Source organism: Populus nigra, chromosome 8, assembly GCF_951802175.1.
Source record: "Populus nigra chromosome 8, ddPopNigr1.1, whole genome shotgun sequence".
NCBI lineage: Eukaryota > Viridiplantae > Streptophyta > Magnoliopsida > Malpighiales > Salicaceae > Populus > Populus nigra.
The window spans coordinates 13,523,446-13,595,534 of record NC_084859.1 but is presented as its reverse complement, the minus strand read 5'-3'; the positions used below and the strand labels follow the sequence as shown (position 1 = coordinate 13,595,534).

Here is a 72,089-nt window from a genome sequence, read left to right as displayed (position 1 = left end):
GATTTTTGATGCACGATTTGATTTTGGAAAAAGAAGTTTTTTGTGATACATTGGTTTTAATTTTAATGATAACCTAAGGTTAAGTCATCATCATGGTCGGCACAAGCCCTCTTATATGTAATTAATAGACTTCAAATTACAACGTCGACAAACATGATGACAATTTGAACTAATTAATATGCCAGATGGGTTTTTGTTTCTTACAAGTACTGCATATATATATATATATATATATATATATATATATATATATATATATAGTATTAGTTGTTAGTATTAATAACTTTAGATCGAAAAACGTTTTAATTAGAACGTTTTAATTAGAACTTATTGTTAGAAATTAATTTTAACATGATTAAAATTAATGTTTTGTTGAATCCAAATTAAAAATAAGATACTTTCACATTTGGAGTTAAGGGTTTGTTGAAAAATATTCTATAATATAAATACTTTAATATAAAATATTAGCATATTTAGAATTAATTATAAATGATTGATTGATAAAAATTTTCAAAGTTACAATTTCAATTCCATACTATAAGGTTAAATTTCACGTTTTAAAAAAATTATGTCCAAACCATAGTAAGAACCCGTTTGACAACGCGTTAACGTTCGTGTTTTTTAAAAAAAGCATGGAATTGCCGTTTGGTTACAAATACTGAATGTTTCAAAACACATAGATCCCGCCATTTATATGCGGCAGGACCACGAGTTTTCAGAAGCAGTATTTTACTGCTTTTTTATGAGTTTCAACCTGTGAAACACAGAATTGCACTGTTCACGTGAATAGTGCAATTCACTTTGCACTGTTCACGGTTTTTTTTTTATTTTTTATTTTTTTGCAGTTTGTTAATTTTTTTTAACAATTTTTAAAAAAAAAACTAGTTTAGAGTGAATTAAATTCACTCGTATTGTTATGTGAACAATATTTTTTTTCATGAAAAACTAGTATAAAGTAAATTAAATTCACTCACACTGTAATATCAATTTTATACCTGTTAATATTTTATCTGATTTTATTACACGCTCATAAAATTATGAAAATTGTAGTTTTTATCGGCTGAATTTTGTATGTATTGGAATTATAAATAGTTTAATGGAATAATAAAAAATATTTTATATCAAGTATTATTTATTTCATGATGTAATAGGAGAAGTTAATTCTACTCTATTTAAATTTAAAACCATCAATATATATATATATATATATATATATATTAAAATTATTTTATAACCTCAATTTCAAAAGCATTCTTAACCAAACACATTAAACTACTTTTTCTTCAACCTCAATTTCAACCACAGTTTTAACCAAACATTTATTTTTTCAAACTAACCTCAACTAAAAGTATTTTTTATAAAATAATTTTTTTCAAACTATAACCACAACAGCTACCGCAATACCAAACACACTCTGAAAAAAACACGACGTGCGTTTCAACTAGTTACTATCTAATTAAAAAGAACGCGTTTCAACTAGTTACTATCTAATTAAAAAGAACGCAACGCACCCTATTTTCCGTAAAATGTGATCCTAAACTCTTCGATTCCAAAAAGGAACGAGGAGGTTGTTTATACCTTGGGTGCGACGACTTTGTATAGAACACCCATCTCCGGAGGAGGCATCAAGTGGGGGGGATCAGCTTCAGTACTTCAATTATTGTAAGACAGATTGTGTCTTACTCAATGTTTGACATGTTTCTTTGGTCACAAAACATTGCTACCAATAAGCTTTCTAAATAAAACAGAGTGGCTAGCAAAATCTGTGATTACCACAAATTAAGCACGTCATTGTTGACGAGTGATCATAAGTCTGGAGGACGCTCGCTGTCCTCATGGCCAGCTACAAGATCAGGATTTATATGGCATGTGGAAAGCGGAAAGCATGGTATTGAAAATGACAAGTGAATAATCTCCCACCATCAAAAGCTGGTTTTTTTAAAATGCGGTGGGCTGGAGGTGATTGAAACCCTAATAGAAAATACATCTTGTCTGCGTGCGTACCTTATTTCTGTTTCATGCAAGTAAATATCAATCTCGAATCTTCATTTCTCATCAGGAAAATACATGTTGTTGGCGCCAATCTCGAGCCTTCGCTTCACAGCAATGAAACATAATTTCAAGACTAAAAATCATGTGTTAAAGCTCAAGTTTGTCTACTTTATCAACGAGAAACCACTTCCAAGAGTTTATATGATAAATTAAATTTCTAAAATATATATTTTTAAAGTGGCTCTTTGATCGCTTTTGAACGAAACCCCAATAAAAATATAGTGGTACTGAACATTATTGATCTGTTTCTGTAAGGAAAATGTAATCTATCTCGATTCTTTTTTCATTTCCCACATGAAATCACATGTTAACATTGATCATGATCATGCTCGAGCCTTCACTTCACAATTTCAAAACTTGTGAAAGCTCAGATTCTCTACCTTGATATGGAGAAACAACTTTACAAAGGTGACATGATTCGTTATATTAAAATCCCAAGTATCTTTAAAGTGACTTTTTCATTACTTTTGAAAAATTTAAGGCGGAAGGAAGCTGGGGGTAATGTTTTTTTATTATTATTTTATATGCTTTTTTTTATCTAACTTCTCCAAAAGAGTTGGAAACATGATACATTGTTTTTGGTGCAAGCAGGCTGCGAGGTCAAAAGATTAAACTTGTTCCTCTCCCTCTCTATGTTTTTTTTTTTCCTTATTTATTTATTTATTAGCCTTGAATTTGACATGTTCTTTTTGAAAATGTACAAGTAAAAACAAGAACTACACTCTTTGAGCCCAGAGAAGTGGGCTTTTATTAAATTCATGGACCGTTACTGCCAATTACTTAGGGCTGGAAATTCATACATAACACCAGTTATGGATCAAGGCACTTCGGGCCACGTCCAGTCCAATCGATGAAGTGGCTTATAACATTACGTTAGTGCAAACCGACAAGCGCCAATCATTTGACCAACATCCTATTTTTATGCCAGATGCTATATTATTAGGAAACTCATCTTCTTGAAAGTATATTTTGTAGATATAGATGGGTGAGTAAAACCTTAATTATATGAGATTTTTATAAGAGGTGTATATTCTGACTCAAACTCAAGACCTGCTGTGCAGATATCAAGTCTTTTATCATTTATTTTTTCAAGCTATATAAAGGCAAAAAACCACCATCATCGAACTCCACTAGTCAAATGAAACTTTCTGACATCAAGTTTGACCATTTTGATTATCAAAATCGTGATAATCAACAACTTTTTTTTTGTTTTTTGATAAGTTTTTTTGTCTTCTCTCTAACCCATGAATTGAAAAATAAACAAAATTAAATTTGATATAAAAATAAAATTATTATGAATTTGAGATTGGATGTATCTTTTCTCTGTATTTTCATTTCAGTTCTTTATTTTCTTAATTTGATATGTTTGCTATAATTTCAAGCTTAATTAATTTCATTTAGTTAGGCCTTAAAAGGATTCAATTTAATAAAAAGAGTCGTGTGTTTCACTATTCACATGAATAATGAAATATCATTTAAAATTTAAAAAAAAACCCTAACTCTTACTACTCACATTGAGGAAATTTTTTCCAAAAACATCGATCAAGAAAAATATTATAACTTTCAATATTATTTTGGAAGTAATGTAAACACCTTATTAGAGATTGATTGGAAAAAAAAAGATAGGTTGTAAAAAAAAAATATTTTCATACCCATGTTTTTGTTTTTTTATTTAATGATAATAAATATTTACTTTTACACACATTTCCTTGAATATGTTTATTTCCCTGTAGAGTAAGCATTATTAATTATTTTGACATTGTACCAATGCTACCTTTGTCTTACAAGGATGGTCTTCCTCATTTTATTTAGCTATCGCGCAACTGCATATATATATATATATATATATATATATATATATACCGAATACGATGGGTTATGGCTCGTGGTTCTTGACCCAGCAATTACCTTTCATTATGGTATCATAGAGGCTAATCCTATGAAATTTAAGGATCTAAATCTGGAATCTTCTCTATTTATCAATCAACCTATAATTAGCTAAGTGCATGTTTCACAAAGAATTCTTTAAGGAAGGATATTCAACTAAGACAAGGTGCAGCTAAACTAACGTGTATATATATATTTATTTATATTAAAGAACTCTAAAACGCGTGGGGAAAGTAATGTAGCTTTCCCCACGCCTTTTAGACTTTCCCAACTTTCAATTCGTTTACTTATATATTACAATTATAATTATAATACTATAACTTATATAATACTTATAACATATACTAACATACTCTAAGCTGTCTTTTTTTTTTTCTGTTTTTATTGATTTTTTTTGTTTTTTATGTCTTTATGAGTTTTTTTTTTGCTTTTTTCTTTTTGTTTTTTTTAATAATTTTTTTAATTTAGTTTGTTAATGTTAATTTTTTTTATTTACTTGGTTTGACGGGTTAATCCAAAATTATTTTTTTTTATTTTTTTCTTTTTAATTAATTTTTTTCCTTTAGTTTAGTTTGTTAATATTAAATTTCTTTCTATTTAATTATCAGACTTTCATGATACATATCCCATGCTTGACAGGTTAACCTGGTTTGACGGTTTAACCCAATTAACCCATCAATTTATTTTTTTCTATTTAGTTATCAAACTTTCATGAAATGAATCCCAGGTTTGATGGGTTAACCTGGTTTGAAGGGTTAACCCAGTTAATTCAGATTTTTTTTCTTTTTCTTCATTAATTTTTTTTTCTTCCTGTTGGTTTTTTCTTTTTTTCTTTTTCATTAATCTATTTAATTATTACACTTTTATAACTTGACTTTGCAACCAAACTCACATCCAAGGCTATTGGGTCTGATGTCTGGTATTGCAGCCAAACTCACTTAAACTTAAATCATGCAAGTTTAATATTATTATTAATATTACTTTTGGGTCAGGCGTTACAATCAAACCCAAGACTCTTAGATATAGCTTTACAAAAAGACCTAACACTTTTAGATCTTAGTTTTTTTTTGTTTTTTTTAATTAATCTATTTAATTATCACACTTTTATGACACGACTTTATAGCCAGACCCACATCCAATGCTCTTGAGTTCGGTGTTGCAGCTAGACTCACTTAAATTTAAGTAATGTAATTTTAATATTATTATTAATATTATAAATATTATTCTTGGGTCAAGCGTTGCAGCTAGACCCAAGGCTTTTGAGTATATCTTTGCAAAAAGACCTAACACTCTTAGATCTTAGTATTTTTTGATATTTTTTTCTCAAGAAAAAAAAATTAATCCATGGCGTATGGCTTTGTTTTTTTTCTTTTTAAACCTTTTACTGTGGACTGCACGGTGCAGTCCACAGTGAAAAAACTTATGCCTTTAATTTTTTTTTTGTCTATAGTTTCTTAATATTAAATTTTTTCTGTTTAATTATCAAGCTTTTATGACATGGATCCCAGGTTTGATGGTTTAACCCTGTTAATTCATATTTTTTTCTCTTTCTTCATTAGTTTTTTTTTCCTGTAGGTTTTTTTCTTTTTGCCTTTTCCTTTTAATTAATCTTTTTTTAATTTATTTCATTAATATTAAATCTTTTTTCTATTTAGTTATCATGCTTTCATGACACAAATCTCATGTTTGACGGGTTAATCTAATTTGGCAGGTTAACCCAGTTGATTCTGATTTTTGTTTTTCTCATTAGTTTTTTTCTTCCGATTTCATCTTTTAATATTGTATGCAGTCCATAGTGACAAAACTGTTGTCTTTTTTTTTTTTTTTTTTTATGCCTTTCACTGTGGACTACACAGTGCAGTCCATGGTGAAAAGACTGATGCTTTTTTTTATTTTTAATTAATTTTTTTTTATTTTTTTTGTTGATATTAAATGTTTTTCTATTTAGTTATCAAACTTTCATGACACAGATCTTAGGTTTGACGAGTTAACCCGGTTAATTTAGATTTGTTTTTCCTTTTCTTCCTTAGTTTTTTTCTTCTTATAAGTTTTTTTTCTTCTATTATTTTTTCTTTTGAATTAATATTTTTTTATTTAATTTAGTTCATTAATATGAAATTTTTTTCTATTTAGTTTTTGGTTGATGCTTTTTTTCTATTTAGTTATCTTAGCTTTGGCTAATTAGAGATTTTTTTCTTTTTGTGGTTTTTTTTGTTTTTATGCTTTTAACTATGGATTGTATAGTGCAATCCATAGTGAAAAGGCTAATGTCTTTTTTTTATATTGGTTTTTTTTATTTTAATCAAATTTTTTTGTTTAATTTAGTTTTTTAATGTTCACTTTTTTTCTATTTAGTTATCAAACTTCCATGACATGGATTTCAGGTTTGACGGGTTAGCCTAATTAATTCCGGGTAACCCATCAATTTTTTTTTCCTATTTAGTTATCAAACTTTTACGACACGAATCCAATGCTTGACAAGTTAACCTGCTTTGAAGAGTTAACTCAATTAATTCTGATTTTTTTTCTTCATTAGTTTTTTTCTTTCTGTTAATTTTTTTCTTTGTTTTTTTCTTTTTAATTAATCTATTTAATTATCACACTTTTATGACACAACCTTACAGCCAAACCCATATCCAAGGCTATTGGGTCTGATATTGCAGTCAAACCCACTTAAACTTAGATCAAGCAAGTTTAATGTTATTATTAATATTATAAATATTACTTTTAGGTCAGACGTTGCAGCCAAATCTAAAATTTTTAAGTATAGCTTTGTAAAAATACTTAAAACTTTTAAATTTTAACTTTTTTGATATTTTTTATATAAAAAATTAACCAGCTACATTGCACGAGTCATGTAACTAGTATGCTTTATAGATAGCGTTGTACTGATAGCCACCTCCAAAAAGAAAGAGATCCTAAAGACTTTCTAAGGTATAATCTTTCAACCAAAAAGTGAATAACGAAATCGTTGGAAAAATTCTTCACTAATTTATTAAGGGAAAATTACACTTAACACCCCAAGATTTGACCTTTTTTTTTTTAACTTTACAACTATATTTTTAAATATTATATTTTCAATTATATACTTTGATTGCAATAACATTTTATATCCTCAAGAAATGACGCTAGAAAAAATCAACAAAAAAATGTGTATTTACAAGTGTTTAGTCTGCCCTGCCCATCTTAAATGCATCTCTCTACTATTTGTCATTTGCATGGAATCTACACTGCTTTGTATAGTTGTTTGATAAGATGATTTATTCTAATGTTGTTTTACTGGGTTTTAACTTTGATGTGATTCGTTGATGGGTTCCTGCATGTGGTCGGGGATTTCCAAGAAAAATGTCTGATTTTTGGAAATAAGAGGGAGGGCTGATGTGAAGTGACAGTGGTGGTGGTAAGTATGGCTGACAATGACAATAAGGAAGAAATAAGGGAAAGACTAATTTTTGGAAAGTGAGATGAGGGAAATGAGTGTTCGACGGGGGAAAAAAAAAGGTGTGGGGGAAGATATCCAATGGGCGCCTTAGTTTTTGTGTTTTAAATAAATTTACTTTTGTTTTATATTTTTGTTTTAAATTATTATTTGTTTTTGAAATTATTTTAATATGTTAATATAAAAAATAATTTTTTAAAATAAAAAAAATATTATTTTAATATATTTTTAAGCAAAATAATTACTATTATATTTACAAACATTCTAAGAAAAACTTGATGTAGTAATGGGTAGTTTCAATGGAGAGAGAAAAAGAGAGAGATGGTATTAATTTTGAAAATTATTTTTGATCTGAAATGGAAAATATAATATGTAAAAATTCAATAGCAAATTAAAAAAAAAAGGTACATGTGCCATCGTAATATTCCCTTAATTAATGCCAACAATGTTGTAGATTCAATCAAAGTAACAAATATTGTTTTGTTCTGTATTTAATCTTCTGCACAACCTTGTCAGGAATCAGTCGAAGAAGTTGGAATTTTCCAATGGATCAGGCTGGCCTTAATTTTCTGCTGGCTAATGACTGCACATAATATTGACAGAAGGCTACCTCCGAACAGAGGAATGCACTAAACATAAACTTGTAATATATTCTTATCAGCTTCGAGTTTCTAAATACGCATCATTATCACGTAAGCGTTCATCTTCTGTAGATCAAGACATAACCAAGTGGAATCATGTACTGATCTGTGTGATTAGTAATTAAAGCAATAATTAAAATCAAATCATATACGGTTTGCTAGATGGGTTGCTGTCTTGGTCGAGCAATTCCATCAGACACAAAGCTAGTGGAGCTAAAACTGGCTCCACACGGTGTGAATGAAAGGAAAATTAACAGATGACGACAATGGTTTAAGTTAATATTTTTTCGGCTGATAGCATGCATAATTTCATCAAAATCCGCAGTGGAGCCCATGGGGTGGGTTTTAGGGTTGCCCGTGACACGATCCCATCTAACTTCCACGAGAATCAAATAAGCCAAGTTGGAAGTGTGTTCCTTCCCATAATTTATATAAAGGGACAAATTCCAAGTTTTGTTTTCATAAATAGTACACATGAAACACTAAGTAACAGTAAAAGAAAAAAGCAAACTTTTTGTTTCACACTGAAATCGGTTAAGAGATCATAGAAAAACTTTGCTGTGATTGAAACTATGGCTCTCCATTAATATCTGATGCGTTTAGCAAAAAACACGATCTTTTTTTTTTTGGTGGCACTAGGTTTATCTCTGAGAATTTATGTATGATTTGATTGGAATGGATCTTCTGAGATTCATCCATGGATAGTACTTCCATCGTACAAGTCGAGTTATGCTTAACCTTGTCAGTGTCAATTTATTTACCTTGTATGCTTATTTTATTTTGTTCGACTGATCTTTTCTGTTTTTGGCAAGCTCTATATTTTGCACCCTCGTTTTCATAATGAATCCATTCGGACTGTTAAGGGGAAAAAAAAAACAAAACAGTGAAGGATTAAGTACAAGTCAATTGTAAAGAAGAAGCGTCTTGAAGGATGTGAGCTGGGAACAACTTATAATCATGAAAACCAATTTGTCCTCAGCAGTAGGATCTTGCCTAATATAGAAGGAATGTAAGAGATATGTACTGCCGCTCATGAAAATGAAGGTAGAAACGAATGGCAGTCTTTCAAAGGAAGAGAATGATGGAGTAAATGCTTTGTTCTTTTAGCTAAACATCCAACCCTGCACCACAGATGACATGGGACATATGATCTCATACACAACCAAAGGATGTGATGCAGGGAGACGCTTAACGTTATTTCATGCATGAATTATTAAAAAAGCCAGAACATCTTTATTCAGCACTGGATGCACAGGAATAGTGAAATCTTGGCTAACTATGGATGATCCATGGTAATGTAGCTAGGGCCTAGGAACATGGCAATTTGCAATCCCTAGCTAAAACACAAGCATCCAAAAGTTTGCCTAAAATTCCACCTGTCTGCTGCCAGCTAAATTCCCAAGTCACACATGGGTGCATGAACTTCTTCAATTTGTTTTTTTGGCAGAAATTCAATATATTATTTTGTCTCAACATCAAATTAACCGACAGGACCTCCTTGAGCCCTATAAAAAGCCACTCCTTTGGTGCATATTCCCATCACTTAAAGTTCTCTCTTCTATAGCTTCTATTAGCTAGTATTCACTGTAGCTTCTAAATTCAAAAGGAGCTATTAGCTTTTGATAGAAATGGCTTCCAAAAGCACAGCATCACTTGCTCTCTTTCTTGCACTCAACCTCCTCTTCTTTTCCCTAGTCACGGCCTGTGGAGGGGGTTGCCCGTCTCCAAAGCCAAAGCCAAAGCCAAAGCCAAAGCCAAAGCCAACACCAACACCAACACCAAGCCCTTCCGGTGGAAAGTGCCCTAAAGATGCACTTAAATTAGGTGTATGTGCTGACTTGCTCGGTTCATTGCTTAATGTCACCGTTGGCAACCCCCCTGTAAAGCCTTGCTGCAGTGTCATTCAAGGCCTTCTTGATCTCGAGGCTGCTGTTTGCCTTTGCACTGCCATCAAAGCTAACATCCTGGGTATCAACCTTAACATCCCACTCTCTCTAAGCTTGCTTCTCAATGTCTGTGGAAAGAAAGTCCCCAAAGACTTCCAATGTTCCTAAACATATTGGCGTACGCCTTTGCAAGCTTTGAAGTATGTTTTCTATTAAGAATTGTGTGATACAAGGAAAACAGCTGCTTGTTTTCGCTTGTACTGTGCTTTATCTGTTTTTATTCAGCTACCACGAATAAGTTTTATTAGTTTTCCTTGATTTGTATCATGTTTTTTATCCCATGTGAAAAAAACGTTTCCTTTGATATCATGTTTAACGTGTAATATTTGCTCAAACTTCTGTCATTACAAATCCTTTGAATTATAATCACCATAGAAGTTACAACTTTTCAGAACGGACAGTTTTCCTTTATAATTACTGTGATACAAGGAAACCTTCTGTCACTTGCAACGCCTAAACAAATTTCCATAAAAGTTACAACTTTTCAGAACGGACAGTTTTCCTTTATAATTACTGAAATAACCATAGAATTTTCAGAAATGGTTCGGTTGGGTGTCATGACATCCAGTTTTGGAAAAAACAAACTATGATTAGTTTTAACGTTGTGTGATTATCGGATATTGAAACATACAGTGCCGTATTCTTAAATTACAGTCGCTGTATAACACGGGCTGCCACAGATTTTATATAACGATCATGACCATCTTGCTTGCAAAATATTTGTACATATACACACACAAACATCATTGATTTGATTGAATTTCACTAAATACATATTATTAGTATTTCCAGATTAAAAAAAAACATAAATAGTCCCCATAAACACATTATTACTTCTCTCCTAGACATTACAAAGTTAATCACTAACTCTCCAAAACGAGAATTGTCAGGGATCTTTTGTTTCTATGTGAAACTCCTTAATTATCTAAGAATTTAAGAAAAAAATATAGTAATTTCAAGAATTTTTAGGTAGTGTAATTGTGTTACACTTGTAAATAACAATTGCAATGGCGGCTGCGACAAGAAATTCCTAAAACCTATAAACAGATTATAACAATACGGGAGGCAAAATTTACAATACATGATCTGTTTGGTATTGTTCTATCCATTGTTTTTCAAATCATGTTTTTACTTGGAAAAACATAAAAATATTATATATTTTTTTATTTTTAATATTTTAAAAATATAAAAAAATTATTTGAAGCAAGAAATTTTTTTTTTTTGCAAAAGTGTTTTTCAACCGCTAAAACAAATGTATCATAATGGATTTCCAGTAATGCAATGCCTGTTTTTTAGAATCATGTTTATCACATCAAAATATGAATAATTAGTTATTTCACTTGCACTTCACCATGGGTTAGATAATTTATTTTCAGCAAAAAAAAATGAATATACAAACTTTTTCAATGTGTTTTTTTACAAAAAAAAACCCTATTCATAAAATTTATGCATGTATTTAATTAAATAAATCAAGAAGCATTTATGCCAATAATGCAAAAAAAAAATATTAACGTGTCTATTCAACTCATCTCGTTATGGGTTCAATTCGAACACAAAAAAATGAATATGTAGGTGTTATAACAAATTTTTAATATCATGCAAAAATTATAGACGTGAATCAAAAAGTCAATACTTATTTATAATAAAATAAAATGAAGATTATACATGTTAATAAAAAAATAAAAGATCTCAAGTTAATTTTTAACATAGTAGAAAAAACAGAAAATGTTGTAATTGCTATAGTGAAACACTATTTTTTTTAATTTTGTACAATAATTTTTCAAAAAAAAGTGTAAAAAAAAGAGAAAAAATTACAAAAAGAATGAAGATAAGAACAAAAAGAATGGTATTAATAGGTCAAGTGTAGAGTGATAAATATTTCAAGTGTAAATAATAATAAAAAATAATTTTTTTCCAAAAAAAATGTAAAGGAAAAAAAAGGAAAAACTAAAAAAATACAAAAGAATGAAAATAAGAACAAAAAAAATGGTGATAAATAAGCCAAGTGTAAAGTGATAAATATGTCAAGTATAAATATCAATAGGAAAAAAATCTAAGCAAAATTATTTTTCTAAAAAAAAACCTAAAAAATTATAGATTTGCCACCGCTATAGTTAAAAATATTAGAAAATTTTACAATTATATTATTTTTACAAGAAAACACCATTTGCTTTTAGTATATGTACTAGCTATTTGATCTATACTTCGCCACGGGTCAGATTAATTTTTTTTATTAAAAAAAATGAATATGTATGATTTTTCAACATGGTTTTTTTACAAAATAATAATAATAATAATAAATCAAAAGACCTATAATTACATAAATTGAGAACCATTTGTGCCAATATATAAAAGCAAAACAAAAGTTAACGTGTTATTTAATTTGCCTCAATGCAGGTCAAATAATTGTTTTCTAAAACAAAAGAATGAATTGTAGGTCTTATTAACGTGTTTTTTTAACATCAGGTAAAAAATATAATTATAAATAAAAAAGTGATACTTACATATAATAAAATAAAGTGAAAATTATATGTGTTAATAAAAACGGGTACGATCTAATTTAATTTCTTAAATACTAGAAAAATAGAATAATATTGTAATTGCTATATTAAAACTTTTAGTCTTCGTAAATAATTTTTCAAAAAAATGTGTAAAGAAAAAAAATTACAAAAAAATGAAGATAAGAAAAAAAAATAGTATAGATAGGCTAAATATAGAGTGATAAATATTCCAAGTGTCACGAATAAAAAATAATATATATTTTTTCCAAAAAAATGTAAAGAAAAAAAAAGTAAAAACATGAAGATAAAAAAAATAATGGTGATAAATATACCATGTAAAGTGATAAATATATCAAATAAAAATAAAAAAATAAAAATCTACATAAATTTGTTTTTTTAAAACAAAATCCTAAAAATTATAGGTTTATCACTGTTATAATACAGTTTCAATAAAAAATTAAAAGATATATAATTATGATATTTCTATAGGGAAACATTATTTTCCTTTAATATACATGTATAATGATAATATCATTCTCCCAATCTATAATAACACTATATTACTAGTGAAACTTTTGATATTAACTAATACAGAAAGATGCATGCCACAAATTGATTGAGTGCATTTATCAATATCTTGAAACAAGTATCTTTTCCCAAGCTCGTACGTAGCTTAATTATAAGAAGATACCAATTATAAACATTAAATAGAATGGTACAAACTTAGAGCGGGTGTTTTTTAAATAATTTTTTGTATCAAAATACATGTCAATGATGTTTTTTTATTTTTAAAAAATTATTTTTAACATCAAAATATCAAAACAATTTAAAATATATAAATCATATTAAATTTTAATAAAAAAAATCAAACTTTTTAGAAACATGGATTGAACTGCATTCCAAACATTCCCTTGGTATTCTAATTTGTTATCAATTTGTGCATGACACGCATGCCTTTAATTCTCTAGGGGGGCAGCAAGACTAAACAGAGAGAGAAGAGAATAAAGGATAAAAAAAATTATCCTTTATACAGGGAAAAAAAAAACGCAAGATAAAAATATCATGAATAAAAACATTGTTCCCAATAGAGTCTTTTAAAAGCGTATTTCCGAGGTTACTTTTATGTCAAGAAGATGTTCAAGATCGTTTGGTGTGTTTCGACCCAGCATGACATCTTGCAGTCGGATTGCTATCCCTGAATTTTCATCTTATATATGCATGGAAGTCTTTAGCTGCACCTGAAGTGGAGTCTTTCATCATCTTATATTGTCTTTGGTAAAGTAACTAACTACTAAAGACAATCTTTTTTTCAAGGGAAACGTCCCTTACTCTTTTTTTCCTCTTCTGGAAAGGATTTTACCCACCAAAAATCATCTTATATAACTGCTACTGCAGGAATGATGGAGTGTGTGCTACATCTTTCCTAGCATGTCATTATTTGATATATCCTTTTTTATAAACATTTAACAGAATAATCATTTTTTTCCATTACTATCACACTAATCACACGTGGAGATTATAGCAACAATTTCAGAACTGGTTTGATATCTCTAGATGCATGTCAAATAGAATAGATCAAATCATATCATGCAATACCAGGATATAACAAAAGCAAGTTCCAGTGAAGTGCCTTAATGATGCTATCGTATTATATTTTAAGAGGTATTTGGATTGCAAGAAACAAATTGATCTTCGAGGATAAGATGCTATCTTACATTATGGTTAAAGGTTTAGAACAGTAACTTTACATACACAAGAAATTGTTTAACTAGAGGCTCTGACGGCAATTTATCATGTACTAATAAGTGAAATTGTTTTGATTTAGAAGCTTGTTAATATTTTTTTTTTACATTCCTAATTATTTTGTATTCTAATTTATTATAGATTCAATGATAAACCGGTTTATAAATTTATATCTAAATTATTATTAATAAAAAAACAATCTTTTTTCAAGAAAGGAATCATTGATGCCGCTTCCAACTCTTTGATTAAAGTTGCTTCTCTTGTTTCTCTCCACTGCTGTGAGGGGTGTGTGTGTGTGTGTGTGTCTATGGTTATTATGGTCTTGCATTTGGGATGGTGGGATTTAATTTGTGTGGATGATGCCTGATTCGGTTGATGATCTTTTCAAACAACGGTGCTTCTTTGCTCACGGGTCCATGCAAAAGAATTAAATAGTTGTCTAGGAATGATTGTCTTAAATAGTGCTATCATTTGAATGAGATAATTTATATCTTCTTATCTTTCACAGAGTTGCATTTTAGGGTCGCTATCTTGAATAGCATTTCGTTTTCGATCCCAAAAAATAAAAACTTTTCAGATTTTTTTATTGGAATAATGAAAAAGTTATATATATTTATAAGTGATGAGGTAGAGAATGAGTTAATCCTTTGAGCTTTGTTCTTTATAAAAATTGTGGTAACATTACAATTAAAAAAAACAATTGGAAAAATACAATTCACCTGCACACATTTTATTTTATTGTGGATTGTAATAATACCACATGTTTTTTTTTCAACTCAAGTTTGTTTAGCTCTTCAATTTTATCATTTCAAATTGGACGAAATTGAGATTTGATTTGATGGTTTGCTTCAATTGGCTCTAGATAGGGTTCTTATGGTTTCGAATAAAAAAAGAAGCCTAGTTGATGCTTGGTTTTAAAAAATTAAAAGATATTTTATTAATTTAAAACAATTGAATTAAGTAATATGGACTAAAATTGAACAATAGAAAAATATTAATTTCACCCCTCTTTCTTAAAAGAATTAAGGACTTAGTTTCACGTTCAGTGAAAAGCTCATCCTAATTTTGTCTTTGGTAACTCAAATATTTTTTAATTTGAACATTTTACATTGAGTTTTATGGGATTGGAATTTAATTTTTGTATTGCCTAAAAATATGTCTTTCACAATGTTGAAGAAAAGTTCTGAAATACGGCTGATGCTTGATTTTGAAAAATAAAATTGAATTTTATTAATTTAAAACAATTAACGCATAACAAACCTAATTTGAAACCTAAAACAACTAAGTGACTAGGGCCTACATGTAGTGGAAAAGTGGTTGACATGTACGTTACTTGCGCCAACGTGTGAATAAGATTGTCGTGATTAAATGGCACATGTGGTGTCTTGCAGTGTTTGAATGCCACCTTTTTGGTGATATTGGTTGTGTCTCAACAAGCCTTAGCTTGTATTGCAGTGCTTGCATTTAGTGTGGTTGCACATAGATGTCCATTTTTCTTTTTTCTTTTTTTCTTCTCACACTTTTTTCTCTGCTCACCTTGATTTTCATGCAAATTCTCTAAAAAATATCAAGGTGTCTTGTCATTTTATTGTTATGTCAAATTAGATCATATTCTTTTGATTGTTATATTTTTTATTTGTTATGTCAAATTGGATCCAAAAATACTTTAAAAAATTCCAACAATTTATATACAATCATTAAAAAATAGAAAAATTCAAAAACAAAATCCAACAACATTTATACCATCATTAAATAACAGAAAAGTTAAAAAAAATCCAACAATCTATATATAATCATTAAAAAACATAAAATTAAAAGATTCCAACAATCTATATAAATTCATTAAAGAATATAAAATTTTAAAAACAATTCCCAATAACACTTATACAATTATTAATAACAAAAATATTAAAAAAATGCAAAACAAAGAATGAAAAAGAAGAATTTTACCTTAATATTGAGTTTTCCCGAGCCTATGAAGAGAGAAAAAATGAACAAATCATTAAATAACAAGAGAAGAAGAGAAGAAGAATAGAGGAGTAGACATATCTACGCATGAATGAGAAGAGAAGAAATAAGAAAAGAAGAGAAGAGAATGGGTTGAGGAGAGAAGGAGAGAGAGAAGAGAGAGAAAGATGAAGATATGGGATAAAGAGAGTTGGCGCTGCAGAGAAAGAGAGAAAAAAGATGTGTTTGTCTGTTCTGATCGATTTTAGGGATTCTGGTCTTTTAATTTGAAGTTTTTCTATCGATGATTTTACCGACAATCAATTAAATATTAATATTTTTAACTTTTCCATTAGTGTATCCTTCTATGAAGTCTAATTGAAATTTTCAGCTTAATAAAAAAATTTTAGAAACTTGTCATGTATTATCGATGTCTTTACCTTTGGAAAATTAAAAATTAATATTTAATTTTGTTATTGGTGTTTCTTTCGGTAAAGTACAGCTAATTCATTATCAATTATCTATATAAATTCAAATTTCAATGCATATACCAAAAATCTTAACCTAACAATAAAATTGACAGAATATAAAACGAATATGTTAAATAAGCTATTATTTATTTCATAACAAAACACCTAAGTCACAAATTCAAATTAAATTTCATCAATTTATAAACAAATACAATTTTATAAAATCTCAAACAAACTATAACATGTACAAATCATACATTTATACAATAAATTTCCATGAAAAAATGCTATAAAATAAGCAAACACTCAAACCAAATACACATACTATAAAAAATATGCAATAAAAATCAAAATTTTAAAATTCAATTCAAATAAAAAATGGGTTGTTTTGGTTACTTAAAGTGAGGAATCCTTAATAAAATTTAAATCAAAATAAGAATGTTAACAAACTGAGTGTTGGGGTGGCTAGATTTGTAGTGGGAGATTGATTTGTGATAAAATTCGGGGAAGAGGGGCTATGGTGTTTGTTGAAGAGAAAAATGATGGGGAAAAAAAAAGAAATGAGGGAGGGAGGGAGAGAGGAGGCAGGGACGGAGCCAGGGGGTGCCGGGCCCTGCAAAATATTTTAAAATTTTCTATTATTTAATATTTTTAATTTAAATAAATAAGCTTTTTAATAATATATATTATTATATTAATTTTGGCCTCCCCTGTAAAGTTCACCTAGTTTCGCCCCTGAGAGGAGGGTCGCTCGTCAGGTCATAAATTAAATATTAGAGATGGATTTACCAACAAATTTAATCGATGAGTTTAAATTTATCGGTAATTCTGTCTGTAATCCCCTCGGTATATATTGTTTTTTCATCATGTCATCATACTTTTTGTTTGTTTGTTTTTTCCATTCATTCTTTTTCTATTGCAATTCTCTCGATATATACTGGGAAAATATTTTTTGTCGGTGTTTACCGATTGACTTCACTGCGAGGTCATATTTAGTCAAAAAACTCACCGCAATCTATCGACGGAAATATTCCATCGATGTGTCCATTTATATTTGTTAATTTTCTAGTAGTCCCACCCCTTCTGTCACAATGCTCACTAATTTTTTTTTCCTTTGATTTTCTTTTCTTTATCAAATTTTCAAAATTTTTGATTTTTTTGAAAATCCATCATTAAAAAAATGATAAGCGAAATGGTTGAAAAATCATGAAATAGCAAAAAAATAACTAAATTACGTCAAAATGTTTTTTCATTTGGAAACTTTCATAATTTTTTATTTTCTTGAAACTATGTTGAAAAAAACAGAAAAAAATGATAGATGACGAGGATAAAAAGAAGTTGAGATTTTTAAAATTTCACAAGTTTTTGATAGATTTGTGAATGCAATATTTAGTCAAAACTCGGTCAAAAAACTCTATCATGAAAAAACAAATAAAAATCACGATCGAAATTTTGTGACTGCGTAATTTACGATCTCATACGCGGTCACGACCGAAAGTATTTTGATCGCAAATTTCGGTGCAAAATCAATGGGTTTTTTTTCTTCTTTCCATTAATTAACGTATTTCGATAGTGAATCAAATGATCAATGCGTAATAAATTAGCAATAAAAAAAGTACATGATTAATAGAACAAAATCAGAATTAATTTAAATCGTCGACAATAATTGAATGTGAATCCTCCACGTGGATGGTCAGATGGTCACAGCACGCATGTCTTTATCTTCCAAAAGTGGTGTCTATTCCTTGGATGCTGCCACTTGTCAAAGTGACTGCTAAAGACAGTATCCTCTTTAATCAGATCTTTCATCAATAGCACCAACACATTAATGTCAACCGCAACTCCGGCCCATGTTTTTTCAAATTACTTTTTATTTTTCTATCAATATATTAAAATAATTTAAAAATATTAAAAAAAATCAAATTTTAATTAAGAAAACAAGTTGGACGAGAACAGCGAATCTTGGTGCCATGCCAAAAAGAAAAACTGTCAATATTTCATTTCATCATATTCGACTTCTCAGCTACTCGAAAAGGCAAAGATTCAATATTTGTTTTCTTGATTGAAACTCACCAACATGCTTATTGTTCAAGAATTAATGATGATGGTCATCCTGAACTTGTTGAATACTTGTTTAATTCTATATATATGTTCTTGAGACATGATGATGCGAAAGCGACATGTCATTTGAACTGCTATATATCTAATATATCTGTTTGTTATAACATCAACCCATTTAAGAAATCAATAATACAAATTTCATTCCTGTGAAGAATCCTCAGTGCTTTCCAGCTTTTCAGTCGGTGAATAAAAAATGTATATATTATATGAAGTACGCATGTAATGCCACGTCTCTACTTACATAGCTTGCAGTAATGAGCCACCATTGATAAGATTCCAAGAAATAAATGTGATTTCCTTTTTTTTTAATAGATTAGTATGAAAATGATGGAACTTGATCAAGAATAAATACAAGATGCACGGATTAATTTTGATCTAAGGTCGTCTTACATATATACATTGTAAAATAAACATATTAACTAAAAATATCAGTTATTAAATGAGATTTTAATAATAAAATCTAAAATCATAATTATTTAATCATCAAAATTCTATTATCATATGAATAACAATCTTAATCCAACAATTTAAACTCTTAAATTAAGATAGTTTTTCAACATATATTTAAATATGCTTGAGATTCACGACTTCAAAGAAATCTTCTAGCACTATTATGCTTCTCTTCCCACATGGAAGATGAATCCAATTATATAAACTTATCTTTTCTCGTTGTTATATACTAATTTTATTTCAAATTTTCATCATAAAATACTTCTATAAACTCCTTTCTTACTTTTTTTTTATAATGGTAAACATTTGTGTGGCTGGGCCTTTTCTTTAGATAGGAATTATGCCTCAAAGTTTTGAAACTTAGTCAAAATGTTACATATATCTAATTGACCAATAATTATGGTATTTTTCTATATACAAAAGCCATAATGTTAATCTGGCCGTTGTGTAAAAACTTTGACCGATGATTAATATTAATAATATGGGCATTTTATATGTATGCATTTTCTTAATAAATGAATGGAATTCATTGATCTAAGAGTAAATTAAAGAAGCCAATTCTGCTTACAAAGCATAAAAAGTTGATTTTTGGAGTGATTAATCCGGATGATTAACTCAAACCTGCATAAAAGTGTTCGTTCCAAATGTTACCCCAGTTTTACTCTCACGGGTCACAAAATATCATGATGAAATTTCAGACTAGACACCATACACGAGGCACTACTTGAAGGAGCAGCGCTCATGTTGTCAACTGAAACTAAAGGCGCGAGATCAATACATTCTCAGAACTCTTGCGTAAACTTCATACACATAAAAAAAAATGGTGGTAGAATGATCGATCCGATTATTTTACACTATTATTCACAGGGAGCGTGGCCGAAAAAGAATAGCTTGGGGGCCATATGTGTAGTCTTTTGCAAAAGCTGCAATAATTCCATATACTGCTACAATTTTTTCAATAGCTAATAAAAGAAGTCATTGAATTATACTGGGAAAAGAAGTCTACATTTACGAGATGACCAATTTTTTTGTTCTACCCATGCATATACGTGCATGCATAAACATAGACTGCATGTTTATGTTTGGTAGAGAGAGCTTCCATGGTCAATAAATTACACGTAATTAAAAATATTCAAACACGGAGAAAACCCTAGATCGAGTTCACAAGACAAACATGCAGAAACCTAAACACAGAACAATTCAGGACCATTTCACCTCACAATCCTGAAATGACCTTATTTTATAATGACCAACTACAATAATTTCACAGAGGAGGGCATACAAAACCAGGAGGGGGGGTCTGTCCACAAGTTATCAGCACTTGAAGAGCTAGAGGAATGAAAATGGTGAGGTTAAGGAGCTTAAGCCTTATACTAGTGCAAAGACAAATAGCTGCTTCAAGCTCTAGCAATCCTTTAAGCACAGGACAGCAAACATTCTCAACTGGGTTCCCTAATCCAACATGCACCAAGCCTCCTAGCGCATCAACGCAAGCCCCTAGTTTTAATGCATTGATTGGACAAGTTGGTTGGGTTGTTGGAGGAGGATTAACCCCTGGAATGCTGCCACCCCCGCCACCTCCACCTCCACCACCACCTCCTCCTCCACTACCACCACCACCACCTCCACCTCCGCCAAATGGAGGACCACCAGAACCAGGTGGATATGGAGGGTAGCTTGAAGAAGGTGGTGGTGTTATCACAGGAGGGTTTGTTATAGGTGGTGCTATTACTGGAGGTGTTATCACTGGCGGGGGATTTATTATAATTGGTGGTAGTACTACTGGTGGCAATGGTGGTTTCTTGGAAGGTGAGTGGCCTCCATGATGCGGTGGATGCTTCGTGGTTGGTGGTTTTGGGTGAGGAACTATAGGGCGGGTTGGGCGGGTTGGAGGGTGAGGGTATGATGGTGGATGTGGTTGAGTGCAAGGAGTGCAAGCATAAATGGGTGGCAAGGATATTGCCATGAAGATCATGAAGATGAAAAGCATGGCTGCAAATTTAGAACCCATGACTTAGGGTTCCTTAATTGGAAGGTTACACTGCCAATTGTACTTGGGTTTTTTGTGAAGGGGTGTGATCCCAAGTTTATATAGATGAATCTATGACCAACCCGTGACTGGTCATTTATGATATGAAAGCGAAAACTAGGCATATAACATCAATTTGTGTACAAAAATATATAATATTATGGAGATTTTTTTTTTTGAAAATATCAATGTCCCAAAAAAAAGAGGTTTCACAGACTAACATAAAAAAATATAACTTCATAGTTATGATAATGAGAATAACACAATCCATTAAATTGCCGGTAAGAACTCAACATATTTAAACTGTGTTGTTTCTAACAACAGCGTAATCAATAAACTTATGCTATTTTTTAAAATGTTTTTTGGGTTGTGCTAATTTATTTTAAAAAAAATCTTACAGCGAGAAATCCAAGAGACTTTATTTTGTGAAACGAAATAGGAGAATTTGGAACGTTGTTGGTCCTTTGCAAACTTCAATGCCCCATCCGTGACTGTGGTTCAGTTCAATCCGTGAACTTGTTTAGTTAATTTCAGAGCCCTAGTCAGTGGTCTGACAGATTTCCATATGGCTCTTCCTTTGTTCGTTTCCTTCAATTTCATATTTTCTGTCCATTTTCCCTGTTTTTTTAGCCACTTGCTTTTCTTCTTCGCACGTCGCAGTGTATATCTCTTGCTCTTATGGGTTATCATCTCTTTCTTTTATTATACTCTGTCATTTGATATTTGAAGGGAAATATAGGGATGAATTATATTGGGTTCACAGCCAGGCATAGCTAGGATCTTGCTTTTGGTCCATCGACCATCTATTATTTCTGTCATTACGTGACGGTATAGTCTGAAAGTTTGCTGGGTAGAGCTTTGGGTTAGCTGTGCTGGTCGTACATTATTTTGCAGTTCATTTCACGATGTAAACATGTGAACTATTCCCTGTATATTTTTGTTTTTTTTCCATTTAAAAAGAATATATTTATGATCAAACTAACAATATTAATAACAAAGGCTCTAATGTCAAGTTTTAAAACTATCTAGATTGGAGTGGTACTGATTATGAAACTATTGAAGCGGTAAAAGAGAGTGAAATCCCTTCAAATTTGCAAGTTTGCGCATTGATAAGATTATTCGGTGCCCTTGATCCTTCTTCTTTTATTATAAATTATTTTGTAATGAAGCCTGATAAATACCACAGGAATATTATCAGCCATCTTCTTTGCATTTCAAGATTACATCCTATATCATTTAATCTCTATCATTAATTATCAATCTTTCTCGAGATAAAGAACAGAAATGTTGATTTTGCTTCAACTTTTTACCTCCATAATTGAGTTGAGGTAAGTTGAAGTTGTTGGATATTAGTTGAAATCCCAAAAATCTTTTGATAAAAATTGATTTATATTTAAAAAATTTATTGAGCTAGTTAATTAGAACTTTTATTGGATTATGATGATAGTATTTTTGCGCACTTTCATTTAGAAACGCCCAGTCATCTTGTCGACGAAGCATCAACACATTCTGGAGCTCTCCATCCATGTAGAGTTAAGACTGAGAGGTCTCATACTTAGATATACGGTTCAATTTGTGCCCTTTCAAAATATTTTCACTAAGCAATTACTCCACAAGAGCAAGCGATATTTCTGAAGCATTTTTCAAACCCAACAATTACAGATAACACCACAACAAAAATTAGTTTTTGTGCGAATTTTTTAAGAGCCATATATATATACAGATATTTTAAGAGAAATGCTACTATAATTAAGGCCATTTCAAACAATTTCCAATATAAACTAATTAAGGGACCGGTATGCTATCTCTTTAACTATCTGGTTCAAATTGATGAGTTCCGGTTAAATTAAGAGAAGTTAAATTTTAATGAATTTTCTAATTCGATATGAATGACTTCTTTTAACTAAATCAGAGAGAATTGATGAGAGGTGAACTTAGACTCTTAATCCAAAAATTAACTCAAGGACTAAAACTAAAAGCGACAAAAAAAAATGATAAAGAGCATAATTTTGGAAGATGAAAGAACCAAGTTCAAACCTACAGAGAGAATACCTCTGCCCCCACCCCCATCCGAGAGAGGAGGGGTTCTTAGCTAGAGGGGCATTCTCATAGTATGATTAAGATTTTTTCCAGTTGGATCTTAAAAAGGTATGAAGGTATCATAGATCGGTACAACAACACTAAATCAAGATTTTAAATGTGGTGTATCAACTCGTTCAATCCTGATTTTTTTTTCTAATTTGTATTTGTTGGTTTTTTAATTTTTTATTGTTTGCTTTCTGTTTTTTTTTTATTATTCTGTTTTTTATTTTTATTTTTTTTCTTGTATTTTACTTTTGACTACAGTTAGTCTCCTCAATACATTGATCTCTTCCAAAAAAAAAAAACAAATAAAGAAAAATAATCTTTCTTACAACTTCTCTTAAGACACGAACTGTGATTAACAACATGAGAAAAAACAAATTAGTAACCAAGTTAAACCTTTAAAAACAAATTAGTTGTAGGAACTTAAGAAATTGCTATTAAATTTAGGTTTTTTTTTTGTTAATATAAAGTATGAATCTTAATTGGGCATAAAATAATTCTTATATATCCAGCCATGTCTAAATTTTGCATATCAAGATAATTAGATAAAGTTAGCATCTTTTATATTGAGCATTGTTTGGATTATATAGAATGCTAGAAACAACTTAATATTTGAGGAATAAAAGCTAATATAAGAAGATATTCTATAACATTTATTTTACTTTGCTTTAGGTTGGATCAGGAATCTCAACTCTTTTTTTTGATATATCAATGTTGATTTATACAAGAATCACGAATGTATTTTGATTTAATCTATTTAATTTCTGATTTAATGTGGATTTGTTTTGCTTGGCTTAATAATAGGGTTATAAGTTTTCTTGTATTTTTTTTTTAAATTAGATTAATGTCTAAATTATAATCTATATAGCTAAAATTATGCTCACACCTGCTCAAGTTTTCTTTTTTTTATTATATATCTATTCTTGATTTCACCCAAAAAAAAAAAAAAAAAAACCAAAGTTAGCATCTTTTATCCCACTTAACTATTTCTAGAAAAAGATTTGCACTTGCAAAACTCTGTCTCTGAACATCTCCATGTATATTTTCACACACACAAAAAACCCACCTCCATGCATACCGAATACATACACATATATCGCATCAGTTAGAAGAGGATCATTGACGAAATCATTGCCTTGCTTATTTGGGCAAAAAAGAATAATGTCCAGATCAATGCAAGTTGAACTTTAAAATCATAAATGGAAAGATTTTCAAGTTATAATTTCACGCTCTCTCTCTCTCTGATGGGCATGCTTTTTTCCTGAATAAGATTTATATAAACGCGGTTCACTTGTGAATCTTGATGTTACTTGTGTTTCTCCACTTACATTGTCTGCATATCTTCTCTGAAGAAGACGTTTCATGAGCAAGAAAACGTTTCACGAGCAAGTTGACGTTTCACAGGAACGGATCTCAATGTCATTTGCACTGTTTCGAAAAATTAATACATCCCCTCCGGCTCCTACACCCACCCCTATATATCATGGGTGGGCTGTTATACACTGCACAGTTACTGTATATAATCCAAATTTGATTTTTGGAAAATTTAGTAGTTTATTAGAGGCTTAATCATATGTTATACGTTACCCAATTAATCATCTATTCAAAAACATTTTCTTGAAAATCATATAAAAATTACACTTTTTGGCATAAATTTTAATAGTGGAGATTAATGTGTAATTAATGTCTGATATTTGGTGAGCACAATAAGAAATTATTTTTGTTGGAATACACAATTGAGAATGGGATGATTGTTGGAACTTGGAATATATCCTTTAATTCCAGAATAAAGTTGAGTAAATGTGAACCAATTGACAGGAAACACGTGCTTTGATCACTTGGAGCAACTTCCTTCGCTGTGATAGTCTTTAATCCTTTTTTGTTTACCGAGAAGTAAATTTTTTAAGAAGTTATTTTCATGAATTTTTTTTTAATGTTTTATAGTCTCGTGAAATATAAGTTGAAAAATAATTTTTAATATTTAATTATGTTATAAAAATAAGTTAAAAAATAACTTATTAATATTTTGATATTTTTTTAAATTTATTGAAAGAATAAAGATTAAATTTGAAAGATAAAAAGATTGAAAGATGATGAGATTAAAAAAAAATCTAATTTCATAAATTATTTTAAATGAAAAAAATAGTATTCAAAATAATAGTGACCAAATCTGACAATTAAAAAAATTAAAACGGAATGAAATTGAAAAAAAATTAATTTTATAAATTATTTAAAATAAAATAAATATCAATTAAAAGAATAAGGACTAAATCTGAAAAATAAAAAATTTTAATTAATAAAATAATAAGAGAAAAACAAATAACAATTAAAATAATGAAGATCAAAATTAATATAAAAATTAAATTAAATCAAATTCTAAAAGATAAAATTAAAAAAAAACATTCAAAACAAAATATATATAAATTAAAAAATTAAGAATCAAATTCATTATATTTAATAAATAACAAGTTATTTTTTATGTTTTTTCATAACTCTCTCTAAAGTTCTTTATGCTCAAAATAGAAGGATTTTCAAAATCAAACTAAATTTTTTTAATTAGAAAATTTTTTTATAAAATAATTTTTTAGATAATAAATAAACACAATAAAATTTAAAAAATTATTCATAGGAAATAACTTTTAAAAAAAAAAAAAACAGTGCCGTACTATCTGAAAAGAAACAGTCACAGAGGAAGCTCAATATTACAAGGTAGGCTTTGAAAAACTCATGAGCAAGATGTCCTTCACTGTCCTCATTGCCTCCCTTTTTTTTTTTTCCCTTTCTTACTGTGCTGCAGGAGCTCCAAAAATAGTGGTGGAGGCAGGGCTAGTGGGGTCTCTGGCCTTGGCCCCAGCACACAAAAAAAAAAAGTAAATAATATTCCCCTCATAAATCCAGCAAAATTTAAATTTTAGAGCTAAATACTAATGAAATTTTATTGCTCCTTATAAAGATTTTCCTAGTTTGGCCCCTTTAAAAATAATTCCTCGCTCCGCCCCTGTTTGCCAATAGAGAAATGCAAACGCACGAGTTTGTGCTAATATTTGATCAATGATAAACGATTGAGTGTCCGGATAAAGACGTTTTGCCGAGGTGAGTTATGTGCAAACCTATGTCATTTCCTCCTTGGTTTTCAACATACTTTTCAGCACGAGAATTCAAGTTGTTTACCAAACGGTGGGTACGTAGCTCCAGTGTTGGCATGCCGTTCTTGCTCCATATATGTAGTGTTGGATGGATTTGTTAAAGACAATGTTAGCTTGATGATTTGGTTAAGGAGGCTGTGGAAGAAATTGACTATCAAATCTTTTAAAGCACCAGTGTACGTGTAGTTTGATCAGGTTTATCACATAACGTAACATCAAAGACTATTGTAGTTGTTATTTAAACATAAATTATTTTGAAAATTACCTCTACCGCGAGATTAAAATTGGCCATGGCCAGGACCCTGCCTTGAAAGTTGGAGTTGTCGTCGCGGCCACGGAATTCAGAAGAAGGTTGTTGTTTGGTACGTACGTATATAGAAGCATGAGCCAAAAGAATAGCAAATAAGAGAGCTTGTTGATGATGTTACACCTCTTCTAAGATATACTTTCTTTAACTTAAATTAATCATGGTAACAAAAGAATCATACTCGGGTTCTAGATCATATGCAAGAAGATATGTGATAATCTCGCCATGCTTTAGGGCTTGACATGCCATTGCGAGGTCATCATATATAAAGCTTCTTCACATGCATTGAGAAATAGTCTATTATAGATTGTGTAGTTTTTCGAGCAATAGATAGCTACGAACAGGGCTTTGATGTTCTTTGCTTTCTAAATGTGATTTTTATATCAAAAATATATTAAAATAATATTTTTATTATTATTTAAAAATTATTATTGATATTAGCACATTAAAATAATTTCAAAATATAAAAAAATTTAAATTTTAAAAAAATACGGTTTGAACCATTCCAAATAAGCTCTAAAAATACTATATAAAATTCAAAATCATGCTATTATATGCATAGAAAAACGAAAATTTTGAAAATTTTGACTTGACTTCCGGTAGCTACGTAATCTTTGACATGATGATCATAACTTGATTCAATAAACCTTAATGGTCGGAAAAGATAAAATTACTATTTTATCGTTCACGGAGTACCCGTTTTGTTATTCTAGACGATTTCAGGTATGGCTTTTCCTGAAAGATACATTAAACTGGGTAGATATAAATATTATTGGCCTCACAGCCTGATCTTCTATAAAGCAAACCATTAGGCGGAAACTGGTAATATAGAAGTTAAGATTTATATAATGATAACAAGATTAATCCAAGAAACTCCCGGCAAAGAGCAACCATGGAAACAAATGTTCACTGATCCTCAAAGTCCCAACTGGCTTTGCACCTTCAAGATGGTCTGAGCAGACTTCCTAAGCCTTTGTGCCTCCTCATCCGTCAAATGCACATTGGTCACCCCTAAAACCCCTCCCCTACCTAACTGTGCAGGTAAGCTCAAGAACACATCGCCATCATCAATGCCATAAAACCCCTTTGCAAGAACTGAAACGGGGTGGATTTTCCTCTGGTCTCTGAGTATGGACCGAGCCAAGTTAGCAGCTGAGTACCCGATCGCCCAAGAGGTGTAACCCTTGAGACTAATCACTTCATACGCACTGTCTACAACTGCTTTGTGAATCCCCTCTAGTGTCTCCTTCTCATATGGAATTTGATGCTTCTCTAAGAAGCTCAATACGGGCACTCCCCCAACACTTATGCTGGACCATAATGCCACAGAACTATCCCCGTGCTCGCCAATAATGGAGGCCTACCAAAGAAAAGGTAAAAGATTCAGAAACAATTTTTCCCACAAAAATTGCAGAAGATTTCACTTCTCAATATTGACCACATGATCGCTCATAAGAATTCTTTTTTAATCAAAATGCACAATCATAACTAAAATTCTATATTTTTTTTTATTTTTTTGCAGAATTCAATGAATTATCTGCCAACTTTCGTGCACCAAAGCTTTAATCCTAAATATGAAAGTCGCACAAAACAAATTTTAACATGCTAAAAGAAACTGCAGTGGGGTAAAGTATGTAACGTAATTGGGCTTGTAATAATAATAAGTGATTCTAAGTTTGCTATAGCTAAATAAAAATTTATTTTAAATAAATTAAATTTTTATAAAAGTTTAAAAAATTAAAATCATGTTTAAATTTTTATAAGAGTTTTCAAAAAATATTTTTCTTAAAATAGCTATAGAATCACTACTTAGACTGTCGGATCTTTAGATTTTCAAAATCTCATTCCAGACCCTTATTTTTATATTTTTTATGATTTTTCTTATTATTATTTTATTTCATGCTATTTTTAAATTTTATTCTTGATCTTGAATTTTTATTTTTATTTTTTAATTGAGATGTGATTTATAGCGCTATCTAAACTTTCTAAAAATAAATTTTATTATTTTTATTCTAAAGAAAACAAAATGTATGAGCTTTCGGTTCATATTAACAATTCTTTTCGCACATTAAAATTCTCATATTTTTTTTTGTCTTCAGCTTCTGCTTGCATTATAATTTTGCATGGAAAAAAAAATTATAAGCAAGATCAGTGAACTCACCTGCACGTCCTGGGCATTGACATCAAGGTGATCAGCAATCAAGAACCGAAACCTGGAACTATCCAAATTCGTACCAGATCCAACAACTCGATTCGAAGGAAACCCCGACAACTTCCACGCCACATAAGTCAACACATCAACAGGATTCGACACAATCATCAAGATCGTGCCAGGAGAATACTTAGCAAGCGGAGGTATAATTCCCCGAAACAAAGCAACATTCCTCTGCAACAAATTCAACCTAGACTCCCCCGCAATCTGTCGAGCCCCAGCAGTAACAATACAAAGATCAGATCCAACAGTGACGAGGTAATCAGTGGACGCAATAATTTTGGTGCGGGGTAAAAAAGCTGCAGCGTGTTGGAGATCAAGCATTTCTCCACGGAGCTTTTCAGGTTGGGCATCAACAAGGGCAATCTCGTCAGCTAAGTCTTGGGTTAAGATTGTTTGTGCTATTGCCATGCCTACATTGCCAGCACCAATAACAGAAATTTTAGTCTGGCGTTTGGTGGGTGATGGTGGGGATGTGTTTTGGATTGGTTTGAAGAACATATCAGATAGGTCCAGACCCCCTGGGCCTAAAGAAGAAGCTGAAGCACTCTTTTGCATGGTGAAAAGTGAGAGATGAGCAGAGCTGTTTTGTGTTGTTAGATGTTTTGTTCACGGGGACAGGGTCTCCCAAGTTTTTGTGGTATTTGAAGGGGAAGTGGGGTGAGGGAAAAGGACGGGTGTTTCCTTTGAACTTTCAACGGTCAAATATTGTATCAGGCTTCATGTATAAAATTGGTTGATTTGGATTTCAACATTTAAATATTGTTACTTGTTTGAAATTATAGTATTAGTTATTTTTTAAAATATTTTTATTTAAAAATTTATTAAAATAATATTTTTTATTTTTAAAATTATTTAAATTTCACAAACATGATGCATTGCATTATTCATATTTAAGGAGAGGTTTTTTTTAAAGAAAAAAAGTAATTTTATTAATACTAAAATGATATTAAGAATTATTATTTTTTATTATTACAAAGACTCTAATAAACACCGTGAGTAAGTGCATTGTTCATCTTCTCATGTTTTATTATGAACTTGTTATGTAAAATTTTTATTTTTTTCATTTTAATCCTCAAACTTTTATTTTACATATTTGTATTTTTTTTGACACAATTAAAAACAATTAAATCAAATTTGTTGATTAAAAACAAAATTAAAAGATAAAAGATCAAAGTGAAAAAAACACCATAAATGATGATGCTTTCAAAGTTATCATAAAAAAATTTACTTTAATCATCAGACTTTATAAATTATACCTATTTGATCCCTCAATAGTTTTTCAATTTAATTTTGGTATAAAAATTTATTTTTCTTATTTTTTTAGTTTTTAGTTTGAGAGGAGAGATAGAGGGTGCTAAATTTCAGTGAGATAAAGAGAAAATCACACCAATTTCAACCATTAAAATAGTTGATATTGGTGTCAAAATATTTTATTTGGCAAAGAAAGTTCAACTTAGTTGTTTTTTTCCCCTTAAAATTGCCTTAAAACCATTTTGAAGCTCGGGAAGAGAGTTTTTTATTTTGGGTTGATTTCGAGTTTTTATGTTGTTTTTTTAGATCATTTATGGATTTTCAACATGTTTAGGTTTTTTTCTAGTTATTTTGAATCAAAAAAATATTTATTTATTTTTTTAGCCACCTCAGCGGAATGTCAAGCAACAGTGTCTATTGATTTTTTTTAAAAAAAAAATATTGAGGATTTGCATCGGGTACTCACTTCACTTATATATATATATAGGCTAAAGTATCACAACTTATTTTATCCATCCTTTTCGTTTAGTGTTGGAATAGTAAGTTATTAACAGATGATGTTTTTTTTAAAAAAACGTTCTTCATAAAATTCTTAGGATATGTCTTTTCTCGATGAGAACTTGACACAATATGATAAAGTACTATTTTAGTTACATTCAAATAAATAAATGGATTTCACAAACATGATGCATTTCTTTATTCATATTTTAGCAGGGATTTTTCTAGAGATACAGTAAATTTATTAATATTAAAGATACAAAACAAATTACTATCTTTAAATTAATTAAATATAAAAATTAAAACTTGTTACAAGAAAACAGAACTGACGAAAAACATATTGTTTTCTAAATCATGCACACAGATGAGTCTCTTGTTATCATAGATCAATGGAGCACAGCCGCACCAACAGATCTTGTCAATGAAAGATCTTAACCATCCCACACAGTCAATAATTATCAGTCCTTTTTAAATACAATATACAATTTCTAAAACTTTATTCGGACATAATCTTTCAAATTTTTAAAACACAAAACTCTTAAACGAAGAAGGGAGTATTTATCTCGTCTACAAATCATGTCCGAAAAGATCAAGCTCTGATTGTAGGAAAACAAATAAAGTTGTATGTATTTAAGAAGAATTAAATAAACACCACTTTATTAAAATTGAAGCAAATGCTTAGTACATTTCTTGTATATTTGAATCATATCATATGTTTAAGAATTTTTCATGTTTTTTTTTTTTGAAAAACAATTAAAGGGCGATGAGGATATAAAGCAATCTCTGTGAAATGCCATTATTGGGAGAATTTTATGTTGATAGTTTATAAAATAAAAACAACTGGTTAACATGAATATATATAAATCACCTTTTCATTATTTATTAATTAACTAAACAGTATCCCTACTTTAGTACATTGGAATGGAAGGATGGTAAAAGTAACAGAGCCAAATCAATGGGCAGGCGGTTTCTTATGGATCCATTGCGTGCTTTCATGGCTATAGTTTCTAGAATCATGATGGAAGAACAAGCCGAGTCTGTGTGCAGCAGCAGTAACGCCGATTACTGCCTTCAAAATTCTAGGTGGAAACTCTCACTTTTCCCCCTTTTGACAGGAAACTTCTCTCGGATTTCCCATTAACCATGATGGAAGCCTCGAGTTTGGAAAGAGTCAAATTACACGTCTAGCTTCGATTCTTCTCCCAACGCCAGATTCATGGGCTGGTACGAACTTGCTGCATCATCCTATAATAATTCGCGAAAAGGAAACAAGAAAGTCAGGAGCTCGTTTGTTCTAGAGAAGCAACAAATCTTACCAGTTTGTTGAAATTGCTTCCCATTCTAGACAAATTGTTGAGCTATATTCCGTTGATTTTATGCGATGGGATGTCCAGTGTAGACCTTGACGTTTTCTTTTCTCCATGTCCTTGCTTACACTACTAATATTCCCAACAAATTATGTATTTTTGTATTTTTAAAGTATTTTTAAAAAAATTTAATTAAGACTAGGCTAGGGGGTGTTATTAGATCTTGACTTCACAGATTTTGACACACGTGTATACTTCACCAAGGAAAAGCAAACTTAAGTTACAAAAAAAGATGCCACGCAAAGTCAAGAATTGCTAGAAGTAATATACACGTGTATTTGTGGAACATTGACCGCTCCTTGCATGAGTGGAGAAATGTACTTTACCTTTATTGACGATCTCTCACGATATAGTTAAAAATTAAATACATACGAAGAAAAAATTGTTACTTTAAGATATTTAAAATAAAAGTTGAAAATCAACAAAATGACCATCCATTTTATTGAAATCGAACAGAAAGACATGTCATGCAACTGCTCACGTGACGTGTTATCCATCGATATATTTTTTAATCACACTAATTTTTAAATTTAAAAACACCTAAAAATCTAAAAAAAAACCTTGATAACCTTATTTACTTACTACCCCTAGAAATCTTTAATCACTCTAGAATTCAAAAATCAAATTGAAAAAAAATTACAATATGTGGTCTAATTTTTATGGCATAGTTAAAGATAAAAATAAAACATGAATCATTTTACAATGACTTTCTCTTTTATTTCTCGTAATTCATTGACTGAAACATAATAAAAATAAAGTATAAAGATCAAAACATAAAAATATAAAAATAAAGGGATTAAATATATAAAATAAAACTTTAGCTAAGGAATGGTAAGAAAAATGCGTTGTTCCCTTACAGGCATTCCATGGTAGCTTCGAGTATAAACTATAAAGGGATAGTAAGGTCTACAATAAAAGATCTACATCAATTAGTTTACTTTACTAACCAATTCACTCAAGCAGGTCGAATTAAAAATTAATTTTTAATGCCAAAACAAAGAATATAAAAACACTGTTTACATTTTTTTAACATTAAGAAAAATATTAATTATGAACTTAACATTTGATGATGCGTATATTTGTTAAAATAAGTAATTAATTATGTGCAACAATAAATATTTAAAAGAAATGATAATGATAACAAAGAGTAATTAGAAAGTTGAGAAATGAATGCAGCGTAAGAGATCTGGTCCGGTGTTATGGAGAGCCATTTTTTTTCGTAAAAATAAGTAATTAATTATGTGCAACAATAAATATTTATTTTTTCAAGAAAATTAATAATTTTAATTCCATTGAAATAAGCTAGCATAATCTCTCCTTTGCTTATTAAGATTTTTTATCACAAAAAATTAAATTGTTTCTATGCCATTTATTTAATAAAAATAAAAAATAAAAAAAATATTAAAAAAATTAGATGATTTCAAATAAGGTTTAAAATAAGTTTCTCTCTAATTAAAATAATTTTATCTTATTAACAATTTTCTTTTTGTCCTACTAGAATATTTATTTTTTAGATAACACCTCATCACTATCCTAAAAGCAAGTTTAGATTAAAAAAAAACATATTTTAATAATTTTGATGTATAAAAGATATATATCCATACCCATATATTTATCACAGAAACAAAAATTAAACCCTATTCATCATACATCATACATGGAATAAGAGTTTTAAATATCTATACCCAACTTATTAGATTTTGGATATTCACTATTCAAATATTATTTATTATTCAATATAAAATAAAAATATAATGCATGTAAATGATGTGTGTGTGTGTATTAAATGATAAAATTATTAACATCATATATGTGTGTATGTTTATAATATTAATATTAAGGTTATATATATATTTCTTCACTTGAAAAACAGTGAAAATTTTGAAAAAGGGTGAACAACTTTTCAAACGTGTTTTTCCAAATACATATTTTATAAAATCAGTATAAATTTGAAAAATAAAAAAATAGTTTTAATATTATATTTGAATAAAAATTTACAGTTTGATTTTTTTTTCTAGTTTTTTTTTAAATTAAAGTATTATTTTGCATCTTTATGAACAACCCTAACTATTCAAATGAAATCCACCAATTCGAATTAGTACGAATAATAAATATTCATCGAATTAGTCCCGATTCAAATGCATTAATGAGTCATTTATCGTTGGTTTTGTGAAGCATGAACGGCCAGGACCTGTTTTTTTATTATTATTATTATTAATCTTGTGAAGCAAGCACACACAAGATGATAAACTCCTCCAACTTCCAACTGAAAATACAGGAGGCGCCGCTAATGGAACCACAGCTAGCAGAGCTGGAGCGACTTCAAACCCGAATCCTTAATCGAATATCCAAACTCGAGCTCTCTCTTTCTACCCAAAACAACAACAACAACAACAATAACCTCTCCGCCTGCGACGGCGGCGATACCACCGAAGCTCGCCTCTCTACCATTCTCCGATCAAACGGCGTGAAGGACTTCGCCTTCAAAAAAGTCTCCTCCGATTACTACGATTGGCCTCTTGAGTCCCGGCGCGACGTCCTCGGTGCCGCCTCTATCGATCACCTCTGTAAAAGCATCGTCTTGGTACATTATTATTTTTCATTTATTGAGCTGTAGTTAGGTTTTTGAGGCTTTGAATTAAATTGGATATATATGTGCTAGTTAAAGGAAGGTTGAATAAAAGGGGTAAAAGTATCGCTACATTAATGGAATTTATGAGGACGGAGAGTCGACAAAAAAGAAAGCATTTTGTTCATTTGCTTGGTTATGATTATTGATGTAGGATAGAATGAAGAAGACCTTGCCTAAATGCATTTATAATTACACAGCGTATATTGCTTGATTAACTTTGTCACATGTGTTGGCTGTAATCTACAGATTGCATAATTATCGTGTTAAGTGAATGTATGGATCTTGGCGTTAGAAATGATAACATTTATTAGTTGTTCTATATTCTTTAATCATTACAGACAAGGAACTGAATGAGTGAGCACCTATTTTGCATTCTCAAGGATTGTGCTTGTGGCTTGGACACAAGAAAAACAAGCCTTGCCAAAGGAGAGAATGTGTGTTGAGATTTTCACAGATGATTCAATGGGGATATTTTTATTAGATATGGTTGTATGTGTGGCTATATGGTATATTAGGTTCCAAGAGGGTAGCGGTTAAGGGCCCAAGTTTGAGTTTTTGGCATAAAAATTAACAATTTGTTTGACATACAATACTCATTGATAATTAAAGTTTGTCCTCGTATACCCATTTCTACGGAGTATAATTAAATTTATTTTTGGATTTGAAAACCAAGCAACAGCAGGTCGATGGGGGGAAATACGAATCCCCATCCTAGAAATGATAAAATACCCTAGAAAAATGTACCTTCGTGTCTTCTCTTTATTATTATTATTATTATTATTATTATTATTATTATTATTATTTTAAAAAACACTCCTTTTCAAATTCAGTATACAAGAGAATTCTTATTCTAAAGTGAAAAGAGTTCAATTTAATATTTGATTAGTTTGAGAACTCAAAGAAAGCAGATTTTTTTTTTTCATTCTAATTTTTAATTTAGGACATAAATTTCTAATATAAAATGATAAATGAAATTAAACCTTTTCTTATGTTGACTCAAATTGCCTAACCGTTGGTTTTTTATTCCACACTATTTTGTTTTTTTGAATTATCTTAGTTTGATAAGACCACACATTGCATAGTCTTTCGTGATAAATTTTTTGTACTATTTTTTGCTTGAGACAGGTTGGAATATGTTGTAAAATAGGTGCTCTGTTTGAAAGCATGTATTAACCATCACAGCAGTAATCTGATTCCTTGTGATATGATTTGGATACAGCAGGATTTCATGGCAATCAATATTCATTTATTTTTATTGCTTTGTCTTGGCCATTTGTACTATCAAATTCTTTTCTGTCAACCTCGTCTTATAAGGGCATTATTCGTCACTCACCTCCTCCTGTATCACTTTGAATGATAACTGACAAGATACTATTAAAACTTAATATTGAACTTTCTTCTTTTCTTGCAGTATTAGTATTAGTTCATGTAAATTCTCCTTACATTTTCTGAATGTTGGACTGAAGTTCATTATTTTCTCAGGTTAATACCCAGGCCCCATCCAATATCACTGACTGCAGTGACTGCAATAATTCGAAGTATTACATAGTTGTTGTTCAGGTATCTTGCTTTCCCATAATCCACATTACAGCTTACCATTTCATATGATTCACGAACTATCTTACAAGACAACACCTCTTGTACTGCAGTACACTGCTCGATTCAATGCTGAAACTGTTAAAAACTATCTGTATGCTCTCAATGATGGCAAGATAGCTAAAAAGAGATTCAACTGTAAGTTGTTATTCACTTGTTGATCATAAAGGTTGATATAACATCTTAATTCATAAATCAAATGGTAAAAATGGTTTATTGATCAGTCAAGCATACAAATTACAGACTAACGTGTCATTCTGAACACAGTTGTGTATTATTTCATGTCTCTCTAAAAACTGAGCATAAGACCAAATAAAGTCAGCAGTCCATAAAAGTTACGATACAATGCAATTCAATGATTATTTGATTTGTGCACGCACAAGAGGCTGGTAACAATTACAATTTAATTAAACAACTTTCTGATCATGCAATAGAGGTGGGTGGATATCATTTTTGGCTCTGGTGACCAGATAGGTCATTCAATTTAATCTAAAGAAAGTAAAATAGATTATAGTTATAGCTTCGGAAACTACCCACTCTACACAGTCTTCTACGCTGATTCAATATATCATACTTTCCACTCAATTTGCAAAAATAATGCATCCTTTGTTATGTTTCACTGTTTCTATTACCCTTTCCTTCTGTTGCATAAATAGGCCTATTATATTCTTGTGGTTTTGTTTACCTTGCATGATATGATAAAAAAACATAAAGATTAGTTACCAATGGTTAATAAAGAGAAAAAAAGGCCTTCCATTTATCTGTGGAATGGAATCCCGAGATGATACACGTGCTAGCCTGATGCTTCTCTGCACTTAGGTATCATGATGGCAGAATATCTCATTGTCTTTAATCCTGTTGGTTCACATGCCTTTCTTTCAGCTGCATCGTCATAAGTTGCTGATGTCTAATCTACTTGCTTAAAATCTTCACATGCCTCCCAATTTTCTTTTCATATCATGATTGTGGAAAAATCAGTTGATAATTTGAATTCTTTCTCTCACTCTCCCTCATAAAATGGCTCATGGACAACAATCATACATTAATTGATGAGAATACTGTTTCCTTGTATACATGCATAGATAGGAATGACTGTGACATCTTGGATGTGTTGACACTTTGTCTGCTTGTGCATTCATATAGGAAAGTTATAGCTGAAGTGATCATGTGCATACACTCATGGTTATAAAGCAAATACTACAAGGGTTATGAATGAAAAGCTGAGAAAATAATGAGGATTGATGTTCATGCAAACTGAGTCATTGACTTTGAATTGTAAAGGGGTTATAAAACAAACAAAAGAAACAACATGTAACACTCAATGAATTGTGCCAAGTAATTTGTGTTGGTAAAGGAGTTTTAGTGCAGGATGTTGCGTCATCTTTTAATGATCATTTGTTTGTTTGTTTGCTTGCTTGCTTGTTTATTTTCTACTAGCAAAATCTGTATGTCTGGACATTGTAAAATCATCTGGGAATTTATAATCTTGACTATTATGCATGATTTTGCACCAAAAGAGATTTCAAGTTTGGCTCCAAATTGCAACATCTAATAAAAAGCTTAGTCTCTTTGAGCTTAATGTGATTATTTAGTGAGGAGGCAATGAAGTATTGTTACATCTTTTAACTTTGCAGTGAGGCTTGCCCCTGAGGAGACATCAATGAAGCTGACAGGATACGGGCACAATGCGGTGACATGTATTGGCATGAAAACCAACATTCCGGTGAATATTCTCACTATTAGTTCTCAATCTAGGAAGTAGGAATGAACTTATTAGTTGCTATATTTAGCCCTTCAGTTAAGTATTCTATTTCAAGTCATTCTAATTTTATATTTCTTTGCTTACAACCAATCTCTTATTGGAATTTCTACTTCAAACTTCATCTTTGCTTACAAACATATTGGTAAACTTGGAAAGGAAGATCAATCGCTAAGCTGTAAAGTGTAATGTAATTGCCAGAATAAAAAAGTTAGGATTGATCCTTATCATGTCTTATTTGATTTCATCCGATTTTTTTAACTCAATTGCCTTTTAACTTCATCATAGTTTAAAACATACCTGAGATCTATTTGCGGTGCATGTGTTCTTGACTCATGTTTTCCAGACAGTACATACATCAGTGTTCTGTCTTGCATGATGCAGCAGAACAAATTGCCTGGGTGGATACTTATCCTTGTCTTTTTTATGGGTGGTGTGGCTGTTTTGTACATAGAGTGATAAATTGGCCCAAGAAAAAAAACAGAGAATAGTAGAGAAAAAAATAGCATTCTTGATTCACTATTTTAAAAATAATGGCAACGTGGAACTACTTTTCATGAATCAAGTCCTCAACTGCTCAATTGCTGTGCCAGCTGTTGGGTATTCAAGTGGTCCATGGTTCCAAATAACATGCCTACTAAATTCAGATATGCTATAGTGGTTCAGTCAAATGATGGTCAAGATCAATGATTTTCTGCCTGTCTGACACTAGAATAAAAATTGGGTTGACACTGAAAGTTGAGTTGTCCACATAGATAGGCCTGAGCTAGCTGGAAATTTCTGCAGCGAATGGCTGTTGACATGTATGCGTGTCTCTGTAATTTTTGCACATGTATTCATGTAGGGAACACCATAGAATGTTATGGTGGAGGTTGAAGCTCACCAAAATTGTTTGAAATTGGCAGAAAGGAGATTCTGAAAGCCAGACACGGACAAGCATGTGGATATATAAATATATTTAGATAGAGGATTATGATTATCTTGTATTATCAATAATTGGATTTGAGGACCGATGTTTTGATCGCAGGTGATTTTGGACGAAGCAATTCTAAGACTCAATCCCGATTTCTTCTGGTTGGGTGGAGGAGAGATTGATTTGAAGCTGGGGATAAGGACTTCTGAATTTATTGATTTTGCTAAACCATTCATTGTCAGCTGCAGTGGCACATGATTAAAACAAAATGAAATTATTCTTGGACGAAGATGAAGCAAGAACAGACACGATAGTAATGTTTGAAGTAGAAACTTTACTCTGCACAGTTTCATTGACTATTGGAATTGGAATGAAATTCAATTGGGAGATATTAAATCAATATTTAATATGCAGCATTTGGTTACAGGTTTTCGTTGGATGTTTTGATCTCAGGTTGATCCCATATATTGTTTAGAACTTGTTTATATGTCATCCATATGAAAAATTTGTTAAATGGAGCGCATTGTTTTCAGATAGAGGAGCATCTTTTTGGAGAAATACTGAAAATCTCACCCATAAGGTATTTTGTCATCTTCCAAATTTGTAGAACACCAATCCTAACAAGAGCAAGACTGCAGGTCCTTAATATATAGTACTCATGGAGCCTGAAGTAGCGGTTTCAGAGGCATGACTCGTAACGGTATCTCACGGAGGTTAGCTCAAGTTTCTCTTCCTCTGTAGTCATTTTCCTCTGACTGCATGGCTTCCTCTGTACCATTTCCTTGCATAGAACGTCCTTGCCCCTTCAGTCCCTGCCCAAACATCAACCAAATATACATCCATTTAATCGAATATCCTTAACATTTATTATAGATGCATATTCATATCAAATGTATTAATCAGTTTCGACATGTTATTAAGCAAATTCGTACTCTATGTTATTCATGATCTCATGGCTTTTTCCGATGCGTGCATGAGAAAACCAATTAATCTGCTTTGCCCTCCCGATGAAGGACATGGCGAGGAATTATGGGCCATGAGTCATGGCATGTATATATATAATAATATTCTTTTGCTTCGTTTTATTTTGTTTGGACCATTTGCAAAATGGTTGGTGAATTTATTCGGTGTTTGAAGCATGACTTGGTACTTAGAATGCTTAGTATGGTTTATGCAAAATGATATTTAAATTTGATTCTTAACTTAAAAAAGTTGTTTGTAATAAATAATTTATGATAAAAATAACTTTAAGTGAGAAGCGTGTTTGATAAGAATGACCTAAAGCATTCTTTCTGGAAAAAAAAAATATAGTGTAAGTTAGAATTTATAAGTAAAAGGTAAAAGATTTTAAATTAAAATTTTAACTCGGTTTTGTAATAAAATTTTAATTTAAATAAAAATTTATCTTTAATTAAATATATTTTTAAATTTTTTTATAAGTTAAATTATTTTCTCCGAGCAAGGTTTCAGCATCTCTTAACTTTGTTCTGTGGGGTTTTATGCGTTGTAATTAGGAGTGTTTAAAAAAATAAAAAAATTGATTAAACTGAGAAAATTAGAAAAAAAATAATTGAAAAAATCAAACTGTAAAAAAAAATCAATTAAACCGATTAAAATTTTAAAAAAACCAACCGGTTTGGTTTGGTTTTGGTTTTTTAAGTCTGGAACCGAAAAACCCAAACCGAACCGAACTTAAACTGAAAAAACTAGAAAAACCAAGCCAAACCGGTTTGAACTGGTTTTTATTCTAAAAAACCGAATCAAAACCTATCGGTTTGAACTGATTTTGGTTCAATTTCGGTATTTTAAAAAAAAAAATTTAAAATTTAATTTTATTATTCTTTTCATAAAAATTAAATCAAACTGAAAATAAACACCTCTAATTATAATTAGTTGTAACGGAAGATGCTTAACGCTGCCAATACTAGCAGCGGTTCAGCAAAAAATTAAAGAAAAAATAAAAAGAAAGAAAGAGAATGCTGCTACTGTATTCGGTTCAAAGGGAAAAGACACATGATTCTCTATTGTTAAAGTTACACCACGGAATGACAAGGCACCAATAGAAAATTGCCAGGAAAAAAAAATCATTCATGAGCCAAGGTGATATTAACAAATAATATAAAGTTATTTTTTAAATTTTATTAGTTCTTCGTGATTAAACGATTAAGAATTTAAATTTTATTATACTTATTTTTTTAAAATTAAAAATTAAATATAAAATAATAGTAGATCTACACAAGTTTTATATTTAAAAAACTTTTATTTAAAAATATATGTTAGAAAATAATATAAAATTATTCTTGAAACTTCATCCAAAAATTTAAAATTTTAGATTAAAATGATTTTTTGCTAAAAAATTAACGCAGATAAAAACATCACATGAAAGACAGCAAACATAAATAAAGACAGAACTCTATTGGAAAATGGTTTTAACCCCAATAATCCTTATTCAAATTTTTATTACTCAATAATTTATCTAACCAATATTAAATACTAAATCTCTTCTAGGTTTCTTATTTATTGGTAAAACATGACTTAAACAAGACTAGAGAAGTAATAAAAAAGTTATAAACTAAACAGAAAAGGGAATCCAAATAGAAAAATATGATAAATCCCGAACAATAACTTTTTGGCCTAATTTTAAGCCTTACCGATCTTAGATGACTATAAAAACCATATCTTATAAAAAAAAAATGGTATCCAGAATCTCCTATCAAAATTTTAGCTTAATCAAACAGTCATTAAAATTTATGTCCATTACCATAAAATTGTGTATTTGACTGAAATCTCATATGTCAATCTCCTCATGTTGGAAACATCTCGTCCTCGAGTTTAAATTATTCTTGCCTCAATCTCCTAGATGTCATATCAAGACTCTTAAACTCCTTTGTTTCTTCACTTAAGGTGTATAACAATTATATATATAAACTTTAATTAGTCATTTATTAACATGTGTTGTATCCATATAATCCTTGAACAAGCCTAATGATCTGATAATAGAAAGTTTGTAATTAAAAGAATCAACATAGCCTAAATCAACAACAACAACAAAATTGTTAAGCACCTTCCATGTTCTCTTTTGATTTAACATTTAACTTATCAATTTGGACATCATTAATGACATTATCACTTCCCATTAGTGTCAATTTTTATGGTACCATTATCATCAAAATAAACATCACAAATTAATGGAGAATATCAATTCACATCTATCTTATTATAAATAGGATTACCAAAAACCACTCCCTATTTTACCTCATTAAACCAATCAATAAACTTCTCTACCTGTAAAGTTCATGTAAACTCAGAGAGTATTATCTAAAACCCTAAATCTCCAAAATACTCATCCAAACCAAAAGCTAACTCTGTTGCTCTCACCTCTAAAACAATGTTTCAAAGTTATTCGTGGATTCGTGACCACTCTCCTCACAATCCACTAGGGTTGTTATCTCTATTAATTGTCAAGTCAATTATGTAATTTGTTTTTACATATCTTTTATCACTAGTTCTTGAACATCTCTTTACAAGAAAAACATGCTTTCATCCATGGTTATTCCATCACAAAATATTAACCACTAGGAATTATTGGATTATACTACCAACCGACAAAAACAACAACACGAAAAAGATAGCAAGCACAAAAAAAACATAATTTTGTCGAAAAGTGACTTAACCACGAAAACCATAATTCAATTTTTTATAACTCAATATTTTCCATAATCAATACTTAATATTAAAGCTCTTCTAGATTGCTTCTATACTAGAAAAATATCTTAAACAAAATTGAAAAAAATCATGAAAGAGTTCTTAATTAAATAGTAAAAAGAATTCTAAAATAATTAGAAAAATATGGCAAAACCTAGATAGTGCTTTTTAGAGATAATTTGGAAGCCTTACCAACCTAAAATGACTACAAACATTGAACCTTATAGGAGAAAGGGACTCTAAAATCTCCTAGAAAAACTATAATTGGTTCAACAGTTGAATCAAAATTTAGCTAGAATTCATTTCTTCTAATTATGATTAAATTGCCAATTTGGTTAGAATGTAGTTTTTAGTTTCCAAACACTATCAACTATCATGTTAATGGATATAACAAGACTATTTTATAAAATTTCACCTTATAATTTAAATTTTAAGATATTAACTCCTTGGAAGTCCTTGGCCGGTTTTAATTATATTTTTAGATATTAACTCCTTGGAAGTCCTTGGCCGGTTTTGACTAAATCCTCTAGTTTAGCGCAGGACTGGTTAATTTTCGCGCGTCAAGGTCGTTGTAACATAGTGATTAGCGACCCGGGCCTCTGACGCTAGCGACCAGGGTTTGATCCCGGCAACCGTGTATTTTATTTTTCAATCAATCCCTTCACAGATTAATTCATTTAGCAGTGGTTCCGGGTTGCAAAGTCTACTAATTTTGAAGAGGGCAAAAACTCCTACACGACAGAAGCCCGGTACTGCATTGTTACATCCGCAATAATGTGCAATGGCAACATCCCTGATGCTATGGCCACTACAATGATACCTGAGAGTTTTCAAACTACCAAATGGCCATCCCTCCAGAATGACCCCGCACCGGACTATCACTAAGGCCTCAATATATTCACCATCTTCTGGAGTCAACGACTTGACATCATTTTCACATTTCAGTTGGATTAATACTCTTTATTTTCAAGATAAAAGCTGAAATAGAAATCATGAGATTCAAAGGCATCCAGTGAAGAAGTATTAAAGATGATTTAAGATTGAAAGGATTTGTCAAGCTTATATACATGACTGGAAATATATGTATATTTAGGCAGAATAAAGAACTATTGACACATGGCGATGTAGACAATAGTTATGAAATCAAATTTGGTGAAACCAGGAAAGAAACGAGGCAACCACAGATGGCTACAGTGGAATCTGAGTTCCGAAAGTGTTCTCTCCACTGTAGGTAACATAGAGAAACCCATCTTCATCCTTTTTCTCTTCATATATGGCAGACATGATAGCACCTGCAGACAACAAAAAAAATGACAATTCCATGCACCTTTACCAATCAAAATGCCAATTACAACATCTAAATGAGAAAGACAACATATGTGCATGAGTTTACCTGTTGGTGGGAGGACATTATCCACAAATATAAAGATTGCCTTTTCTGCGCTCAACTTGATCCTTTTGCGGATGACATAGACAAACTGCCCCACAGTCAGGTCAGCCGGAACAAGGTACCTGCAATTTTCAGGTTCAGAATATAGGGGGGGAAACCCAATATCATCAAGCATAGCAGCTTATCATAATCCAGGTAATAAATAACATATATATTTTCTAGGGCTAAACTGTTTAGAAGATGGCCATAATTAAAAGACAGAAAGATAAGCCATTCCACAGTAGTATAACAAAGATAAAAAGCAAAATAAAAACTAGAGAGGTGGTTGGGTGCTGAATGGTAGGCTCGGATCGGTGATGTTTAGGCAATCAGGTAAGTCTTTACAGCGAAAATGGGCGGCAAGGGTCAGAAGCAGGAGAAAAAAATTAAGGCGACACCACTTGTGTATTCTGACAATCATGAAATGCAAAGAAGAAACTTCTAGAAACCGCTAGCCAGAGAAATTTAATGTTCATGAAAGCAAAGTATCATGAAGACAGAAACCATAGGTTATATGGTGTTCCACTTTCACACAAGTAAAATTTTACATTCATCAGTGTTACAATCGTCCTTGGGTTCTCTGAGGTTATGACGATCAAGTCATATTTCAGCTTTGTGCGTGCCACCTGCAGGAATGTATGTGTGTTGAAACTAGAAACTGTTTGTGTTGGATTCCCCTAAATGTGAGAGGTGGCAAAGGTGAGAAGTGAATAGAATCAGAAAGTTATCCACTCTACTTACTTTTTCTTGTCTATGTTTGGTATATCACTTCTTTCTGCCTTCTCCACAATCACCTTAAAAACAAACAAGCACAATTAGAAACATGTTAGCTTCAAAATGCAAAATACGTATAAGATTCTTTAAACACACACTCAACTCATGCAATCATAGACAGCAACTACAAAGTAACATCAGAGATTAAACCGTGATATGTTTTCTGAAGCAAGAGATGCATTTTAATTGCTGTATCCTGTAGCCAAAAATAATCTCATTCCAAGAGACTGGTAAAATTATGTACACAGCGGGAAAAGGTAAGATCATTAGTATAAGGCATTTTTCAATACAACCCACAGAAAAGAAAAGCATCAAGAGCATGCAGCAGATCCATTACTTTACTTGGTCCCAAAGCACCATGCATTCATAGTCTACTGGGTTTGCTCATTTTTAAAACCTTCCAACCAATCATTGTAAATAATGCCCCATCAGACTTCGCCATGGATGATAATTGCAAACAGAATTAACCTGTCGCACAACCTAAATCCATATAAAAGCAGAAGCTGTTTGCTGCTAGATCATTTGGATAAAGACTACAGTTCAAGGCCCTCATTATATTTATAGGTGTTTGACTGTCAAAACCCTGAAAGATATTTTAAAATACATTTAGCAAATACATAGGTGTTAGACTTTCCAGGCAGAAAGAAATGCACCACTGTATACTCAACTTTTGACCATATATACAACTTTGATATAAGACGCCAAGTTACAAAATGGCAGGTATAGTAATTGCATTAAGCAACATCAGGCACTCTTCTAAGCACATTAACAGTCCCAAGCAAGGCATTCACTGTTCTAATGCAAAAGAGTTCACACATGGGAATTAACAATAAACAATTGAGAGAGGACATTATCAGTGGACTCTCACCGGAATCCTATCTGGGTACTTCTCCCTGATCCTAGCAGCCTCTGCCCTCCTCTTCTCTGAAGAAAACAAAACACAAAGAAGAAAAAAATCAACATTTTTCATCAATTTGACATGATCAAAACATAAAAATACAACAAGATTCAGAGTATATACCAAGATCATGCTCTTGCTTGAAATAACTCTTTGCCATTCCTGCTGAAAACAGCACACAAAATAAGTAAACAAAGTTGCTTTCTCCATTCTTTTTTCCTCTAAAAAACCGATTACCCTAGAAACAACATAGCAACTAATATATATATAATTCTTCAAAATTGAAGGTCCATGAGAGCATAAGCTTCAATCCATTATCCAAACTTACAACCTTTTAAGAAAAACTAGATGATCACGATGGTCCATGACATACTATTAAACAAGAAGAATTATCCCAAAAGAAACCCCCAACCTAAATTCAAAAATCAACAACTCATAATTAAACAACAAAGGATATTAAAAAAAACCCCAAGTCTTGACCTAAACAACAACCATCCAATACTTGAATAAAAAAGAAAGAAAAGGGGTGAACCATCATCTTCGTCAACATCGATAACCCACCAGTTCACAAGAAAGAAAAGAGAAATCAAAACCAAGAGCATAATTCAAGAAAGAGAATAGAAAATTACTATACAAGATATGAAAATCAAGTATAAAGAAAGCTAACCGTGTGCCAAGAGAAGGAGAGAGCTTTTTGTGTTGATGAAGAACTCGTGGGTGTTGTGTTTATTTGGTTTGGTCGCAGATAAAGTCGAAGCTGTTTTGGTTTTTGTTTTCTTTAAATAATAGACTTCTTCATTTCTACTCTTCAGTTATATAATCCTTTATTATTATATTTGTTTTGGACATTTCAGCGTGTTCCCTCTCTCGCCGATCAACTTTACTTTTTTAACCTCTTCATCATTGCATCACTTTTTCACCTGGTTTGTCAATATTGCCCTTGCTTTTCCCAAAAGACATCGTCATTGTTTTATGCCAAAAGGTTCCCATCCTTTAACATTCTTTAATTTTATGTATTAAATGTATTTTTAAAAAGTATTAAAATTCTTTTATTTTAAATTAATTTTTTTAATGTTTTCACTGTTTTGATAGGTTAATATTAAAAAATAAAAAAATATTATTTTAATATATTTTTAAATAAAAAATACTTAAAAAAACTATCAACCACTCCACTAAAAAAAACTTATTCTAGATTAATTCATCATTAAGGCTTCATTTAATATGCGCACATAAATATTCTCTAATCTAATGTGGTAAATAACTTTGATTATTAGCCACTGGACAACTTGTTGGTGTTAAATTATAAGCTCTATTTAGGGGCGTGAATTTTTTTTATATAAAACTAATGTTTTAAATATATTATATTATTTTGATGTGTTGATATCAAGAATAAATTTTTAAAAATAAAATATATATATATTATTTTGATATATTTTCTAGCAAAATAAATTTTAAAACACAACTTTTACTATATTTTCAAACCAAAATTAATATTTTGATGAGATAACCAAGTTTTTTTAAAAAAAAATATTATTAGATTAGACTCCTTTTAAGATAGGAATGCCATGATTTATTATATTAGGAACATCCAGATCATTGATTTGAATTTTAATAATTAGAATTTCACTTCATTTAATTAGTGGGTAGCTTTATTTATATAAATAAAATCCAAATTTTTTATTTCAAAATTAATGATTTGGATTCAACTATCCCGATATATCATATCACTCCTAATTTAAGAGTTAAATATGATATTATCACACATATAAATCTTTTTTAAAAAAATGACACAAGTGATTTTCCTTTTTTCATGAAAAAAGAAAAAAAATATTTATTTACGTTAGTGTCCGGATCAACTTATACGCACCACAACTAATCCCACAGCTCATTGAACATCCTGCAGACCCAGTGAATATATAAGGCACCGCGAGGATGACAAGCATGTATAATAAGATTCGAACCCAATACAAAAATAAAAAAACAAGCCCCTATCACCACTAGATCAAGAACTCAAATGACCCTATTGATTTATAAGGAAATTCTTAAACTATACAAATAGAAGTGAATTATTGATTAATAAATAAATCAATAGGGGCAACAAATAACGTAAACTTATTGCTGAAGAACGTGCCAGCCCCTCTAAAAATAACACATTATTGTGGACGTAGCACGTGGCAGAATTTCTTTGGATTAGGACGAACGCGAGGAATGCTAATTTCACATACAAGCACCAGACGCTAGGATACTGAGAATATGCCATCCGAGTCACTTTTTACTCTCTTCGAATTTGGATCCTACCCGCCCTTTTTTTATTGACCGTTTTGTCCCTGTTTGTTATAAAGTGAAGCGTTGACCGTTGATTACTATTAATTTGGTAGTAGTACGGAGTTGAAAAACTTGCTCTTCGAGAGTGTATTTGTATTATTTGAAGTGATGTAATCCAACAAAATTAAATAATATAAATATTATAAATGATACTTAATTAAAAAACTAAAAAATAGATATTATAGATTAATATAAGGAATTGAGATTTTTGAAATTTAATCAATCCAATCTAACCTCTATTATTCAACTTTAATAGATTTAACTCGATTCAATCTAACTAACCCGACCCAACTTATATTATATTATATACTTATTTTATTTTTATATTTGATGGTTTATGAATTAAATATTTATTTTTATTTTATTTAGTAATGTAAAAAAAAAGCATGTGTCTTTGCTTGAAAGGAGAACTTGAAAGGAGAAAAGGGTAAATAAAATTAAATAGTGGTGTAAAGTATAAAAATTAGATCTAACACTAATGGTGTTATGGTATATATAATTCATGTTATGAGTTCATCTTTAAATACAGATCTATACAAATTAACAATATAAACCCAACAAATGAATATATGAAACATTCATAAAAAAAATTTTAACCAAATATAATCAACTTACTCGAGTTTTAAAAAAATTAAATGAATGAAATTTATAAAATATAAAATATAAATAAATAAATAAATATAATCATAGGTTAAAACTTGGCCCCATCATGTGTACGAACACCCCCCCCCCCCCCAGTTAGTAACATTCAAGGTAAGCCTTGATTAATTTGGGCCTGTTTGGCATCATCGCCCCTAGTTAGCCGCTTTGGATATATATATATTTTTTTTGGGTCCAAATTGCTTGGGATTGCGGTGCTGCTGTGATAAAAACTCAAAGGTGTAGAAGAAGTAGCCCTTCAATCTTTCCTTTCCCTGCGTCCGCTGCTTTCTTTTCCTGTTCACACCAATTTAACGGGTTGAAAAGTGTTCTCTATTAATATTTTTTTGAATTTTATCTAATATATATAAAATATTAAATATAACTATTTGATGAGTTACAATAAAAAAATAGTAAAAAAAAATTATATCATATATTCATATATAGCTTTATAACTACACATATAATATAAATATTTAAAATATAATATTATATACATATAACTTGTTAAATATTTTTTAAGTAAAATCTATTAATATTTTTGTCATTGATGGGAGAATTTGGGTTTTGCTTATTAGATTTGGAGGTGAGGTCTTTTATAAGCAACTATAGATTGACAGGATAGTCAATAAAAAGACTGAAAATATAGGATCAACGTGATGGATGATATTGAAATATTACGGGTAATAGTGTTTTCATTGGCATATAAAAATGAACAAAAAATTAACTTTACAAAAAAATCTAAAGAAAAAATAGCAATAAAAAAAATAAGGATTAAATTTGAAATAAAAACAAATAAAATGACAACTTATATTTTTTTTATTGAATAATAAAATTGAAAAAATAATAATTTCATAAAAGATCCAAAACAAAAAATAGCAATTAAAAAAATAAAAATAAAATTTAAAAAATAAAATAAGAGGATAATTTTCAATTTTTTATTAAATGGTGAAATTAAAAAAAGTTTTAAATATTACAAAATGACCCATAAAAATTTGATAATAAAAAAATAAGAATCAAATTTAAAATAATAATAAAATAAGAGTATAGATCATAATTTTTTATCAAGCAACTCGAATTTCGAGTAGATGAAAGAAAAATAAAGAAAAAAGAAAGAAAACACCATCAACAATAAACTATAATGATTTGGTTTGCATATATTGTTTCATATGAAAGATCATAACGCACAACATTTACAACTATCGAGAAAACTTTTTTTTGCCACTAGAAAAAGTCGTACACACCACCAGAGTGTTACAACCTCACTTACTTTCTAGCACATTCAATGCATGCGCCAACCAATCTTACCCTAATCATTAACTATAATCAACTATATTTGTTTTAACATTCAAATTGGTTTTTAAAATCTTAATTGTTATAAACATGTTTTGACAAATTAAGCATTAACAAGATACCAAAACTTTTTCCTAACTTTACAAGATTTCTATACCTAGACAACCAAAATAAAACGGTAATTTAATTTCTCAAAAAAAAAATCCAGCCCAGAGGCATTAAATTAAAAAAAAAGAATAAAAATATTTTCCCTGCAATCCAGTGCCTAATGGAACAAAATTAAATGTGCTCAATATTTGTCAAAGTATCTGCCAACAAAACTTCAATTGTTACAACTCAATAAAATTAAATTTTATTTTACATAACGTTTGCTAGATCTAAACACGGGCATACCAGCTAGCATAAAGGAAACGTGAGCCACATAAGGTGGACTGATCAAACTTTGACTTGTTTTTATTTATTTTCCCCTTTTGTTTTTTTTTTTCATGAAGATATTTGTGTGCAGGGTCAGTCATAAGATCAAAGAGCTCACCATCTGTTCGTCAATGGATATTGATAACCTCGTAGGAATTCTGTACTTCATGCTATGTGGGCATCACTTTGGAACCTCATGCGAGGAATTAAGTTGTGTCCCCCCCCCCCCCCCCATAAAATCAAAGCCTTCATCCATCCCTGGCATGTCCAAATCATGTTTTTTTTTTAAAAAAAAAAAGTTTAAAAAAAAAAACATTTCCTACAAGATTGGGCAAAGCATGTCCTCCCATCTCTTCCCCTCCACACAAAAACAACAAAATTCCCGTTGCTTCAGTGTGTTTTGTAGACAAGGGGGAAGCTTCTTCTTGGGCCATGCTTCCCGCAAAGCCCTTTGGGTTCCTTGTATTGTTTCGTCTCCCACATTGAGAACGATAAGAGGAAAAGACACGGGAGATATGCAGTAAAGACAAGTGCGGTCACACCCAGGACTGTACCTTCGAAGTTGACGTCCGAATTTTCACCGGAAAACGCTAGAAAACATCTGTTTGCATGCGTGCAGTCCATGTAGGTGGATATTTATGCAAATCTTACATTTTTAGGTTTTTGTTGGGGCACCAAAATGATGCTGGATTGGCCGAGAACTAGGGTCTTTGCATTTGATGGAGGCCGTGTGCTCCTTTCGAGTATTTATTGTCCCAAAGAAACTTACCTCAAAGGTCTTTGCTTTCGTGAATTATTGAGTTTAAGGGAGGTTGGACTGTGTTATAATTGTTATTTTTAAAAGTTTTTTTTTTAAAAAAAATATTAGAAAAATATTTTTTTTATTTTTAAATTCAAAAATTAAAAAAAAACTAATTTTTTTCGAAATATTATTTGGAATACAATTCCAAACTACCCCTAAATCTTGCACTCAGTTTTTTTCTCTGTTGTTTACTGGAAATCCTGCACTAAAAAGCTTTGAAAAAAAAACACTTATATTACATGAAGTTTAAGACCGCGTGTTTCACAATATGGTAGTTTATACAATTGTAGTTTGAAAAAATAAGTTTAAAAAAAAGCTATAAATTATAGTTTTTTTCTTAAACAAGGTTTTAAAAATGAGTTTTCAATAGAAACCCACGCAAAACTATTTTGGATATTGATTAACAAAACACTTTCAAATTTTAATCGAGACAATACACAGACCACACCAGAACACACCACACCACGTAACATGAACAAACACAGGCTAAACCCAGTACGTACCAAGAAATTGGCGTTCTCTTTCTGTGCGCATGATCAAGGTAACCAGATTGAAAATGACTCCGAATAATTCAGATGCAGATGACAACAAACGAAACCTGTAAGGAGTCCTAATTGTTGCATTCAACCTATCAGTGTAACCCTCAGGCCCCAGTGAGAAACAGAGGGGAGAAATAGCAACGTTCGAAGGAAATGTAATCTTGCCGTCTGTCATATTTAGATGTTGACGAGATCCTTCAGCACGGTACATATGATCCTGTTGAAAGTTGAAACTCGTTGTATGTGTGGCTCGGTCTTCTTTCACAATCATCCATCTCAGCTCGACAAAAAAGAAAAAAATTAAGTTTAAAACGTTCTATGGCTGTGGCTTGGACAATGACATATGCTGCTTTTGCTGTAGAGTTATAATTTTTCTTTTGAACTTAAATGCAGCACTGTGAGTTATAAATAGTGCAGCGCAGATGCATTGCATATGATGATATATAAAAAGCCTGTTTCAAGAAGAATGTCTGGTCTCAGCATTTTTTTTTTTTTTTTTTGAGAGTTCGACTCTTCAGCAAACTGGTTACCAAATTTTAATTTATCTAGCAATCCACTCGGGAAGATTGGATTATTAATGATTTTCTTATGGGTTTATATACTATTTTGTATTATGATCTAATCAAGTATATTTGACCTTATTTAATTTAATTTCGCTGATTTCCGAAAGAAGAAGAAGAAGAAGAATGCCATTATTGGCACGTAAGGATGGATTGAAAGTTCCAGCAATAATCACTGTGGTGTGGATCCTCCTGATTCTAACATTTTCCATCATAAAAGAAGGTGGAAGGACGAATTTCCTTCCCAATGAAAATGCCTCTTGACCTACTTACACACCCCCACCAACCACTTGAGCATGACTTTAGTCTGATCTTATCATAATCATTGAAAAGATTAATTCACATTTTGATCATGCTATCTAATTTTGCCTTGTCATTGATTGTTTCGTGGACCTGCCCAGTTTTTTTTCTGCCAACTCTCTGGATTACATCTTAAAAGGTAGGATTATATGGAGATGCAAGCTTGAATTTACGTTGTTGATATTACTTCTTTATAGAAATTCTGTCCGACAGTGTTTTAACAAAATCGCACCAGTTTCTCTTTTGAATTTCACCATCGCTAAGACTGAAAGGGGTTGGTGAATATTCTCATACAGCTTGTCGTCTTGCAAGAATCAATTAAAGTTGATAGCGAAAATCGAGCCTTGCTGTCTGGTCATTGATTGCTTTTAGTTGCGACTAGGGCATTGTACCCCTCTTCATTGCGCATGGAATTAATTTTTTTAAATATAAAAAAATATATTATGAATATAGACAATATTTTAATTATATTATTGAACACGATGAAATGAATTAATTTGAGTTAATTAGATGAATAATGGTTTCTCAATATCTTTTAATTTTTGTTTTTTTATAAAATTTAATAATAAATTTTCATTTTAAAACTATTTTTTTAACTATATGAAAAAAATAGACTAGAAAAAAATCAATTCAATTAAAAAAATAAATAAAAAAACCCCAACAAACCTATAAACTAGGGTAATTGGAGCAACCTGAGTTACCTTGACAAACTCACAAACTAGGCTAACCTCACAAAAAAACAAAATAAAACAAATTGATAAAAAAAAAACCATGTGTTCAAGAAAAAAATACCAATGAGAGGAGACACTGTAGCAGTCCATATTATTTTGTGAGAAAAGTTACAGTGTTTTCCCCATATGCTTTAGTTTATGTTAATAATAAGAGGCTTAATTTATTAGTTAGCCAATTTTTTATATTTGTATATATAGGGTAGTGTATAATAGTTAATGTAGAGATTGCAACATAAAAATAATAAATCTTTCCTAAATATGTACAAGCCTATAATATGTAATATATTATAATATGCCTTCTCCTGTTAAGGTTAAGGGTTCAACCTGAAACTTGAACCTAAAAGCAGTAAAAAAAATTATGAGGAGAGGTTCTGTAAGAACGTCTGCAAGCTGATTATTAGAAAAAATAAATTGATTTTGAATGGCCTTTATAGTAACTATGTCACGTACAAAATGATAATCAATCTTAATATGCTTAGTTCAAGTATGAAAGATAGGTCTCGCGGACAAATAAGCAACACCCAAATTATCACACCAAATCGTAGGCATATAAAGAGTAATTTGCTAAATATTGAAGCTATACAACCTCGGAAGTGTTATCGATTAAGGCTTCATACTCAATTTCAGTGGATTATAGGGTTGGCATGGTCTATAGTAAGATCAGTGAGCTCATTTTAGTTGAACAATTTAAATCCCCTTTGATTTAATCTAATAATTCATATCTGGGGTGTTTTCAACTGGATCAACAGTTGAGATCTATCTGGGCTATGACTCGATGTGAGGGAGCCTAGATCAAGATAATTTGATAGATGACTTTGCCCATATAAAAGGGAATCATATTTTTAATAAAAAAATATTATTGTTGTTGTTGTTGCTGTTATTTGATAAAGCTAGAAAAATCGGTGTTAAAAAGATTAATTTTGATTGTTGAAAGTCAATTTTGGCCCCCTGAAAAATATTTTAACAGTGAAATGATGGTTTTGACCCCGATAAATCAATTTTGACCAATTTCAACTTGGTAAATTATATTTTGACCATAAAATCATTCTATTTTGATTGAAAAATAATATATTTGATCTTGGTAACTTGATTTTGACTGATTATGACATGACAAACTTTGTTTTGACCGTAAAATAATGGTTTTGGTCAATTTTGATGGCAAACTCAATTTTAATTTTAAAATGACATTTTTTACCTTGGTAACCTGCTTTTGATCAATTTTGACGCGGCAAGCTCAGTTTTGATTGTAAAATGATGATTTTGGTGAATTTTGATGGAAAACTTGGTTTCGATCGTAATATGATGTTTTTGACCCTAATAACCCGCTTTTGATCATTTTTCACATGGTAAACTCGGTTTTGACCATAAATGATAAATTTAGCCAATTTTGATGAGAAACTCTATTTTGACATGATAGCTTAGTTTTTCCAAAAAAAAAATTGTTTTTGGTCTTGAAATATTGTTTTTGATCTCTTTATTATGGCGGGGGAAAAATAGATTATGACAATTTAAAAGAGCAATAATTGTTTATTTGATTAGTTAATCAAGCTCAAATTTTTACATGAGAATTTGTATGTCTAGTTTAATGAGGGGCCCACTTTCCAATCAATCCATTACACAAAATTTTCTTAAATTAGGCTCAAAAGATCATGTTTGACCAATTTTCCTTTATTTTTTTGGATTTCTTATGCTATTTTAGATTTTTGTTTCCTCTACGTTTTAGGATTTTGATTCCATTAGCTGGTAGAGATTGGTTTTATAACCTAAAAATATTGTAAACCTCTTAGAAAGACAGACTTATCATAATAATATTTCAGAAACAAAATGAGATGTTAGGATTCTTTGTGTCTTGGCCTTATATCAACCTAATTTCAGTCTTTTAGTGCTTGTTGTTGCCTTATTATGCTTCTATTTGAATTAGAGTGCTTGAATTTTATAAGATGATCAATGCAACATTTTCTCTGTAATATTAATTAAAGTGTTTTTTTCCTTGTAACATATGGATAAATACAAAAGCATATAACTAATTTAAAAACAAAACATTACAAAATTAGTATTCTCTTTTTGCCTAAAATTGATAAATAAAAATCATGAAATATAACTATAAAGACCACACATCAATTTATGCCAAGCATGTTGAATTCAAAGATTAAAAGTTAAATTCAAGAATTAGTTTATAATACTAAAATACTGAGGATCAAGGGAAAAGAGATTAAAAAATAGAGGGATAAATTGTAAAGGCAAAAATTTGAAAATATATATTTTCAAATTTTAACTATAGTATTTATTTGACCTATAAATCGAACATTGTAAAACCATATGGCATGTCAATTAGATATTGCAACATTCAGTATATATCAATTGGATATTAAAATACCTGGTTTGAGATTATTTTTTTTATAAACCTCATGTTATATTCTGCAGTTGATTTTTTGTTCAAAAACAATGGATTTTAAAGGATTCATAAACTTTTTTTGAACAAATAAATAAAAATAATAGTTATTGATTTCTCAACACTATAAATAAAAGTTATTTAATTTTTTTTAAAATAACTTTTTTCTTTCACTTTGTTCCTAAGAAAATCTAAATCAAGTTGTTTGAATTTTTTTTTTAAAGTAGAGTCTCTTGTGTTGGTATCAAATTAACTTTTAGAAACTACTTTGCAGTGGAAGGGAATAAAAAATTCATGTTCATTAAGCATCCACATTGTTGCATGTTCATGATTGAAGCTATGACTTCTAATGATGCAACATTTAAAAAAAGAGCTAATTGATGAGTACATAAATTTTATATTGTCAAACAACACTTGTATGATTAATATTGAGTTGTTCTAAATTGAAGGTTAATTTAAGTAAAGTCATTAAGAAAGGAAAAAAATAAAAAGATAGAAGATCAAAATAAAAAAAATAGAGAAAATGAGTGGTGCTTTTAAAATTTATTAAAAAACAGTTAATTTTGGTTCCGTCCTTTCCTAATGATACATTTTGATTGGCACCAATTTTGACCATGAAAAAAATTAAACTTGGTATCAACGAATTTCATTCAATAAGAATAATATAATGGTGATTGTTTTGAGTTTCAATGTTGTCTGGAAAAAAAAATAGATCAAGAGAGAAATTCTTATCCAATTCAATTTGGTGTTTTTGGGTCATTTTTTGTGTTTTTTGAGTTGATAGATAGATTTTTTTAGATTGTGTGGGTGTTTCTTATGTGTTTTTAAGTGAAAATAGATTAAGAATGTATTTTTTTTAGGGGGGATTTCATGGCATAGTTTTCTGGCCACCATGGTGGCAATCAAATTCTAGGCTTGCAAATGAATCATTGCCCACCCTTTCCAAATTAAAAAAAAATAAACAAACCCAAATGCACGGACCTAGACATGGTCTTTTTCCCTTAATTTTTTTTCCATTATATATTTTGCAAAAAAATAAAAACAAAAACTTATTGAACCCAATGAAATTCATAACTTGAGTCATATGTTTGACATGTTAAGACGCAAAGCCTATGTCAATCTAATATGTTTTCTTTTCGTTTTTATTTTTTTCATAAAAGGTGTCATGTTTAATGTTATTAAAACATTTGGTTTATTTTGAATTGGTTTTCGTGATATGTTTCATGTTTGTTTCCGTATGATTAATGTTTTTTTACAATATTATTATGATCTCATTGCTTATATTGCGATGGAGCATGTGCATATCATCCTCGCTATATTTGATTGTATGTGAACATTGATTTTTTGATTTATAATTATATATTTTTTTTTAATATCAAAAAAATGTATTAGTAGTACTTGCGCGATCAATCTTTTGTGTTGGAAAAACAATTACCCGACTGAGTTTAGTGGACACGTTAATATTTTTTAAATTTATTAATACATATAATTTTGAATTCTTTTAATTAATTGCATGCATAAATTTTTTTTATTTATACTTACAACTTTTTTGTAAAAAAAACCACGATGAATAAACTGACATATTAGTTTTAAAAAAGATTATACAACTCGTAATAGCTAATTTTAGTGAAATTCATGTATTAAATATCGTACATCATCTAAAATAACAATTTTTTTAAAATTTATTTTTAAAATTAATAAAACTAAATAATTTAAAACTAAAAAAAATACCAATTTAAAACTAAAAAAAAAATACCAATACACGATTAGATTGGAATTACAATCAGAATGTTATTCCTAATTACTTCTAGAGGAAAGAAAAGAAAAGGTATGAAAAAATTGAGAAATAAAAAAAGGTCCTGTCAATCCCCGAAGTCAGACGGCCGCGGAAGAAAACAACAGAAAAGGCAAAATAGTGTACTGGATTGCAGATGGCTGAGGACTGGGACTGTCACAGCCGGTCTACTGCAAAAGAAAAAGAAAAAAGTAATAGTGAAAAAGGAATGCCCAGATTTGTATACCATCAAATCACGCAAGCATAGTCCAAAAACCTAAGGAAATTTACAAGAATCCTTTAAATATAAAAATGCAAACAAAACCCACAAGTTTGATTAAAAGAATAGCTCCCAAACCTGATTCAAGAAAAACTCGAAGAACCCACTTCAGTACTTGAAGATGGTGGTCATATTATGGAGAATTCAAGGAACCCACTTGAGGTTTTGAGAGTTTGTGCTCGGGTTTCTTGATATACTGTTATTGTGGAGAAGTTGATGGCATAGATAATGATTCATGATTAATTTCTCCTTGTCGTTGTTGTGTTTTTTTGATGTTAGGGTTGATCGCTGAAGGGTTTAACAACAAGGATTCCTTGATACAGTGCTTGTGTTCATTGCCTTTCTTCAGATCTTTCTTGGCATGAATTTGTATAGGGAGAGGGAGTGAAAATTTCAAGTCAGGGAATAAAATAAAAAATTTCACGTTGCGTGCTTTGGTGGTGGTCAGTTTTACAGGTTAGGGAGTGGCGACAGTCATGGTGATTAGGTGGTGGAGAGGAGAGGAGGAGGAGGAGGAAAAAACAAATAGAAACAGAAATGGGCAGTGCTCGCTTTTATGAAGAAAAATGGGCATGTATTCACGGGGTAGCTGAATATTTAAAAATTAAAAACAACTATTTTTTTCGGTAAAAAAAAAACCAAATATAGATGGATTTAAAAATACACTGGATTACATTCATACAAGTAATTATTTTTTTGAGTAAAAAGGGCTATCTAATATAAAATTAAAATAGAGGGAAAAATAAAAGCTTTTAACCTTCATTAAAAAAAACTGGCAATTCCTTTTTAATTCTTATTTATTATAAAAGTTAGGTTGTCCTTAATTAATGTTTAGAAAATAGATTTTTCCTTTCATGGTTTGAACTAACCATTATTTCTATTAAATTTTTTAATTAAACAGAACATTTTACTTCTTTTTTTGGTAACAAAAGAAAATGTTTGGTAGTCACCAAAAAATTAGGTCATCCTCAGTCAATAGATAGTCTTATAAGTAAGAAGATTTGGTTTTGATTATTACTTATTCGCTTTAGTATGAAAGTAATTAATTAATCCATAATTTTAGAAGCTATATATTTATTTACCATTTGTTAGTTTTTAATTTTTTTTTTAACAGATAGCACAGCTCCTTAATTGATTTTGGGAAATATAATAATAGCACATTTTGAAAGTTTTTGCGGCCACTTACTTAGGGACTATTTGAAAACGCAGTTTAACCTATGTTTTTAAAAATATTATTTTTATATGTTTTTAAATCGTTTTGATGGGTTAATTTCAAAAATAATTTTAAAAAAACAAATTTTTTAATATTAGATTGACAATAAATTTATTTTTTAATGTTTTATCATATAATAAAAGTTTTTCAGCTTTTTTTATATTTTTTTATTTTATTTATTTCCATTATTTAATATGGGGTTTTTAACTCCTTTGATTAAATAATTAGGTTTTGTTTTTTTTTTAAAAAAAAAATAAATGTTTGGACTTGTAATTGAAAATAAGGAAAAAATATCCATTTTTTTCCCAACAAAGAAAAAAAAACAAGGAAAGCAAGAAAAATTATTTATCATCTTTTCCTGATCAGAACGAGTAGTTTCAAAACAGTGAAAATGAAGAAAAAATTTATAAAATTTAAAAAGGTAAATACCTCAAGTTTACTCCTATGTTTGCCTGTAATAATCATTTCAATTATTGTATTTTTAACTTAATCATTAATCCTTATATTTTTAAACTCGTTCAAATAACCTTTATGTTTCTAACTAGTTCAATAAATAAAATTAAATCAAGTCTCAGTATTAACTATACATGTTAATTATGTAGCATTATCGAATATTTTTCATTCTTGAGATGATTTAATTTCTATATTTACACGAGATCTGTATCATCAAATAAACTATATTATAAAACATATTAAAAACATAGATAAATAATGTTAGTTGTGACAACTTGTACATGTTAAAAGTTAAATAAACCAGAGTAACAGAAGAGGATCACTTCCTCCAAGTTTATTAAGACAGGGAAAGATTTAATTTTTTCAATGAAAGTAGGTGAAAATCAATTGAAAACGAACTAAACAAAAAATGGTAAAATAAAAATAATTTAGAATAAAGTTTTTATTTCCTCGAGTTTTTATACTAATAATTTTTAATATATCTTTAGTTTTATACTAGTAATTTTTAATATATCTTTGAAGATAACTGATTTAGTGATATAAATCTTATATAAATATAACCAAATCATCTCAAGATTGAAAAATATTTAATAATGTCAAATTTTCATGCATAATTCATATTGAGAATTGAGGAAAATCAGGTATAGGATTGATTAAAAAGAATTAAAGAAAAAAGGATCAATGCAATAAATTAAAAAAAAAACAAAAGAGTTAGTTGAAGAAGAAAAAAATCAAATAAATAATTGATACAGATATAAGGATAAATTTAAGTATTTTACCATTAAAAATTATCTTATATCGGTGCGTGGAGGAAAATTAGCACATATAAGATTTCACTCAGGTTCTTTTAATCTCTATGTTTCAAAGAGATTTTTATCTCCTACATTTTTTTTAAATCAGATACCTCAAAAAGAATAGAAATATATTATTATAAAAAAAGAAATGATATTGATTTTAGATGCATTGGGGATAACATTCTGTCTTCGAATTATCAACATGCCAAGTTGACTTCATCAAAATTTGATCTAACTAAAATAAATTATAAAAAGACGATGTATTAATTTTTAAAAACATTCTAAGTCATGTTTTTAAAATGTAAAGGATGGGTACATCATGTAAGATTTTTTAACAGTATCATTAAATCTAATCTAACAAGTCAATTTTAAAATATCTCAACTCGATTTTTTATCTAACTCAAGATTTAAATAAAATAATATGATAATTTTCACGACCTAACATAGTTGATTTGGCTAATTTAGAAACAACCCAAACAATATATAAAAATATAGGTTGATTTAAAAAGAAGTTAGAATAACACCTTTTTTTTTTAATATCAAGACATTGATATATTATATCGACTCAGGTTAGCTCTCAAATTCATTCTCTCAATCATGAACAAGACCACAAAGCATTAATCTAGTTGGTCAATTGTCTCTTTCTTTTCCTTTTTTTTATTCTCCTACTGGTTGGGTTTTTTTTGGTTTTGAGTGAAATGAAATCCAAGACCTAATTAAAGAGTTATTATAAGATAAGGGATTGAACATTGCAGGTTGTTGCTATAATATGATCTAGTTGATTTGACATATCTAAAGACAGCTTAGACAATCGATAAAACTATCAGTTAATTTTAAAATAAAATTTTAGGATGATATTTTTTTAATATTAAAATGATAACATATTAAATCGAACCTAGTTAGTCATTAAATTCATAACTTGAGTCGTGAACATGATTGTAACGCGCTAACTTGGCCGAACAAATGTTTTTTTCTCTTTTTTTTTTTTTTTTCTTAGCTCGGTCTTTATTGGACTTTAGCGGGATGAATTCAGGATGAAATTAAAGAATTATTAGAGAATTAAAAATTAAATTGAATCTTTTAGAGTTACTGCATTGAGAAGGCGCACATTACTTTCTTTGATCTTTGGAGATGGCCGCTCTTTGTGTTGGTGGAAACATCTTGATAGCAACTGACTTCCAATGCAGTGTGTGGAAGTGACCGAGCTCCGGTGCGACTTCAACGATCAATTCTTCTTCTCTTTGTTTTTCTCCCTTTCTCCTCTTTCCTCCCCTCATATTCCACACAAATGTTTTTTGTTTATTTTATGGATGAAAAGAGTTGCATTTTTTTCTACTGGAAATGTAATCCTCTCGGTTTGAATCTTTTAGAAATGAAAATTTTGATTTGTTTTTAGTTTTTTTTGTTTAAGTTTAAATTATTTTTTTCCAAGAGGAGATAAATTTACATTTGTTAATTCATATACAAAATAGCCAAGCTCTAAAGAATTTGACACGAAATCTAAGGGGTGGGTGGATATTATATTTGAAAGTAATTTTTTTATAAATATATTAATATAATATTTTTAATTTTTTAAAATTTATTTTTAATATCAACGAATTAAAATAATTTTAAAATATTTATTTTAAATAAAATATAAAAATAAATTTTAAATTAACAGTATTTTGATCGTACTGTAAAACTTTCCCGTCACTGACATGTGAGAATCGCTGCTTATCAGTCAGTCTAGGGTAAAATGGGTGCAGTGCCCTCTGTTTTACTCTTTGTAAAGAGGATTACAGTACAACTGTGGAGGGTGACAGAAACCCAGTACAAATATTAAAGTGCAAAAATAAAATAAAATGAAAAAACAATAGAAAGAGAATGAGATATAGACTAGAGAGAGAGAGAGATAGGAGGAGGAGGAGGGGAGAGGGACACTTTATTGCCTTTTTTATGATGCACGCATCCATTGCAAGCACAGAATGATGGTATATTATTACTGTTAGGACAGAAGGGCTAGAAGAAGTGGAGAAACAAAGAGCAATTAACCACAACCACAACTACACAACAACAAAATACAGAGAGGTAGATTGATTGATATGGAGTTGAAGAAAAGGGAAAAATTAGATAAAAAAACATGGAGCTCACCAAGAGAATGAGAAAGGATTGGTGGGTGGTCAAGAGCTAGTGACAAAAGATATTTTGTTGTAATGGGTGGGTTGAAGAAGAGAGATTCATGGCATGCAATGAGATATGATATTGTGTTAAAAAATCTCAGTTAAAGAACAAGAAAGTTCCTTTCTTCTTCTTCTTCTTCTTCTTCTTCTTTTTCCTTTTTTTTTCTTTTTTTAAATCTGAGTGTTAGCACACTTGAGAGCCAACGCCATTGAGAATCCTTCACTTCACCACTGCAAATCTTGGGCCTTTTCTCGACTTCTCTCCAAACTCCTCAGGCTTCCTGGTATTTTATAAGAGGCATGCCCTTTCGTTTGCAGGTCAAGGGGGGTGTAGATTTTGATGGTTTTGCTTCAGTTTGTTCTCAACAAGAAACTTGGACTCAAAGGCAACGACAACAACTTCTTGAAGTAAATAGCTTTGCAAGCAAAGAACCTAACTCAGTTCTTCATATGAGAAGAAGTCCAAGTCCACCTACATCAGTTTCGACACTCTCCTCCTCCTCAAACGGCGGCGCCGGTGGAAACACCAGCGACAAGACCGCCACCATCACGGCAACAGATAAAGTAGTGAACCCAGTGAACAATGAAAGGAAAGATGAATGGGCAACAGAGCTGCAGCCATTCCCAAGTGGACTAGAGTTTGTTTCAACAGGAGAAAGATGTGGACTTGGACTAGAAGACTGGGAGAATATGCTGTCAGAGCCAAGTCAAGAACAATCCTTGTTGAGGTGGATAGCTGGGGATGTGGATGACACACAGTTTGGGCTAAAGCAGTTGTTGCAAAGTGGAAGCAGTCAGCTGGAATTTGATGGCAGTGTTGGCGGCGGTTCTGGTGTTGGTGGATTGGGGATTGTTGATCAAGGACCTGGGTTTGAGTCCTTAAGTGGAATTCCAGGTGGTGTGTCAAGCATTGGTGCTAATTTGGCTCCTTTTCCTGGTCCTGGGGTTTCAAATATTGGGTCTGGTTTAGTTGCTCCTAGCTCTTCTTCTGGTTTGATTAACTACACAAATGTTGGATTTGGCAGCAACAACAACTCTAGTGTGCAAAGCCCAGTTTTTAGTTCTCCAACTAACAGTGTTTCACTTCCATTTTCTTTACCTCCTGGTATGGTTTATCATCAAAATCAGCTGCAACAAATTGAGGTCCCAGAGGAGAAGCCACATATACTAAATCCACAGATATTGATGAACCAGCAACAGTCTCATAATCCACGCATTCGAAATCCCAACCTTTTCTTGCAATTACCATTTTATCAGCAAGAAAACCGCCCTCTCCATTCCCAACTCAAGCGCCACAACTCTGGTGGCACAGACCCAATCTCTCATGTAATCCCAAAACTACCATTCTCTGATCCTGGGCAAGAACTTTTGCTACGAAAACAACAACAACAGCAACTGGGGTTTCCTCAGAGAGTTCAGTTTCTTCACCAACAACTTCAACAGAAGCCGTTGGTGGTGAAGAAGGAAGATTTAGGAACTCAACATTACCAGCACCAGCACCAGCACAAGCATGCTTTGTTGGACCAGCTCTACAAGGCAGCTGAGTTGGTAGGGACTGGGAACTTCTCACACGCGCAAGGGATATTGGCGCGGCTCAATCAACAGCTCTTCCCAACTGGGAAGCCTCTCCATAGGGCAGCTTTCTACTTCAAGGAGGCTCTTCAATTGCTCATTCTCATGAATAATAACTCAGTCACTGCCCCACCGCCTAGGAGCTCCACCCCATTCGATGTCATCTTCAAAATGAGTGCTTACAAAGTCTTATCTGAGGTTTCTCCACTTATCCAATTTGTCAACTTCACCTGCAATCAGGCCCTCCTTGAAGCAGTTGACGATGCAGATAGGATTCACATTGTGGACTTTGATATTGGATGTGGTGCTCAATGGGCCTCTTTCATGCAGGAACTTCCCCGGAATAGAGGTGCCCGATCATTGAAAACCACTGCCTTTGCCTCTCCTTCGACTCACCATCCCGTTGAACTTAGTCTTATGCGCGATAACTTAACTCAATTTGCTAATGAGATTGGTCTAAGTTTTGAACTTGATGTGATTAACTTTGATTCTTTGGAGCAACATTGTTATTCTCTCCCCTTTTTCCGAACTAGTGAACATGAGGCTGTTGTGGTGAATTTCCCTATTTGGTGCTCGTCAAATCAACCATCTGCACTACCGTCGCTGCTGCGCTTTATAAAGCAACTTTCTCCAAAGATTGTGGTGTCTTTGGACCGAGGGTGTGACAGAAGTGACCTTCCATTCCCACAACATATCCTCCATGCCCTCCAATCCTATACACACCTATTGGAATCATTGGATGCTGTTAATGCAACTACGGATGATGTGAACAAGATTGAGAGGTTTTTGCTCCAGCCTAGGATTGAAAGTACTGTGCTGGGGCGTCTTCGTGCTACAGACAAAATGCCAAATTGGAAGACAATCTTTGCATCTGCCGGGTTTTCTCCCGTAACTTTCAGTAACTTCACCGAAACTCAGGCAGAATGTGTGGTGAAGAGGACTCCAGTGAGGGGATTTCACGTGGAAAGGCAGCAGGCTTTGCTTGTGCTTTTTTGGCAGCGTAGAGAGCTTATGTCAGCTTCAGCATGGAGATGCTGAGCAGTAACAATATGACGAGCAGGGAGGTTGGTTTTTTATCAACTCACAGTTTATCAGAGGTCCCAACTCAATTACTAAGGTGGTATTTTGTCAATAAATTTGGTACTATTGCTGGTGGCTCTGTTTATAACTTCTAATATGAATTGTCTAGCTTGTGAGTCTCCTCTGCTTGTGTCTATCTAATCCCAGTAGAACAAAACATCTAATTAGACAATCTAGTAGGGTACTATTTGTTTCGGAAATGGATATTGCTGGGTAATTTGATTTTATGATTGTAACAATGTGCTTTTGTGTCTCATTAAGATGCTGATATTTTGTTCTGTACTTCACAACAAATGAGAACTTCAAATGGAAAGTTAAGTTGCCAGATTTCTAACCTTCTTTAGTGCTTGATATGGCAATAGGTTTCCTCGTGCGTACCAACTTTGATTTAGTACTCTTGTGTTTCCCCCCTTGTCGTTATTGTTACTGACAAGGCATTTAAAGAAGTAATAGAGATGATGTATTGGAATTCTAACCTTCTTTAGTTCTTGATATGGCAATAGGCTTCAATGGAGCGTGATAAGGGAGATGAGGTGATAAGCCAAGCTAGAAACCAAGGAAATTCTCATCCAATGTAGTGATTATTGGAATTTCTAGATATCCTCATTTGTGTCTTTCATTGCTTCACCATTAACCAGTAACTAATTTAGGCATTTAGGTGTGAGAAGTTCTATTATACTTTTATGTTTCTTCCGATTATTCTTATCAGTTAAGGTGCACACATGTGGTGTTCTAAAGGTGTATGACACGAGTTTATTTTCCCCTTCCTTAAGATTATTCTTATCAGTTAAGGTGTCTCGCCGGAGGGTGACCAAAATGTTGTATACTCAAATTGTTTTATAGTGTCTAATTAGGTTATAGTAGCTTCCCTCTCGTGAGCTTTGCTTGTCTTACTGTTTTGAAGCTGTCTCTAAAATTTGCCCGCCTTAACGCTTGCAGATTTCTTATGTATCTAGGTTGAGCACGGCTCCTTCTTGTTGTAATGCCTGAATTTAGGCGACTCTGTTCTGTAAATGTAATGATGGTGTCGAAGGCTTGAAGGAGCAATGAGCCTTGCACAACACTATTTACACCCCTCACCTGTCTTTTCAGTGAAACAATATATCCTCTAGTGTATAGTTCGTGATGCAACTTAATGAAATACTTTTTATAGCTGACTTGTTATCTTTTGAACTCATGAGCATGCATGCGCTCACTGATGGAGATCTTATATGTAGTTGCAAATTATAATAGAAGTGTGATGGAAAACAACTTTAGAAACTTGGAACTTGTTTCTGCACCTTGATGCAGAACTTGTGGCCTCACTGGATTCCTTGCATTGCGAAGAAGAATATGGCTAAAAACCTTGTTGCTTGTTTCTGAATTGTCTACTCTGGTGCTGGCATTTTGTTTATTTGCTCGGTACAACGTCGATTCCATGATCCGTGTTTATTGGCAGTTTTAGATGCTAGAATTTCTTGTGATTAATATCTTGATTCTGCTGATTGAATGTTGTCTGTGGTAGTTGCATGATTTAAAACCTACAATCTTATCTTAATCTCAAGTTAATGGATACTTTCCTAGATGTATTACTCTATAGAATTGTTGAATCCCTTGATTGCCTGCATCGCTGGCTGATTAAATCCAAAAAGGCGGTGCGCATATTATAGCTGTGGATGAATTTGGACATGCCTACTTGGAGTAAATCCTTATATTATAGTTTTCCATCTCTGTCTTTGTTGGTAGCATTAGCTAGGGTTCCCTTATTGCCTTCATGCTTCAGAGAAGTAACCTTAGAAAGGTATGCTATGGTATTAGCTGACTTTTTGTGTTTTCAAAATAATAAATAACCAGAGACAACTGTATGTCACAACCTTGAGCGGCAAAAAATACAAAGACACCTAACATTAGCATAACATGCTAAAAGTTTCTTAGCAATCATGAGCAGTTAAAATAACGTGGTTTTGTTGAGTTTTGTCATGTTTGTGTCTGAAAATTCTCCTCCTCTTGCATGTAATGCACCCAACACGTAATCAAATGCTACAATATTATATATGAGTCGGGGGTCCTTCAATTCCAAGTGTTGCAAAGTCAGTGTCTCAACATCCAATGATTTTTCAGATTGGTTTTCAAACATATAATAATCAAAACCCACATGGGTCATGTTTCCATTGAAACTCTACTTTCTTGCTTTCCTCATTTTTGCTTTAGTTTTCCAGTTTGGAGGGCTTTCTTTGCTTTTTTCTTTTATCACATTTGGCATCGACTATTAAGAAGTTAAAATCAGAGAAAGGATATATATGGTGCTGTTTGGAATTGTGTTTCAAATAGTTTTATCTAAAAAAATTGAATCTTTCTTGTTTTTAGATCTGATGTCAAGAATGATCTTTCTAAACATTTGCTTTGTAGCTGTTAGACAATAGGCTGGGTGTTTGGTGGATGCCCTCTTGTCACACACACTCTGTCTCTTTACTTGAAAGGAGTTTACTTTCTTTTTATTACAATACAAGTACGAATGCAGATTGAAGGTCTAAAACTGGACTAGCAAGGGATTTTTAGTTTTGTAATTGAAAAATTAGCTTGAAGATACCTGATAAAAAAAAAAGTGAAAAGACTTGTTTTTTCTCCAAAGCAACTCTGTGATAATACAACAATGTGACCCGCTTCTGAGTTCTGAATCTCATTAGCAATTGAGCAGTAGGGAAGTGACGAAAACCATAATAAACTTGCATTATTCATGAGAGAACATGTCTAGTATGGTACAGCGACTAATATTAACAACAGCTTTTATGTTTTCTCTATTTATATGTCAACTTTAAAATGTAAAATAAAATTTTTGCTTACAGAAGACGTCGGGTTCTTGGAACCAACAACACACCTGTAAAAATCCCTGAAAACAACCTCCATAATGCTTTGAGGATTGTTTAATCAAACAATGGTTTAAATTACTCTCATCTCTCTGTGTGTGTGTTGGTCTTGTAATTCCACTAATGTTTTCTTCGTCACTTTAATCAGTGTCAGGGAGGATTAGATTTATTTATTAGTGGGAGCTCAAGATCTATTGAAGAGAAGATTGGAAACTTTATTAATTAATAAAGTAATCAAAGGGCTGGTCTTGTTTTTCGCATGGAAGGGCTGAGGTGATGCGTTTCCCTAAGCATCGGTCGCCTTGTTTGTCTCTTGAAAAGGAAAATTACCCCTAACATTTTCTGGAAGAGAGTTTGGGCAGACATTTCATTTGTTGATGTCAGCTAGTTTTGATTGCAAAAAGTGGCCATTTGCTGTAGCTCTTGAGAATTTCTGCACTGCTCAAGTAGAAGTTTCTTGCAGATATACTTAGTTTGTCGAGATTAAATGAAGTTTTATTGGTCATTTGCTCAGTCAATACTTAGTTTGTCGAGATTAAATGAAGTTTTATTGGTCATTTGCTCAGTCAATACTTAGTTTGTTGAGATTAAATGAAGTTTTATTGATTTAAAATAATTAAATTTTTAGGGATTGAATTTGAAGATTGAACAAATATTATTATTATTATTATTGCTAATACTAGGACCGAATCAGATAATCACTCAACCTTTTTTTTTTTAATTTGATCAATTTATATTGAATTTATTTGAGATTGGGCTTGGTGTTTTATTTTGGTTATCTATATATAAGAGTCTCACAATTTTGGCATGCAACTAATTCTTAATTTTACAAAATAAAATTTAATTGTATTGATCTAAAATAATTAAGGCTTGAGAGACCAAATTAGAAAATAAAATAAGAGCGGAGATGAAATATAATGACAAGAAGAAGAATGTTTATGCATGCAACATCACAATGACACGTGTCATCAAGTGAGGAGAGTCATCGTGATGTTAAGGTGTGTGCGACCTTCTTCGTCCACCAAATGAGCTATGATGGAGTCTCTCTTGCATTGTCTTAGTGAGAACTAACTTTTGGGCTGCATATGGCATTGTTGGGATCGTGGTGTGCCGCCAACTACTTCTTTTTCTCCACCTTTCTATTTTCTTTCTCCTTCACTTAGTTTTTGTGCCTTGCATTGTTAATTTTCTTCAACAGTTGGTCCTCATTTCTTTAATTATTATTTTTTGTGTATTTTTTAAAATATGATTATTTTTTATTTCATCTTTCATAATTGCTATTTGCTTTTTATAGAGTAATGGTCTCATGATCTAGGTCGTGATTTCAGAAGTTTAGCCTATATTAACTTGAATCCTTTTTAATATTTTTTTAAATTTTTTTAGTTTTATCCTTTAACAATTGATTAGTTGGGAATTGAGTTTAGCTATTTTTTTTGTTTTCTTTCTAAGTTTTTATCTCTATCACATTATTTGGATTATAAGTTTTTCAAGTTAGCCTAGGTTGAATTAAGGTTTTTTTTTTTTTATATATATATACAGGTGTTTTAGGTTGATTTTTTTTTTCAATTTTGTCATTTAACATGGATTGATTGAGAACTAGACTTCAAAATCTTTTTTTCACTTGTTTTCTATGTTGTTATCCGGTTCTTATGACCCTAGTCGATGATCTGACTGGTTTACTTGGGTTGACCCCTTTTATGGTCCTTTGTTTTAAAATATATTTTCCCCTTTATTTCATCATTTGATAGTGTGTTGATTGAGAATTGGGCTGGTTAGGGATTATGGTTTGTAGTTTTATTTTATTTTATTTTCTTTCTTTGAAGTAATCTTGGTCTCCTAACTTGTGTTGTGAGTTTAAAAGATTAACTCGGGTTGACATGGATGATTTCTTTTTTTTTTTGGATATTTTCTGTCTCTCTCTCTTTGATTTCTCTTTGATTTTATTTCCTGATTTCATCATTAGAAGTTAGGTTTTTCTTGATTTTTTTTATTTTTTTATTTGATATTTAATTGATTTTGAATTGGAATTTCTATTTTTTTTTCAGTTTTCTTTTTACAGGGTTATCATAGTATCATACAAATATACCAGTATTTGGTTGGTCATCAATTTTGCAAGCACTTATTTTTGTTATCATGTTATTAAAAAAAAAATAATCTCATAAAACAAAACAAGGTTTTACAGGTTAACCTAGTAGACTCGAGTTGTTTTTTTATGTTATTATTTTTTGATTTTGTCATTCAATATCGAATTAGTTGAAAATTGAACTTCAAATTTATTTTTTGGTTTACTTGATATATGGTTATCCCATTAGCATGAATCAAGTTGCGAGTCTTGTAGGTCTATCCTGGCTAACTTGAGGAGTCATATATATATATATATATATATATATATATATATATATATATATATATATATATATATATTCATTCATTTTTATCTTTACGACATTGTGTTGATCGAGAATTAAGTTTTATAATTTAATTTGATTGATTTTTTAAGAAATTATTATGATTTTATTATTCGAGTTGTAGATTTTATATGTTAGCTAGGGTTGGCTACCGTCATGATATTTAAATAAAAAATATATAATTTAAAATGTAACCAGCTTAGTGGCTAAAATATATATCATTGTTAATAATAATAATAATAATAATAATAATAATAATAATAATAATTATTATTATTATTTTGTTTACTTAAAAAAAAATGTTAATGACGCTTTTATATATTTTTTTGTTACATTTAAAAAGGACAAAAATCTAGTTATAACTACATGTTTTCGGATTTTCTCCATCAAGCAAAAGTCACCCATTGGTGCAAAGCTTAACCATTGATTGAAAAGGTGATTTGCAACATTGGTGCTGAAAGCTGTCTATTCTCTTTTGATGTAGTAAACATCAAGTGATGCAGGAGATATCGTCAAAGACACCCAGAATTGCAGCTCGGAAAGTAATTTCTTGAAACAAAGGGAAGCTTTCCATGCATTCATTCCTGTAACTTGTATGAAAAGAGAATTTAAGAGCTCAGTGTTGCATTCCAACTCTACTACAGCTCAGGGTTTCTTATGGAAAGAACGAAAGAGATAGATACTATATACATCTAAGATGCCACTACTCTCTATGACGCCCTTTTGCTTAAGATCTTAAATAAATTTAGGAATATGTTCAGCTAAATTCAAAGAACATATGCATATCCTAATGTAGAAAATACTCAGCACATTTTGGGGAAGCTAATAGCGAGAGAGAAGGAAAACAAAAACAGACGCCCCCACTCTGTCACGGGCTCTTGAAAATTATACCACATGAGCTTTCAGCTTTCACCACAAACCATTATCAGCTCATATACAATAAACAATCCAGATTCCACATGTTATGCACTTGGGAGAGATTGAGAGACAAAATTCTAGACACAGTTTAAAACCTCCTCCAACTTTATTCTCCGAGTGTAAAGTGTAATCACCCACCACTTAATTTTCATTTTCAAGTGCCGAAGTGCTTTTGTAATCGAGAAGCCTCCTACGAGTGAGGATTTGGTTTGGACAGCATAGATGGACTCATGGGCTGGCAATCGGCTCTCCTCCGATCATCATGTTGAGCAACGAAATGTTGAGTGGGTCACCATCCATCAATGTTCTGCTTGGCAACCATGTCCGCAAATGAAAATAATCAACATGCCTTCATCGACTCTGAGTAGCCATGCTGCCGATCATGGCTCTCATTTTTATTTCAAACCTGAGAAGATAACCTTTGGCTGGTTGATTAAAGGGCTGAGACTTTAGTGAATCCCTGCCCCATTGCCCATGAATTTACACGACAACTTACAAACCATTAAACCAGATAATCATGACAATTAAGTCAAAACAGAACATTAAGCGACAAATGGCTAAGGTGCAAGGAGGAGAAAGAGACATGGCTTGATTGGTATGCGTATGCAAGATAAGTTGAGGTTGTTGTCACACATGACACAACCTTTTGCTTCGGTCTTTTGTAGATGCTTTGCCACCATATCTTCTCCCATCCCAATCTTTCCAAGTTCCCACCATCGTTTTTCTCTCTTTAGGTTGTCTTCTTCTGCGTTTAAAAAACGCGGTCCTTTGTTTCTCTCTCACGTATCCCATTTTT

At 31.0% G+C, this 72,089-nt stretch overlaps 6 protein-coding genes and 1 long non-coding RNA gene across 8 annotated transcripts; 3 read left to right on the top strand and 4 right to left on the bottom strand.

The window, feature by feature from the left end:
* The first annotated feature begins 9,546 nt into the window (after positions 1–9,546).
* On the top strand, positions 9,547–10,359 carry LOC133701075 (14 kDa proline-rich protein DC2.15-like). The gene has a single exon (XM_062124856.1). The coding sequence runs from the start codon at positions 9,648–9,650 to the stop codon at positions 10,071–10,073; it is 426 nt and encodes a 141-aa protein (XP_061980840.1). The 5' UTR covers positions 9,547–9,647; the 3' UTR covers positions 10,074–10,359.
* Positions 10,360–20,160: 9,801 nt separating this feature from the next.
* LOC133702213 (36.4 kDa proline-rich protein) lies at positions 20,161–21,324 on the bottom strand. Its single transcript, XM_062126485.1, has one exon. The coding sequence runs from the start codon at positions 21,206–21,208 to the stop codon at positions 20,462–20,464; it is 747 nt and encodes a 248-aa protein (XP_061982469.1). The 5' UTR covers positions 21,209–21,324; the 3' UTR covers positions 20,161–20,461.
* Positions 21,325–27,427: 6,103 nt separating this feature from the next.
* LOC133700509 (L-lactate dehydrogenase B-like) lies at positions 27,428–29,617 on the bottom strand. Its single transcript, XM_062124061.1, has 2 exons — positions 28,926–29,617; positions 27,428–28,124 (listed from the first exon to the last, which is right to left on the bottom strand). Exons 1-2 carry the CDS (start codon positions 29,532–29,534, stop codon positions 27,681–27,683), a joined length of 1,053 nt encoding a protein of 350 aa, XP_061980045.1. The 5' UTR covers positions 29,535–29,617; the 3' UTR covers positions 27,428–27,680.
* A 4,605-nt stretch (positions 29,618–34,222) lies between these two features.
* On the top strand, positions 34,223–39,419 carry LOC133700739 (uncharacterized). The gene is made up of 5 exons (XM_062124382.1): positions 34,223–34,679; positions 36,210–36,287; positions 36,377–36,461; positions 37,958–38,046; positions 39,110–39,419. The coding sequence occupies exons 1-5, from the start codon at positions 34,338–34,340 to the stop codon at positions 39,251–39,253; spliced, it is 738 nt and encodes a 245-aa protein (XP_061980366.1). The 5' UTR covers positions 34,223–34,337; the 3' UTR covers positions 39,254–39,419.
* Positions 39,420–43,713: 4,294 nt separating this feature from the next.
* On the bottom strand, positions 43,714–46,627 carry LOC133700627 (autophagy-related protein 8f). 2 transcript variants are annotated; one of them, XM_062124204.1, is made up of 6 exons: positions 46,469–46,627; positions 45,925–45,966; positions 45,772–45,827; positions 44,871–44,923; positions 44,094–44,212; positions 43,714–43,992 (listed from the first exon to the last, which is right to left on the bottom strand). In XM_062124204.1, exons 2-6 carry the CDS (start codon positions 45,959–45,961, stop codon positions 43,889–43,891), a joined length of 369 nt encoding a protein of 122 aa, XP_061980188.1. In that variant the 5' UTR covers positions 45,962–45,966; positions 46,469–46,627; the 3' UTR covers positions 43,714–43,888. The 2 variants fall into 2 exon arrangements, with proteins under 2 accessions (XP_061980188.1, XP_061980190.1); XM_062124206.1 differs by having other exon boundaries at positions 45,925–45,963; positions 46,469–46,622.
* Positions 46,628–57,546: 10,919 nt separating this feature from the next.
* Positions 57,547–58,379, bottom strand: LOC133700529 (uncharacterized). Its single transcript, XR_009843426.1, has 2 exons — positions 57,929–58,379; positions 57,547–57,761 (listed from the first exon to the last, which is right to left on the bottom strand). It is a non-coding gene; the product is annotated as an uncharacterized LOC133700529 (long non-coding RNA).
* Positions 58,380–62,163: 3,784 nt separating this feature from the next.
* On the top strand, positions 62,164–65,360 carry LOC133701856 (scarecrow-like protein 22). The gene has a single exon (XM_062125995.1). It carries the CDS (start codon positions 62,770–62,772, stop codon positions 65,077–65,079), a length of 2,310 nt encoding a protein of 769 aa, XP_061981979.1. The 5' UTR covers positions 62,164–62,769; the 3' UTR covers positions 65,080–65,360.
* Positions 65,361–72,089: the final 6,729 nt, after the last annotated feature.

Bases quoted from the DNA above. Each gene is read 5' to 3' on its own strand.
- LOC133700627 (XM_062124204.1), bottom strand. From the start codon at position 45,961: ATGGCAAAGAGTTATTTCAAGCAAGAGCATGATCTTG. The intron at 45,828-45,924 runs GTATATACTCTG...TGTTTTCTTCAG, and splicing joins CAAGCAAGAGCATGATCTTG to AGAAGAGGAGGGCAGAGGCT. The intron at 44,924-45,771 runs GTGAGAGTCCAC...TTTGTTTTTAAG, and splicing joins AGTACCCAGATAGGATTCCG to GTGATTGTGGAGAAGGCAGA.
- LOC133701075 (XM_062124856.1), top strand. From the start codon at position 9,648: ATGGCTTCCAAAAGCACAGCATCACTTGCTCTCTTTCTTGCACTCAAC.
- LOC133702213 (XM_062126485.1), bottom strand. From the start codon at position 21,208: ATGGGTTCTAAATTTGCAGCCATGCTTTTCATCTTCATGATCTTCATG.
- LOC133700509 (XM_062124061.1), bottom strand. From the start codon at position 29,534: ATGCAAAAGAGTGCTTCAGCTTCTTCTTTAGGCCCAGGGGGTCTGGAC. The intron at 28,125-28,925 runs GTGAGTTCACTG...TTTCTTTGGTAG, and splicing joins TCAATGCCCAGGACGTGCAG to GCCTCCATTATTGGCGAGCA.
- LOC133700739 (XM_062124382.1), top strand. From the start codon at position 34,338: ATGATAAACTCCTCCAACTTCCAACTGAAAATACAGGAGGCGCCGCTA. The intron at 34,680-36,209 runs GTACATTATTAT...TTATTTTCTCAG, and splicing joins TCTGTAAAAGCATCGTCTTG to GTTAATACCCAGGCCCCATC. The intron at 38,047-39,109 runs GTGAATATTCTC...TTTTGATCGCAG, and splicing joins GCATGAAAACCAACATTCCG to GTGATTTTGGACGAAGCAAT.
- LOC133701856 (XM_062125995.1), top strand. From the start codon at position 62,770: ATGCCCTTTCGTTTGCAGGTCAAGGGGGGTGTAGATTTTGATGGTTTT.